This window comes from Schistocerca americana, chromosome 1 (genome assembly GCF_021461395.2).
Source record: "Schistocerca americana isolate TAMUIC-IGC-003095 chromosome 1, iqSchAmer2.1, whole genome shotgun sequence".
NCBI classification, from domain to species: domain Eukaryota; kingdom Metazoa; phylum Arthropoda; class Insecta; order Orthoptera; family Acrididae; genus Schistocerca; species Schistocerca americana.
In genome coordinates, this window is record NC_060119.1 from 318,950,796 (window position 1) to 319,022,884 (window position 72,089).

At 38.6% G+C, this 72,089-nt stretch overlaps 1 protein-coding gene across 2 annotated transcripts; it reads left to right on the forward strand.

Moving 5' to 3' along the window:
• Positions 1–11,561: 11,561 nt before the first annotated feature.
• Positions 11,562–40,350, forward strand: LOC124622300 (protein max). Of its 2 annotated transcripts, none has more exons than XM_047147984.1 (4): positions 11,562–11,676; positions 13,431–13,541; positions 33,173–33,296; positions 39,884–40,350. In XM_047147984.1, exons 1-4 carry the CDS (start codon positions 11,674–11,676, stop codon positions 40,063–40,065), a joined length of 420 nt encoding a protein of 139 aa, XP_047003940.1. In that variant the 5' UTR covers positions 11,562–11,673; the 3' UTR covers positions 40,066–40,350. The 2 variants fall into 2 exon arrangements, with proteins under 2 accessions (XP_047003940.1, XP_047003931.1); XM_047147975.1 differs by having other exon boundaries at positions 11,629–11,781.
• Positions 40,351–72,089: the final 31,739 nt, after the last annotated feature.

A 72,089-nucleotide genomic window follows, 5' to 3' on the forward strand; every position in this document is an offset into this window, starting at 1 on the left:
CCATTGCGGAAGGAGAGCTCTTCCTTTCCATCTTCAGTTTTGGCTGCCGTCAGCAGAGTGCAGGATGAAGAAGTTCCTGCTCTTGTTCCTGAGTACACTGCAGGACCACCAGAAAGTAGTCAGACATCCTCTGAAAGTGAGGAACTGAAGACGAAGTGTGAGCACCTCGTAAGAAAAACTGATCAGTACAAAAAACAAATTAAAACTCTTCAGCAGTCTAAGCGACGACTTAAGAAGGAAGTGGCTTCTTTGAGTGCTATCATTAAGGTACTGAAGGACAAGCATCTTGTGGATGAAAGTTCAATAAATATACTAGAAAGCATACCTGGAATGCAGAGAGGCTTGCTGCAGCGACAAACTGCGAAAGCTGGGGCACAGGCTGTACCTAGGTCATACAGCCCAGAACTGCGCTCCTTTGCCTTAACACTGCATTTTTATTCCCACAGGGCGTATAATTATGTTAGGTGCTGTTTTAATACATGTTTGCCACACCCCAGAACATTAACAAAGTGGTACCAGTGTGTGGGTGGAGCACCTGGCTTCACATCCGAGGCGTTTAAGGTAATTACGGCAGAAGCTTGTCACCGTGAAACAAAGTTTCCAACTATATGTAGCTTGGTAGTTGATGAAATTGCCATCAGGCAACATGTAGAATTTGATGGTACATGCTATTACGGTTATGTTGACATGGGGTCATCTGTAGACACAGATAATTTGCCCATTGCCAAAGAAGCATTTGTGCTCATGCTTGTGGCTATTAATGCTTCTTGGAAGCTCCCAGTTGGGTATTTCCTGACTGCTGGTATAACTGGTGAGCAAAAAGCAGAGATAGTGAAACAGTGCATTGATCTTGCCAATTCAAGTGGTGTGAAAGTCGTTTCGCTCACATGTGATGGTTCAGCTAGCAATTTGTCAATGGCTAGATGTTTAGGCTGCAATCTCAATTGTGAAACTTTGAAAAGTACTTTTTCAGTTGAAGGGAATGATCATGAAATGTCATTTTTTCTAGACCCTCCACATATGTTGAAACTTGTGCACAACGCTTTAGGAGATAAAAAATTTCTTTGGGATGAGCAAGGTGGTGTCATTTCTTGGCACTTTTTGGAACGGTTACATGAATTACAGGTCAAGGAAGGGCTCCACACAGGCAACAAGATCATTGCCAGTCATCTAAATTTTCTTAAAAAATAAAATGAAGGTGAAACTGGCTACTCAGCTGCTTAGCAATTCTGTGGCAGATGCCATACAGTACTGTTGTGATATGAAACTCCCAGGTTTTGAACAGGCATCTGCAACAGTAAAGTTTATACGCATTTTCAACTGTCTCTTTGATGTCTGCAATTCCAGAACACTTTTACAAAGTGGTTTCAAGCAGGCATTAAATACAGCAAATTTTAGTGCTGTAGAGGGATTTCTTTTAAAGGCACAGAGGTACATCAAGGAACTCACTGTTGGTCCAAATCCTCAAGCAATGAGAGTTGTTGACTCAAATAGAAACACAGGGTTTATTGAATTCCTGGTGTGTATATCCAGTGTTTTACACATGTATAGCAAAGTAGTGGGGACACAAACTCGTGCTCCTCTATTGAAGTTTCTGCCTCTTTACAAATGTTCTCACAAGGGAACCTCCCCATCGCACCCCCCTCAGATTTAGTTATAAGTTGGCACAGTGGATAGGCCTTGAAAAACTGAACACACATCAATCGAGAAAACAGGAAGAAGTTGTATGGAACTATGAAAAAATAGACAAAATATACAAACTGAGTAGTCCATGTGCAAGATAGGCAACATTAAGGGAGTTGAGGGGTCAGGAGCACCTTGGCCCGGTGGTTAGCATGAGAAACTACGGAATGAGAGGTCCTTGGTTCGAGACTTGTGAAAACTGTAATTTTTTATTTTCAGTCTGTGACAAACTCTTACGTTTTCATCGCTTTTTGGGAGTGATTACCACATCCACAAGAAAACCTAAATCAGGCAAGGCAGAAGAATCTTTTTACCCATTGGCTAAGTGTACAAGTTAGGTGGGTCGACATCATATTCCTGTCATGTGACGCACATGCTGTCACCAGTGTCGTATAGAATATATCAGACGTGTTTTCCTGTGGAGGAATTGGTTGACTTATGACCTAACGATCAAATGTTTCCGGTTCCCATTGGAGAGGCACGTCCTTTCGTCTACTAATCGCACGGTTTTGCGGTGCGGTCGCAAAACACAGACACTAACCTTATTGCAATGAACAGAGACGTCAATCAAAGAACGGGCAGATCATAACTTTGCGAAAATAAAGAAATTAAAATTTTCACACCAGGGAGGACTTGAACCAAAGACCTCTTGTTTCACAGCTGCTCACGCTAACCACGGGACCACCGCGCTGCTGATCTTACACTATCCTTGATATGTTCCACATGGACTACTCAGTGTGTATATTTTGCTTATTTTTTCATACTTCCACATAACTTCTTCCTGTTTTCTCGACTGATCTGTGTTCAGTTTTTCAAGGCCTATCCACTGTGCCAACTTATAACTAAGTCTGAGGGGGATGCGATGGGGAGGTTCCCTTGTCAGGACCACTTGGAAATGTTTTTTAGTGCCATCCGAAGTCGTGGTGGTTGGAATAACAACCCCACTGCTCGCCAGTTTGTTGCAGCATACAAGAGGCTACTAATTCATAGTGAGATCTGTTGGATCAGAAAGAGGGAATTGTATAACTTTGGAAGATATTCCCATTCTTACTTTCAGCAGTTCCAATGTTGAAGATCACATAAATAACACTTCGGAACGGTGGCAGTTACTAAGCACGGAAAATAGTGCAGCGACAACTGACAACGACCTCGATTACTTTGCTACTGGAATTTATCTCTCTGAAGTGGCAGTCCATATTGTAGTATATATAGCTGGATTTGTGGTGCGTCACTTAGAGAAAACCTTAAAATGTGAACCATGTTTATCCGTGTTGAGAGGGGATGGTAGCCATGTTGCTTATTCTCTCATTCATAGAAAGAGTAGGGGATGGTTGGTTTTACCATCGAATGGTGTTGTTGACGTGTGTGTGTGTGTGTGTGTGTGTGTGTGGGCGCGCGCGCGTGTGTGTGTGTGTGTGCAGAAAAAGTGTTTAGGTGCTATACTACAGGTAATTCTAAAGTTCCTTTGAAAAATCAGCTTTCCAAATGTTTGTCTGAGGTGCTTAGTGAATTCATATTCAAGCCAGTGTTTAAGGAGTTAGCAGACCACATGAAAAATCAGCATACCTTGGACAATCATATTATACTGCTGATTAAAGCAATTGCCACACGATACCTCCTGACATGGCAAAAACATGCAGCCAAGAGAATAAGTGATGCATTGCATGAAAATAAAATCAGGACAACCTATACAAAACTGGTACTCTTTAAAGGTCAGTAACTGATATTTGTACAGAGAGGTCTAGTGTGTGAGGCATCTTGTATAAAACACTCATTATATTGAGGCCAACTGGGAATGTAACCTTACTGTAATTAATAAATGATGCACATTCTTCCTTTTCCATTATGTCTGTTGTTATAACCAGCTACAAAATGTTTGTGATATCTGTATCTTAAAACTATTAGTACTAGCATATTCAGTGTATCTATGAAAATTTGTTCCTGGTGTGTGATGGAGTCAGACAATTATAATTTTATGCTGTGTGTAATACCTTTCAAATATATCTTCCTCAAACCAACATTTGGAACTACATTACATGCAGAGTGTTTCCAAGTGATTGATACTCCACCATACCAGTATGCAGTACTGGTTCTGCAATAGCTTGTGATCTGTGTGCTTCCAAATGGGACATACATTTCTTTTTGAAATATTTAGCCATTGTTTGGCAGAGTATGCTGTAGTATGTTCCAGCCAGTGTTGTTAATTAAGTTTCCACGAGTGACAACATATTAATAAGAAATAGAATTGCCTCATTTTTGGCACTTTGAAATACATTCCCATCATTGTATTTTTTTGTGATCTAGTCCAACAGTGATTTACTCTCAAAAAATGAGAGATAGTAGTGTTCACAGGTGGGTGTCATTGGTTTTTCACTACTTCATTGGGCACTAAATTTTCTAGCAGTCTCTCCCCGAATCCATTGAAATGTAACCCATGTGTTTTACAGAAACTACAGCCCCCAACGTTTATGTCTGTAGTAAGACATATTTTATAAATGATTGCATATTTTCTTATGTTTGTTTGCTTGACTACTTTCCTGGTTTATGCAAGACCACTGCGATAAATCATATGTATGTGGAATGGTAAATAGTATTACATTTGTATCAGTCAGGAGACTGAGACGTTTCTTTCATTCTCAACAAGCAATGATGTGGACTTTGTTACAATTTCATATAATTTTTTATTTTTTTTACATAGAACTGTTATTTTTAAATTCCACAATCTTGTGAAAAAGGCAGTTAACTGAAGAGTCACATTGTAATAATTTTTCTGTATACCTGTAACAAGCAGTTCAACAAAGTGGATAACAACAGATCAAGAAAAGCTTTTTTGCTGGAATAAAATTCTGAATATAGTACCTAATATTTATGCTTTATTTCATTCCCAGTTCCCACACTTTTTATGAATGAATAAGGAATATATAGCCTATATTTTTATTAGGACAATGATTTCAGAAGCAAATCCTAGTTTCAATGTTAGTAAAACTTTCTCATTGGCAAGCAATGAAGCTTCTGCTTATTGATTGAGACATTCCACACTTCTCAAACTATGATGTAAAGTTTTGCTCCATGATCTGCCTCAATCCCTTCATTATTTCATTTTGTACCACTGTAAATACCTGTCAGCTTCACAAGAAAGGCTTGCATTAAAAAGAATGAAAGTTATAAAATAGGGAATGACATAAACAAAGCTCAATGAAGAATGGTTTATGCCTAAGCTACCTAAAAACACCGGGACATTGTTGCCCTGTTAATAAATCTCTTCCATACCAAAATAAGAAATTGGAACCTAAGGTAAGTAAGCAATAAGTAGAACTCCTTACTAATATTAAAATGAGTCCCATAGCAGATGAAAATTGGAACACTGTTATACTGCCTTGGCTAACAGACATGTCATTTAAGTGCTGCTGCTGCTGCATTTGATTTATTAGTTACTAAAAAAAAGTGCCCTAGTCTCATATTAGAGCTGCTGCATATCACTTAAGAGAAGAAGTGTGGGTGTGTATGAACTGTATGGCAAAGAGTTTTGTTTTCTTCCTCAGGGTCAATGTTATGCAAACTGAAAGTACCTGTTTTGTGTATAACAAACACCTAATTTATATTTCTTGGATTCTCCGCAGTTATATTCCACTTGACAGCAGAATGAAGTTGTACACAATGTGACAGGTTGTTGGCTAAACATTAACTCACATTGAGTTATTTTATCAGACTTATTTATCTGCTGCTTCATTGTTTAAATAATTAACAACAAAGACAGATCATTTGGTTACCTCTTCAGATATAGGTGGTGGTCAGAACCTAAATCAGTCTGTTACACATAAGTAAATAGCTGCTCAATACATCATTCTGAACTCAAACAACTGAAAAGTTTTGGTTTGTATGTCACGAAAATCGTAAAAGACGTCACTTTTCGTAAATCTGGCATTGCTTCGTCCAATCAGATGATCATAAGAATAAGTAAGGAAAGAACCCTAGTTTGTGATACACGTTGATTACTGAATTAACAAAATTATATCGTTTACATTGAAGACTAGCTATTCGTAATATTACATTAAAAACTATTTTTAATCCGAAGAAATTTCGCCTTTACGAGATTTTATTTTAAACAAAAACTTTGAAACAACCAATCTGATGACGTTACATGCGTATATGGTGCAATTAGCGACTTTAATACACGCAGCGCTATAGCACACTGGCAATGTTTTGGTCAGTGTCATGGCAGCGAGCCACGCCCCCATGGCTTCAAAACGTAGTACGGCTGGGATACATAGCGCCATCTCCCCTTATTCTTACCTCCATGTGTGTTTCCGTATAATAACGTGGTCTTTGCAATTCTACTATATTGGTGTTCTGTGCTTCAATACGAAAAAATATGGCGCGAAAATCTCTTGTGTTTATTTTTAAATACGCAAATTAGAGGTCAATATTTTTCATTTACTCTTTGAATGTGGGCCGCATAGTGCAGTAATAAAGGTTTTTGAGATCTTGCAGAGTAATCTATAAAAGAAATCTCAATCAAAAACAAACATTAACTACTCGTAGCTGCAGTTTACATTGTGAAAATTTTCGTAAATTACGACGTCACCTGTTCACTGAATTTTTTTTTTGTAAAACTCAATATTGCGATTTTGGCCGTGTGGCCATTATCATGTGGCAGACAAAAATCATCTGACATTGCATGCATATATAATTGATTTTTACGTTTCTACATATCCTAAAGCACATTATGTCCACTCGCATGATCGAAAGTGGAATAGTAGGTTACACAAATAACTACACAATTAATGGATAACCAAGAGGTCATTTACAAAAAAATCTGTGCTACAAACCAAGGATGTACTGTAAAGTCTACAAAATCCGATTTATTATTTTTTCTGTTTATTGTTATTTATGGATATTCAGTCATCTGAAATTGAACTTCTGCACAGTTCAAATAAATTTATGAAACACACAAAATACTACTTTACATCAACTGAAAAACAAATTGGGAGCAGAGCAGGTAGACACTCCATGAATGTAGCCAAAATGTTTTTGCTAATGAGACATACAAAGAAAATGAACTGCAACACATTTTTTTTCTTTTTTCCCCAACTTGGCTGTTAATTTGGCAACACCCATCATGTTTAAATAATGAAAGAAGATGCTGGTACAACATATATTTTTAACATTTTTATTTATTTACTTCCTCTTTGAAAACTTTGTTTGGTACACTACTGAAAATTAACACAAATTCCCCTTGACAGCACTTTATTCATTATACTTTTAGAATCCAATAATCACATCTAGAAAGTGTTAAGTTATGTGCCTGCTGAATTACCAGATTTTGTCATAAGTCAAAGGCATGCTTTTGATACAAGAACATTTGTGTATGTATAGGGAGCTTACTCTCATTGTACACATAATAAACAAAATACAAAGTCTTTTAAAATGATTTGAACTTCTTTTTAAGTTGTTGCATACACAATTTCCTCTTGTTTGTAAATTTCTTTTCTTTCACATACTTGTATATTATAAATTGAATACTTGTCTTCAGAAGTCTCTCTTCAATGTCATGTTTATTACAAATTGTTGTATGAGATAGAACAAATGTTTTTTTTTAAATTATCATGTAGTTTTGTTGTGTGACCATGACTATTTAGATACTCATACAGCTGATCATGGAGTGCCCTTAGGAAAATCATGACTCTTTCACTTGCACATTTCAAATGAGAATGCTCCTCACTATTCTCTTTAAATGAGGTAAACAAATGATTTTCAGTTACAACAGAGGAGTAGAGACTGGTATTACATGTTTCACAATCATGTGGTACATCTACGGCTTTTAGTACATAGCGTGCTACATAGGCTAAGGATTGTTGATCTTCTACAGACTCGATGATACCATCTGAGTAAGAATAAATTTGCTCAGGTGTATCAGTGTCTTTTATCTCACATTCACTTAAATGTTCACTCCTACCACTAGCTGCCAAAAAGTGACACAAACTGCTCAAGTGAGTGTAATCATCATTTTCACAGTTACTTACACTCATGGCTTTGAAAGGCAAAGTCATATGATTGACAACACAAGTCTTCAGAGCTTGTACAAACTGAAAACAAGTTGGGTTTGTATTAGCAATACCATGTTGTCTTATACAACAAAAGAAATTTTCTAAAGCATCTTGATTGAACACCATTAATTTTAAGTACTGGATACATTAGGTACGCCTATACCACCACGTACAACAGCAACTGTTAACCATCCAATCCCATGGGTAAAGGAATCATTGATGTCGATGCTGAAGTTCAGTCTGCAACCACAGAAGACTGCGGGTCCATCCAACAACGAATGTGCAGCGACAGATTTAACAGTATTCTTTTTCTTGTCGGCAGCTGAAGTAGTCATTTCGACGTCTTCAATTGTTTTATATATTGTCTGTCTTGCACGACGACGGTATCTTCTGTAAGGCATCTTGGCAGCGTTCAATGCAGCCAACCACTTTCAAGGTCTTCCACAAGAAAATAATAGACTGTAATGTAATCTGCCAACCTTTTATGAATCTAAACATATTAGTCTTGTTTCTTCCCGTTTTTAAATCTATTATTTGCCAGCTGCCTATTTCCCTCAACATGCTATACCACATTTCTAAATGTGGCGAATTTTCTGATAAAGCACACCTAAATTGTTTTCCATCCCTGGGATATTGCTCATTACTGTTGAGTGAATCAAAGAGATTATCTACCTTTTCCACAACCTCAGCTGTGTGTATAGCTTCAGATGGTAATGTGTGAGTAGACACATATGTTTCAATTGCAGCTGCAACAGTATGGCTGATTTGTGCAGCAGCAACTTTTACCTTCATTTTGACATGGGAATCAGAAAAGTTAAAGTGTTGTGCTTTTAATTTGGATAGAGTTTTGAACTTTTTTTTTTTAAATCCAAAAAGAACACTGTACTGATGTACTCAAACTTTGCTGCTTTGTGAGGTTCAAATTGAATTTTATTATCTATCAAAGCTTTTATAGAGATTTTGAGCAGATGTGGTACATCATAAATGGTAACAATTGGTTGATTATTGACGACAAAATGAAATATACTGGGCTTCAACAAATTTGCTTCACACAGTTGCTGAAGAGCCTTTTGGTTTGTTGCATTCTGGTCACATACAGTACAAACCACTTTGAACCCAATATTCTGTAGTTCACTTATGATATGAACAATGAGTGATTTCAAATGGGTGTAGTGGAAAGTGGTTGCGGTAAAGTATTATGCTAGAACCTGTTTCCAAGTTCTGTGAATGCCTTTCAGCATAAAAACCAATGCTTGACTAGCAGCTACAGGTGAACGTCCTAAATGACCCAAGTCCTGATACCCATAGATTAGCTGTTTGTGTGCATCATAGTACATACCATCATCCAGAGACATTTCATCAAAAAGTAGAGCACAATACTTGTCATTTTCATGCATATTACTTACTTCCCTTGCTAAAAAGTTTAATAAAGCTGGATTAAGTCCTGTATCAAATGGTAAGTGGGAAAGCACTCCCTTGAGCAGCCTGACAGATGGAAGGGAGAAGTATGTGGCCAAATATCTGTACAACCGGGGACTACACTTATAAATAGATAAAGCAAATGCCTTATCTTGTATAGACCACCGTACTGCTGTGGGCTGCATATTGGCATTTCGTAACTGACTATTAATAAAAGTTTTAGTCACATCATTCAACTCTTCTTCAATTAACTGAAATTTCCTGTCATCATACAACTCTTTTAGAATTTTCAATTTATACCTCTCATTCTGTAGCTGTTTTTTTCAATTTACACATTCTAAAAACTGTAATTCTATGCAATTTATACATTTTGTGTTTTCTTGGAGTTAAATCACGTTTAGAAACGCCAGATCCCATTACACCTGGACTACTTTCAACATCATAAACAGGTGAGGATAAAAAGCTGTACTCACCATCATCTGTGCTCTGTAAAGGGGGACTGCTTCGTTCTATTACTGTAGATTTTGCATTGTGACCTGTCTCTTGCACGCTTATATTTGCACCCGATGTGGTGAAACCGCCGCCGCCGCCACAGATGGGTGGGGGGAGGGTGATACAACACCAATTCCATGTGCTTTGGTATAACACCAGGGTTTAGCCTGTGTCTAGTAAAGTTCACAAAATCTGCTTCATAAAAATGATCCTCACACACATAATAATAACTACAGTTGACACCTTCATCTATATTACAGATAAATTTCCACTTCTTTAAAGTCTCACGTTTTGATGCAGCTGGAAATTTATAGAAATGTTTATTCTTGTGTTTGGAATTTATTTTTACATAATAACTACTCCTGCATCCAGGAAACTTGCACGAGTATTTCAATTTCAATCTCAAACTGGATTATTCTCTTCCTGTGTGATCCATCCTCATGTGTCTGAAATGATATTCAAACCAAAAATTTGGAACGAGAAAAAAGATCAGGTATGGTTTACGTCGATTAATGTTAAAGAAAACTCAATGTGAAATTAATTTCACTATCAAAAATCATATTAGCTTATGTCTAAATGCAGCTAACCTGTACTGAAGTATTGACAACTGCTATCATGGCTTGCAATCTGATGTGTTATTACTACAAAATAGCGAAAAATGAAACAAATTCTCATTTCTACTTCGGGTATGCACATCACTCTATATATAACTGCGTGAGCGTAGTTGCACTATATTCTATATTCAACACTACTTCGTTAAACAGTGCTATCAGGCGGTAGAAACACTGCTTATTGTACCATTTCAGTATATTTCAGCATCTAGATACCATGGTAGATACCAAATTCAACTGTACATTATCAGTAACAGTTACAGCTATAAATCTGTATTACATTGTGTTGAGCATTAAAGTGCGAGAAGATTTCTACTGCATTGGATATTGCCACAATAATACGTGTAAATGTTCAACTGCTTGAAGGACCTGCTTTGTGTGACTTCGAAACAAATGTCTTATTATGTGAGAACACAATCTTTGTCGATACAACAGCAACAAACACTTTACCTGGATAGAGTGTTATGTACTGTACAGAATATTTACTGTCGAAAACGGGAAATAGAACACACTCAAGGCATTACGAATCAGTTGTAACACGTCCAATATTTGGTATGTAGTAAACGGCACAATAAATGATACTTATTATGTCACTAAGAGTACTTCGTGGCAAAAAGGAAGATGAATCAAAGCCAGAATTATATTCCATTACAGCATTCGGAGAGTTGAATACAAACTATGTCAAAAGCTGCTAGCATGGGTTTCTCTATGAAATAAAAGGAAATATTAACAGAAATAAGAAATATACTTACCCTTTAAGTAAACTGAGCAACAGAAATTGTATTTCTTTGCAGGAACAAATATACAAGAGTCCACAGAACGTAATGTGATGATACAACCTCGTGTTTTATATGAAACAAAAGTAAATACTGAATCATCACACCATCAAATATTACGAATGCATTGAAAAACTAAGCAGAATAATAGCAACATACTTACACTGCAATTTAAACGAAAAATCACGATCAAGTTGCTACGATACCAAAACAATTATGGAAGACTACGTCATCCAATAGGAACACGAGACTATAAATTGCTAAACTTGCAGCGCTCCAAGTGGCCTGGGACCAAACCAACGTCGTGTTACCGGAAATCCCTATATGAGTTTCACCCCCCTGAAGGAAGCACTTTGATGTTATAGAGACTGGTAAATGGCATGGGAGCTGCACCACCATAAACATTAAAACTGATACCAACTTTTATAGGTATATCTATTCAAATTGTGTATTAATTTATGTGATTCTGAATGCAAAGTAGATTGGCGCCGTTAAGTAACACCATTAATCAATGCATATTATATAAAATTTAGGGTGTTTACACTCCGCTGTTGGCAGCGCTTGTTGTCCAGTGGAAAGGGTAAAAGCAACGTGAGGGATTGGAGTGTTTGTGGGAGGTGGACGGAAGTGTTGTTACTTACGTCAATGGTAAATAATGCTTAAGGTGTTGTGAAGTGTTGCGTTTTGTCAGTGTTTTTGTTCCGAAAAATGAGATCAAACTACGGGTGTGGCGCACCAAAGTTGAAACGTGTCGTATGTACCTTACGTTCCGATTGTGCATGCCATCATATGACACTTTCATGGCTTGTTTTGGGAGCTTTCTCTTTCACTTGAGACTCTTCCATGGAACTATGCTTGATCAAGGCGATATCATAGCTTTTGCTACATCTATGTGACCATAATTTTTAGAATAAGCTGTTAATTTATGTATTTTCTTAAATTATTTCTAATATTTAGCTTTATGCTTGTGATTTATTGACATTAAACATTAGATAGTAGGCCTATCAAGATCAAAGGTTTGTTCGTAAGGACGGAAACACTTTTAGTGAAGTTTCTTTGATACTGAATTACGAAGAAGAAAGCACTGTACACAAAATATTGTTTGGTGTAATCCCCTTAGTTCAGCACTCTTGAACGTACATAAATTGAACGAAGTAGTTCAGAATTCATAAAAAAAGGAAACTAAATTAATTCAAAAGCAAACGCTAGTCACTTCTTTAAAATTTACCCTGACCAGACGATCTTGAGTGGTATTTTGAAGCAGTTCGATGAATCGTGTACGATGCGTATTATCTACTTTTAACAGTGAGAATTGGTTTTTCATGCAAATTCTCGAAGTAAAGCAGAGCATTACAGCGTAACGCGTATGTCATAAAAATACGTGCATTCATTTGTGTGTGGTGAGTCTTTGTAACCACAATAAAGGATGTACGAACATCGTATGTAATCATAAGATCCACAGATTAGACGTGAAAAAACTGATGCAAGAAATTTTTTGATCGGTTAGTTTGTTCGTTTTTTTACGACGTTTTTAAAGTTAAAAAGAAGCTGAACAACATTACGTTATCACCCGATGTTTGTTTTCTGTATACTAAACTTTCCGTTAAGTCATTGGGTTATCCTGTGCTGTTTCATGGGTAGGAGAATCTGTCGTCAGTAAATATTTTAGATACGGTACTGTACGTACAGTATAATTTGGCACACTTGTATAGATGGGCTATAAACATATAATGTTTAGAAGTACTTTGACATGTTTAGAGCAATATTTAGAACCGTTTTTAACCTTTGCAGTAATGATTACTTAACTAGCATGCTATGAGATTTCAGTAATACCTTTACTGTAGTATGTGTTGCTTTCAGTTGACATGCACATTGTCATAGATCGTAAACCTTTCAACAGTTATTCGTACACTTGATTGGTAGTTATGTAGATCCTTTTTGTGTAAAAGTTTCCCTTGTTTGTTTTTATTATTCATTGTAGAAGGGTGGTGACTTGGGCAAGGAAAATATTAATTTTATGTACAGGTAATCAATTGGTGATTCTGCACTATCAGACTTCTATTTAACCTTGACTTGCTTATTATAAAAGAATATGAAATTAGAAAATGATGTGGAAACTCAGATAAAACATTTAATATAACAAGACAAGGAAAGAAAACACCACTAAGAAGTTTCTCACCTCTGACTAAGAAAGGCTCTCTTTATTTTTTCTAAATTCAGAATGCTTCAAATATTTTGGAGTCGCCAAGTGGTATATTCCCATGAGCATCCCTTATCAGTATGATTAATCTCCATGTATAAACTTAATTTTTAGCACTTGAGTGAGCTCCACTAAAAATTTCTGGCAAGTAGTTACGTTTTTCTAGATTTGCTCTTAAATATAAAAAAAAATAATGTTGCAGGCGGAGAAGCGGGCACACCACAATGCACTTGAGAGGAAACGCCGTGATCACATAAAAGACAGTTTCACAAGCCTGCGTGAGTCAGTTCCCGCATTGCAAGGAGAGAAAGTGGTCAGTGTTTTGTGATTTTTCTCTATTGTATATGCCTTTGCTACTAATCAGTGAGCAGCTTGCATTCTAATACTGTAGCTAATTTATGTCAAAAATCTGTTACAAAACAGTCTGTCAGATTTAATTACCCAAGGCCAATATAGAAAGACTAGTTAAGTGCGCAATTGAATTCGATGGTTGTGGAAATTTGGTGAAAATATCAGTATATTGACTGTAGAAAATTGACTAAGTAGTAGATTTCTCAGTTGAATTTGATAGGTGTTGTGCATCTATAAAAGTAAATCAGATGTCTGTCTGTAATTTTCATGTCTAGGTGCCATAGATTTTCATGTAATGAGGTGGAAAAAATGTCATCCAGAAACCATGTTTATTTGTCTGAGTGATGTTTTTTGTGCGTTGTCTGTTTCATTAATTTTTTCTAAGAAGCATTAAATGTTAAAAATAATCTTTCTTGGTATAAGCATGTCAGTTTTATGATACGCTGTTGGATTGAGGCCGAACTTATGGTTCAAGATGGCCTACGTGTTTAGTATAGGATAAAAGTTTACAAATTACTTCAAAACCTCATCTATTGTTTCAAGAATGTACATTACAACTATGTAGGAACAAATGGTCTAGCTTTTAGAGCAAAAGCAAAAAAAATATTGAACACGAAATGGTGTACTTCTCCAGTTTTTCTTTCCCCCACATTGACTGCTGCTATGGCCAGTGATTACACTGTTTTTGCTCACTGCATACTGTAGTGAAACTGGGGCTTTAACACTAGATTAGTCATCTTAGATCTATCCTCTAGAATGCCCAATGGAAGTCAACTGACTGCTAAGTTTTCCTCACTTTATTTTAGAAAATATGATTATATTTTGTATTTCTTGCCATTAATAATTATTTTACTATTTTTTTGGTATATAAAATAGTGTGGGCACATTCTTATTTGCACCTGATAAATTTTATTTCTATGTAATGCTGTACAAAAATAAGTGACACCATATTACAGGTACATAAAATTGCTTGCATTTTCAACATTTGTGTTTCACATGATATAATAATACATGACAAATGTCGTTGTCATAGGATTGCTGGATATTTACTAATTATACTTTTATCCTGTAACAAGTAAGTACTGTTTTACTAGACTACTGAAGTGCACTTTTTGCGTATCTGCTTACTTAGTCATGACTTGTGCACAAATTTTTTTTATGTATAAAACAATTATCTTTAGTCTTGTTTTTGTTGCATGACCCAACTTGACAAGTTTTCCGTTTAGTTTGGTTAGATGTTTTTTCTTCTGTCAGCAGTCAAAATAGGTAGAGTCTGGAATTGCTGAGGGCAAGAATTTGTTACTGCTACTGCTAATTCTACAATTTTCATTGCAAACGGCTGTAGAGAGGTGATAGAACCACTTATCAGCTCGTATAGGGTGTGAGCATGGGGTGTATGTTTCCTTCTTTTCGTGCTGTTGTTTATTTTGTAAGATTTATGGTGGGTCTTATATCAGCACTACCGAGAAGTTGCATCCCTGGGCGATATAACAGGGCAATATTTTGCCAACCTCAATGCACCGCCAGATGAAAGTAGAATTACCTTTATCCTCCTGGTGGTCCAGATGCTTTTGTGCCACCTCCCTGTCGATTCAACTGCGGTGAAGGTCCTTGGAATGCTTCCGCAAGTTCTCTCTATTGCGCTACTAAATAAATAGCCACACTTCTCACAAACAGGGGTATACTTTGTCCAACATTTTCATTGTTACTTTTCACAACACAACCACCAATTGCTATGGTAAAACCACTAACTAGGGTACATTCAAATGTCTGTACATGCCTACTGTAAGACCTGAGAGAGAAACCAGAAAATCAGCTACCACTCTTTCGGTGTCATTACGCCCTCATTGGTGTGTCATTTACTGCATGGCTCTTGGATTCAGGCACTTGTTGCACCATGGCACAAATTACTCCCGGATGACCAGTCGTTGTAATACCATTTTTACTGGTCCCTTCTCGCTGGCTCCACCACAGCTCCACATTCACTGCATACAAGAAAAGAAAACACGCAGTTTCCCTTTCCCACTACATTTATCCTTATTCAATTCACCCACAAGCATCTCTTGTCGAATGCTTTCCAATGGTGTTTTGGGATGTTTACATATATCCCGAAACACTACATATCCCTCCACTCAGACAAGAGATCTTGTATTCAAGTCTCTAGTTTTATACACAGTTTTATTAACAATTCTATTATTATCCTACTCTTGCACTCTTAAGCTGCCCTTTACATAATCTCACAAACATTTTCACTCTGCAGCGGAGTGTGCGGTGATATGAAACTTCCTGGCAGGTTAAAACTGTGTGCCCGACAGAGACTCGAACTCGGTAGAGCACTTGCCCGCAAAAGGCAAAGGTCCCGAGTTCAAGACTCGGTCGGGCACACAGTTTTAATCTGCTAGGAAGTTCCATAACTTTTTATAGTTGTTAATGATCAGTCCTGACTACGTTCACTTAATTACTTCACTATATTGATCCTGTTTGGCAGGATAAATTCATTTTCTTCATGCTTGTAATATTATTTCTCATATCTTGTTACTTTTTTTTAACAGTATGGCTATCTTTTCTAGATCAGCCAAAGTATCTGAAGAACGTGCATAGTAATACAAACATATTGTCATTAATGTTATTCTTAAGTTCCTTTTATTTGTGATCCTCTTGATCTCATTACCAATTTTACTATCTGTATACTGTATACTTGAGACATTTATTCTGATGTCCTTAGCCATCACAATATTATTCCTCTTTAAATAGGTAACACAATATTGACCTTCATTACATAGGTAGCTCATCTTTCGTTATTATACTGATTATAAATGTTCTGAATGTCCATGGTATTGACATCTTGTTCTTCGCTTTTTAGAGAACTTAACATCCTTACTATCCCACCTTCCAGGGGTACAGACTTGTATTCAATAGCCTTTGCGCGCAACTATGTTGAGGCGTAAATTGTCTCCACCACTGCACTCAGATCCTTTCACCTCTTTACTATAAACCATTGGGAAAAACCTCTTGTTATAAGTAACCAATTTTAAGAATCTATGGATTATCAGTTTAACAAAACTTATCCTCACTTCCACCAGGGACCACTTCTGTGCCTCAGTACTGTAAAATATTTCTATTGCATTCAGTGTGGTAGTGCCCCATATTAATTCCTACTCTACTATGGTACAGGTCAATCCCTTTCTTTGTGCCCCTGCCTGCACAGTATAGGTCAGCCTTTCTTAGGTCTGCCTATCTGCCTTTTATTTATCATTCCTAATTAGAGAGTACATTCCACATTTCAGATATATTTATATCTTCCATCACTTTTCCTTCTACTTTCCAATTCTCCAATATTACTTTGAGGTTCCCTTTTGACTTCCATGTCTGTACTCTATTTCAGGTTATAAGTCTTCTGCTTACTACCTTCTTCATATTTCAACTCGTCTATTGACAGCACTACGTGTCTAAGCATTCTGAATTGCACTCTATTCTTTCTTTTGTTCTCTCTTTTCTTAAAACCCAAGCTCCAGCGAGGTTACCAGTTCAAAACATTACAGTTTCTGCTGCCTTCTTCTATTAATCCATTTACTGTACCTGTACCCTACATTTGTATTTGTCATCCTATTATTATAGTTATGTCAAATACTGTTTAGTACTTGGTTGCTTGCCCTCTCTCCCCTCCTAATTTATGGCGTGACTATGTACATAGTTTTTAAGTTTATTTATTGCACAGTTTGATTATATTTCTTTAGTTTGTCGGTATTATAGAAATCTTTCTCGTGACCAGTATGTGGGTCAGTTAAATAGTATGCCTTAGTGTGGACAATCCATGATCATGAAATGGTCATCCACATTTCAGGAAGAATTCTGTTCCTTTTTAAGATTAGAACTATGATGTACTTCTTTTACCAACACAAGATCGTTTATTTCAAATGTTGGGTTTATTGATGCTGTATTATAATTTCGTAGTCTTTCATCTGCTGATATATGCAATTGATTTTCTACTATTTTGTCTAAGTTAGCACTTTCTTCCTGCTATACCTGTAGTAATTTGAAGAATTTTAATAGTGGTTCCCCTATAAATTTTCTCCGTGATATTTCTATGGGAGACAATCCCATAGACAAATGGGGTAGTTCATTCAAAACCATTTTAAATTCTGTCACTAATTTTGCCTAAGTTGTATGTCTTGGTGAACAGTAAGTTGTGCATAAACATCCTATCTCCTTCATAACCCTTTCACAGGGATTCAATTTTGGTTTATATTTTGATATCGTGACATGCCTTACATTCTCCCAAGCTGGAAACTCTTTAAACAATTGACTCACAAACTGTGAACCATTATCCATTAATAATCTCTTAGGTTTTCCTACTTCTAAAAAATATTTCTGCATACAGTTTATAACTGTCTCTCTGCGTTAGGTTGTTTAATTGGATGTAATGTAACATATTTAGACCAACACTGTAATAGCATGTAAATATATCTGGCGCCTCCTTGACGTATTGGTAATGGTCCATATAATCCAAAGCTATTAAACCATGTAAAGCTCTAGGTATTATAGGATACATTGTGCAATGTGTTCCTTTATAATGTTCCTTCACCTTTTGACAGACTTGACAGGTTCATAATAATCTTACAACTTTCTTACTTAGATGTTTAAAATGGTAAAACTTCATCATATGTTTTATATATTTCCTTACTCCAAAATGCCCATAACCTTTATGTATAAACCAAATAAAATCATTTTGTGCACAATCAGGAACACACAATTTACAATATGATGTATTTGTATTCTCTCTCCGAAACAATACTTGGTTGATCACTGTCCAAAATTTGTCTTCTGTAGGTGGTAACTCACTTTTCTAGTACTTTAACATTTTAGAATTTAACTCTTCTTCATCTTTCATTCCTTGCCTGATTTTACTAGCTAATACACGTACTTCGTCTTTCGTATAGCCCACCTCATGAGCCTCCAATGAAATAAATGACTTTCCATTAAGAGTATCAATGCTTGGTGATTTGTATAAATAACAATTTCTGATCCCCAAATCAGTGTTTCAAATTTCTTTAAGCTCCATACTGCAGCAGGTAATTCTTTCTCCATTGCTGTACAATTCAGTTCATGTTTGTCTAGGCTGCGACTAGTGAAAACAGTGATTTTATGTTCTCCCTCTTCTGGGTCCCATTTCCCTTGAAATACTTCTGCTGCTGTGCATAACTCTGATGCATCTGTTGTGATGCCAAATGGTTCATGAAGACTCGGATGGTTTAAAATAGGGACCTTGACAAGGGTATCCTTTACTGCTTGGAATGCATTTTCTGCATTTTCATCGCATACCCAATTCGCCTTTTCCTGTAATAGCAATAGTAGATGTGGTTTATTCATGACTTGTCCTTTTATATACCATCTATTAAATCCCAGGCCGGCCGCGGTGGTCTAGCGGTTCAGGCGCTCAGTCCGGAACAGCGGGACTGCTACGGTCGCAGGTTCGAATCCTGCCTCGGGCATGGATGTGTGTGATGTCCTTTTTAGTTAGGTTTAAGTAGTTCTAAGTTCTAGGGGACTGACGACCACAGATGTTAAGTCCCATAGTGCTCAGAGCCATTTTATTAAATCCCACTAATCCTAAAAATGAATGTAACTGTTTCACATTCTGTGGATGTGGACAGTCTTTAATCACCCTACTGTATTCTGGATCTGGTTGAATTCATCTTATTCCTAAGAGATGTCTCAAGAATTTTAGTTCCTCTCGCCCAAAATATGGTTTAACGAGCTTAATACTTATTCCCTTGGTGGTATAAAATTTCTTTTTGTGTTCTTTGGAAGTAAATCACAATGTTTGACCCAGGTTTCTGAACCAGTAAGTACATCATCTACATAAATCAATAGCTCTTGTAACAACTTTCTCCCTAATGCTTAATCTAATGCTCTTACAAACACTGATAATGATATGTTTAAACCAAATGGCTTTAAACTGGTATGACTTTCTGTCATGTAGAAATCCGTTATAAGATCCAGATTCTTTAGCTAATTTTACCTGCCAGTGCCCAACTGTAGGATCCATGGAACTAACATAATTTGCTTTTGCTAAATGAGCAAGTAGTTCATCTGTGCATATGAGACGTTCTCTCTCTGGTTCAATGTGACTATTCAAGGTTATTGCGTCTAGTACATTCTTTGATTATACCTTCTAGTATTGATCTTAACCCCTCGTTTTGAATTGCTATCTTTCTTGTGATCGGCATGCACTATTTATTACCAATTGACAATATTAACATTAAATCCTATACTCAAAGAACTGTTCCTAATTTTTAAATGCTCATGGCTCACCCTCCTGTGGAACTGTGAACTATGTGCTGGTTGTAGAACAGCCTAAGCTGGTGCCGAAGCTCAAGCCTACATCTGCTCTCATGCTGTGTGCTATCGCTGGCTGGACAATGCAGCACCCTGTACTCACATAACTGCTTGCTGCTCTGCGTTGGTACCTCTCGCCGGATCGACGTCTCAGTATGTGTTATCAAGTCGAAACAGTTTTGTTAAGTTTTGAACTAATTCTGTGCGCTCATTGCTTGTAATATGGGTGCACTTTCTGCTGCCACTGTCTTATTTCTTTCTGTTTCAGATCTGTGATAGTAAATTATATTTTCCATTCATTATGTGTTTACTGTTCTTTCTTAGACAATTCATTCAAAAGAAGCTCTTAATGAATTTTGATTTCCTGTTACAAGTTTTATAAGGCACTGTTTTTGATTGCTAGTTGCCAGGGGCTACTTCTCTGTGTTGTGTTCTTTGGAGTCTTAATTCTGACTCAAATCAATTTTCTGCACTTACTTGCTGTTGCATTCTCCATTCGTGTTTACTGGGGTCGCCACATGTGGTGTACTTTTCCTTTTATTTTGTAAGATTTGTGGTGAGTCGTATACCAGCACTTGTGAGAAGTTGCGTCCCTGGTGGATATAACAGGGCAATATTTCGCTGATCCCAATACACCCCCAGATGAAAGTAGTATTATCTGGATCCTTCTGCGCCACCTCCCTGTCGGTCCAACTGCGATGAAGATCCCTGGAATGCTTCTGCAAGTTCTCTCTTTTGCACTACTAAATAAAAGGCCACACTTCTCACGAACAAGGGTATATTTTGATTATTATTTTTCACAACACAACCACCAATTGCTACGGTAATGCCACTCTCTTGAGTACATTCAAATGTCTGTACTGTAGGATCTGAGAGAAAAACCAGAAAAATAACTACCACTCTTGAGTTATTCACTACACTGTTGGTGCGTCATTTACTCCATGGCTCTTGGATTCAGGCACTTGTTGCACCATGGTACAATTGACTCCCGGATGACCAGTGGTTGTAATACCATTTTTACTCCTCCCCTTCTCGCCAGCTCCACCACTGCTCCACATTTACTGCATACAAGAAAGGAAAACATACAGTTTCCCTTTCCCACTACATTTATCCTTATTCAATTTAGTCCCGAGCATCCCTTGTCGAATACTTTCCAATGGTGTATTGGGATGTTTACAAATATCCCGAAACACTGGTGATCAAAATCGGATCCAAAATGTTATAGAAGACATGTACTGGCCAGCAGCTCATCATGGCCCTTATGATATTTGCAGGACATTTCATCTTTCACATCTATGCCAAATTTGAAGTTACTGTAAAAATCAACTGTTTCTAGAGTGTTCGTTGATGCAACCTCATTGATTGTTATGCCAGAGTGTATAAACTAAGAATAAGCTTATTTTTCTTACTCTTTCCTTTGTAAACCGAGCGAGGTGGCGCAGTGGTTAGACACTGGACTCGCATTCGGAAGGACGACGGTTCAATCCCGCGTCCGGCCATCCTGATTTAGGTTTTCCGTGATTTCCCTAAATCACTCCAGGCAAATGCCGGGATGGTTCCTCTGAAAGGGCACGGCCGACTTCCTTCCCCATCCTTCCCTAATCCGATGAGACCGATGACCACGCTGTCTGGTCTCCTTCCCCAAACCAACCAACCTTTCCTTTGTAAGACATTAGAGTGATGTCATCAGCCTTATAAACAACGCTTGAATGAAGTACGTCTTGGCCTTCCCTCACAGATGGTGGCATTTCCCTTCTACTCCTGTTCAAAGTGGCAACAATGCTTGTCACTCTTTTTCGACACTTTTGCCAGCTAGAGTGAAGTGAAGAAGCTGTTCATTGTAACATATCTCCCCTTTTGTAAGTAAGATTCATTGAGACATAGCATTATTTTCCCAGGCTATAATGGGCAGATCTCTTTTGGTCTTTGCCCAAGTAAGGAAAACGATTTAGAACATATCTAACTTTAGCATCTGTGAGCAAACAATACTTTATGCTGTACTTATCAGGTTTGCAGTCATGTATTGAATGAATGGGCATCAGCATTTCATCAGATACAACTGCTCATACACAGTTCAGAATTTAATTGGTTTCACGGTTAGGAATTTAATTGGTTTGTAACATACAGTACAGTTGTCTATAAACATGTACCAGATTTCAGATGCCAAGTCTGCTTCTTTACAGTGTTGATGCGTAGCTTTGATATCAAAACGAATAAATCACATGATTGCTAAAAGTCTTTTTCTTTCCATTCTTTAAGTAAAAAATGCAGGACCCCACTCAAGACTCCACAAATTTCTCCTACAAAGACTGCAAACGCCAAATGCCCCTCGAGCATACAGTATGGCTATAAATGCTTCCAGCTCTTCCAAATTCAAGTTCCACAAATTATCATGGAGTACAATGTGTATTCCTGTTTCAGTGCGCTTTTTCACCAGGCACAACATATTTTATCTAATGAGTGGACAGAGTGCACTATTTTGGGATACTTCCCTAACAGTGCACTCTGCATACGCTTTAGGTACAGCTGTCTCTTGAATCACATTTTGCTGACTCTTTCTTCCTGTAGAGTTTGTAGGAGAAATGTCTGTTCCATTAGAACTCGGCTCTCATTCCAATATTTTATTTTTTATTATTTATTTATTTTGTGACGTCTGCAAAAATTTGGAAGTCATGATGTAAAATCAATGTAAATATTATAAAAATAAATTGTATATATTTAGGTAAGACAAAAAATAAACAAATAATATTTTACTAACTTCTTTTCTCCATCTGCGACAGTTCCCAATACTTGCATTTCACAAAGCAATGCCAGATATATTTACACAAGTTAAAGCAGCATCATCATTGGATGAAACTCTTGGTTAGTTATCATCATTGTTAATTTCTGATGAATCGCTAGTTGAATGCACAGGTGGTGTTCATTGTGTAGTGCTCCACTTTCATTGTACTCACTCTCAGCCTCATCTGCTTCAGACTGAGGTGGAGGTGTTTGAAGAGCTTCTATAATTTCAACTTCAGAAAGGCCACAACCGTGATAGCAGTCCAGTACAGCTGCCAGTCGAACTGCTACTGACATAAACAGATATGTCCACAGCTCGTGGTATAGTGGCTAGCGTGGCTACCTCTTGATCACGGGGTCCTGGGTTCAATTCCCAGCCAGGTTGGGGATTTTCTCCGCCCAGGCCCTGGGTGTGTGTGTTGTCCTCGTCACTTCATCATCGTTTGGGAAAACGGCGAGACTGGACGGTGAAAAGATTGGGAATTTGTATGGGCTCTGGTAACCATGTAGTCGAGTGCCCCACAAACAAGATATCATCATCAAAAAAATGTATATAACTCATTATTTGCAACAATGTATGAAACTGATCATTGTTTGCTAACAAAAGCATTAATTAAACCAGGTAAACTTTACAGATGTGAGAAGCGGTCAGTTGAGCGCCCTTGGGAACCAGCGGTAGGTATGTAATTATCCAAAAAATTTGTAGTTACAGAGCAAAACTATTGAGGAAACTTAAAACATAGTCTAAAACTATGAAGTCAGAAAAATCACAGGAACAAAGTATTTTAAACACTAAAGACATTCGTATTTTAAAATAAAATAAAAAGTCAATTGACCCCTGCCGGGTGTTCTAGTGTTAAATCACTGTAGAATCCATTTGCTAGTAACTACCGTATTTACTCGAATCTAAGCCGCACCTGAAAAATGAGACTCAGAACTAAAGGAAAAAAAAAATTTCCCGAATCTAAGCCGCACCTGAAATTTGAGACTCGAAAATTCAAGGGGAGAGAAAGGTTTTAGGCCTCACCTCCAAATCGAAACAAAGTTGGTCCATTGTAATAAGAGACACAATTTAGTTCGAATGAATGACGATACCGCTACAGTAGTTTGGTTCGAGTCATAAGCTTAGCAGTTAAGCTTTACCAGGTACCCATTGCTATAAGTCAGGCGCTCCGTCTGTATTTATATAGATACCCTTCCTTTTTCACGTGCTTCGTCTGGTTTGAATCAATTGCTTATTGTTCTTTGATCTGATAAGTGCCGTTTTCTTTGTTAAAGGTGTTTACATCACTTTAAGCTGAAAATGCATTACTGTACTGTGTCATGCATTGTTTGTCGCATTCTGATAGTGCGTGTTTACGGCCTGTCACTGCTCGCGGCATGGCTTGCTTTTGTCCGCGCTACCGCCGCTTACAATTAAAAGAAAAAAAAGAGAGAGGAATCGTCTTATTAGCGAAACAATGGCAAGAGACTGCTATTTGTTGTTGGTTACACTGCTGCTTTCTTTGATATTGATCAGCAAGAACCAAATAATAGACTGCGTACGATAGAACATGTTCTGAACGAGAGTTGGGCGAAAATTTTTCTCCGTTTGAAAATCTTTGGACCCCTCTTTAGTACATTACATTCTGCACAGAAATTAGTCATCTTAGATTTAAAAATCTAGTCAATTGGCGTGCTTCATTTCTGACTGTATCACTATTAGGCATAAGAATAATATGAATATAAACATGACATGATATGTACATTCTTCCGCGTTTGCTGTTGTCTCACTCTAGTTTCGTACTTTATTAGGCAGACAGGATTTAAATGAGATAGCAGCAAACACGAAAGTATACGTGGCAAAATGTTTATATTTGTATTATTCTTATGGTGAAGAGCATACTAAATGTGATTCACAATTCATAAAAGTTCCTATTAGCAACGATCTCGTCTCATAGGTAGGAAAAAATTCAGAACGTAGAGCTGGCCATATTGACAAACATCCCAAACAGTCTTGCCAGTTGGATTTTCGTAGTACATTGAAGTGCTGCTACGTTCGAAGATGAACAATACGGAATTTGTATTTACTTCGTTGGATAATGTATAAAAATGCTGTGGTCGAAACTCGGGGCAGAGAAAAAAAGCTCGTCTTCCACCTTTTCTTAAATTTATTTACTGACTCAGAGGTTTTGGCGCCACTATTTATCTGTGTGCCTGCAAAGAATGCCAGTGTAGCGCTACATATATTCGACGGCAGAAGTTAGTTGTGGCAGCACCTACCAACATTTTTCAGAACTTCCGCTTACTTTGCACTCGATTCTAAGCCGCAGGCGGTTTTTTTGAATTACAAAAACCGGAAAAAAAGTGCGGCTTAGATTCGAGTAAATACGGTATGTAATTACACTTGGTTTACCATATGATTTTTGTTGATATTCTGGAGAGAATAAAAAATTCTAGAGGCCTGCTAAATGTACAGTATGAAATATGACAAATACTTGTCTGACTAATGAGCTAAAAGCTCTTTCCTTATTACGTAAACTACTAATTTTGGATAAGAAGTATAGTGCCATAATTAACTCTACGCCAACATAGCAGTAAATCCAGTATGGCCAGTGGAGTCAATGCAGAGCTTTCACAAGCTGTCAATTCATTACTCAGCTTGGATGTATCACCTAACAGTAAAATTATACTATTATATTTCATACTGGCAGAGCAGTATTGTTGCTTACCTTTTTTTTTTTTTTCCGAGGTATACTTTGTCCTTTTTGTCTTCTTATTGAAAAGCATTTGTTTAGAGACAAAGTTTACAGTTAAATATGCTCTGAAGCATTACCAGACATCTTTACTTAGAAATGTGTTGGCACTCTAAAACTGGTACTGGGACTCAAATCTTGGACAAGTGTTCCACAGACTTAGCTAGCCAATCTGTTAGAGTAATTGCTAGCAAGTATCTGATTGGAATGATAAGATTTATGATACACACATTACCAAGTTAAAAACTGTTACACAAAATCTTGTACAATCCAGTACATGGAATAAAGACATTGTGTGTCCATAGCAACACAAACAATAATTACACTAATAGAATCTAATTTCTCACACTCCCACCAGACTTATGTCTGCAAAAAGTTAAAACATACAAAAAACTAAATTTTAAGCTGGAGAAGATGGCAAGGCTTTCCCAGATGTCTACCAGCATTTTGTCTGAAAGTGTGTGCTCCAAAGTTACTTGGACTGACACTATTTTTTTTTTCTCTCTCTCTCTCTTATAAAGCGGTGTCTGGGGCCTTTATGTAGCCACTAATCTTAGACAAGTCAGTTGCTGCGTTTTTGTCCCACAATAGTTTGACAGGATTTTTCTTGGAATTTGGAGATATCTCGCCGCCTAAACGTTGAAGCCATAGAGTAGAGCCTCATGTCATGCTGAGTTCAGGGATATACATTCTGCCACAGTTGTGGATTAGGGTACTGTTAGCTGTTTCTTATTCTGTCAGGATATCATTTCTCCTTGTAATATAAACAGATGTCCAGTTGTTGACTACCTGTCTTCAGAATCTCCGTTCCTGTCTGCATCGCACTAACCTACCATATGGCAGTCATCTGCTTTAGAAAACAATAGCTTCAGATGCTTGGTGTCTTTGAGGTATCTCAAAATACTTTCGACAGCTTGCCAGTGTGGTATTCCCAGTTCTTTAGAAAGCAGTGGGATATTGCCACGTGGTGTAGATATCTGTTAACACCCTTTCGTATTAAACGTGTTGAGAAATTTGCTCCACATAGTGTGCCTGGAGTAATATTTTGGCACTATCTGATTAGAATGATAAGATTTGTTATGCACACATTAATAGTTGAAAACCTGTTACATGAAATCTTATACAGCTTAGTACACAGAATAAAGACATTGTGCATCCATAGCAACGTGGAAGGTATATACCCAAGTGAGGCATAAGATTCAAAATTCTCACACGAACACAACTCGTGACCCACGTCACTGCTTTGTTCTGGCAGTAGCTCATCTCCAAACTTCACTGAACTTCTGTGAAGTTTCAAAGGTGGAGATAAAGCAGTGAGGCAGATCGCGAATTGTGCTTGGCTGGCTCTGTTGTTAGCGTCCTGGTCCAGCATACAGTTTTAATCTTCCAGCCTGTTTCAAATTGGTACACTTTCCGCAGTTGAGTGAAAATTTATTCTGAGTCATAACTCTCATTTTGAAGCTATTTTAATCACAGTGCTAAGAATATCTGTCCTGATACATTGTCCCCACTATTCATTCTGCATATTTCCACCTAAAAAAAAAGTTAATTTGTTTCGCTGGTGGTTTTCTGAATACTATTTTGTTTATGCGCCGTAAAGATGATCTGTTGCGTTGGCGACAGCTGCAACGAATGGACTGTTACATATTATAGCCTTCTTCAGCAAAGAAAACACACATTCACACAAGCACACATACCTCGTGCGCATGTGATGACCACCACCAGCTACTCCGATTGGAATACGACTGTCACATGAATAGCAGTCTGGAGTGAGGTGAGGAAGGGGGGTGGGGGGAGGGATAGCATGGTAGCTGCCAGTGCTCACCCCTCACTCCCACTTTGCATGGGTGTGTGTGGAGTAGCTATCTGTACTTTTCCTAATGTTGTTGATATTATAATCTGGAGTTTCCATGTTTGTTTTTGCTTGAACTTTCTTTTGACAAATATCAAGTGATATATGAATGTTGAACAATGTTTTCCATTTAATTTATTTTATTTATTTTTTTCAGTTGCATCCATAAATGTGTTTATCTATACTTCTGATGATGTAACTTGGTTCAGTTAGGCACTGAAACAATGTACTCTCTTCCTTATTTACTAATTGTACTTTCCAAACAGGCTCTTGCTTTCATAAATTGGTTCATAGTCTTTCCTGCTGTTGGCTTTTACCATATCCGCACTGGAAGAGAATTTTCCAAAACGAAAAGACTCTTTTGCCTTCCTCTCAGCTAATTGATTATTTTGTCTGTCAGCTATATCTACATCTATACTCTGCAAACCACCTCAAGGTGCGTGGCAGAGAATTCATCCCAATGTACCAGTTGCTAGGGTTTCTTCCTGTTTCATTCACTTATGGAATGTGGGTAAGAATGATTGTTTCAATGTCTTTGTGTATGCAGTGATTAGAATAATCATATTCTGCCAGGAATTTGTATGAGTCAGCTGATTCCAACAGTATTATAGTCATAGGACACTACAATTTCTCATTTTGTGAAGTGAAAAATTTTACATTTCTGGACATTTAAAGCAAGTTGCCAATCTTTGCACCACTTTGAAATCTTGTCAAGAGCTGATTGAATATTTATGCAGCTTCTTTCAGGCAGTACTTCATTGCAGATATGTGCATCATCTGCAAAAAGTCTAAGGTTACTAATAACATTGTCTGTTAGGTCGTAAATATATAACATGAACAATAAGGATCCCAACACACTTCCCTGGGGCACACCTGAAGTTACTTCTACATCTGACAAGGATTGTCCATCCAGATAACATAGTGCATCCTCCCTACCAAAAAGTCCTCATTCCAGTCACAAATTTCACTTTATAAGTCATATGACTGTACTTCTTACAATAAGTGTAGGTGTGGTACTGACGGGAGACCTTCCGGCCTCAGCAAGTCATTTTGGGATGAGACTTCCCAGATTAGTAGTATATGTCAAGGGTGTCAACTCGTAGATCTCTTAAAGGACACTATCCAGAAAAGGGCTCTTTAGATTTAGACGTAACTCATTCAGTAGTGTGTTCTATGTCATGTGGCCAACCTGGTTTCAGTCCTACCTACCTGTTGGTACTGTTTCACAATGTTTTTTAATCATTTTAAAAATTATAACAACTGTTAGTTAATGAACTGAAGTATATCAATTAAATCACAAAGAATATTATGTGTTTATGAAATGGTTGTCACAGCTACTTAAAATGTGAGTTACACTCATCAGTATTTTCTTTTTAAAAAGTTGAATAATTTTTAATGGGGGTAAATTAATTACCACTTTTAAAAAGAACGTATTGATGAGTGTAATTCACATTTTAAGTAGCCTGTGACAGCCATTTCACAAAGAAACTAAATTATTTGTGATTGAATTGATAATACTACAGGTCATTAACTGTATTTAAAAGTTGTTACAATTTTTAAAACAATTAAAAAAACAAAAATTGAGCCTGCAGGTAGGATCAAATCCAGATCAGCCGTATGATATTCTAGCATGCTACTGACCTCGCTATTTCACTTGTGTGCTGGAATGCTGCTACTGACCATAAATGAAGTGCGTATGGGCTACACTTAAAACTTTAGAGCTCTTTTTCTTGAAATTTTCTAGATAGTATGCTTTGACTTTTGAGTGGACACTCTTGAGGCACCCTACCAACTTGTGAAGTCTCATCCCAAAGTGAATTTCCAAGACAGAAAGGTCCCCTTGTCAGTCAGATGCTTTTCAGAAGTCAAGAAATAGTGTCTCTACCTGATTGCCTTGATCCAAAGCTATCCATATGTTGTATGAGAAAAGCATGAGTTAGGTTTAAAATGAGGTGTTTTTGAAATCCATGCTGGTTGGCATGGAGGAGATTACTCTGTTTGAGACTCCTCATTTTGTTTGAGCTCAAAATATGTTCTGAGATTCTAAAACAAATTAATGTCAAGGATATTGAATGGTAGTTTTGTGGATCACTTCTACCACTCTTCTTGAAGACGTGTGTGACCTGTCTCTTTTTCCAAGAACTGCGCACCTTTTTGTTGGAGGGATCTACAATAGATTACAATTTGGGGGGCTAATTAAGCCACAAATTCAGGATAGAATCTGACAGGTATTCCATCGGGCCCTGGAACTTCGTTCAGTTTTAACGATTTCAGCTGTTTCTCAACATCACTGATTGTAATACATGTTTGATTCATCTTTTCATCGGTATGAGGATTAAACTGGGGCAATTCTCCTGGGTTTTCCTTTGTAAAGGAACATTTGAAAATGGAGTTAAGTATGTCAGCATTTTCTTTGTTACCCTCAATTTCTGTTCCTGTCTCATTTGCTAGGGACTGGACACTAACTTTGTTGGTAGTAAAAGCCTTTACATATGACCAGAATTTCTTTGGGTTCTGTGAAAGATCACTGGACAGTATTGTGCTACAGTAGTCATTGAAGGCATCGCGCATTGCTCTCTTGACAGCCAAACACATTTCATTCAGCATCTCTCTATCTATAGTCCTGCATTTTGGTTTACACCTATTGTGCAATAATCTGTTTCTTTAGAAGTTTCTTTAGAGTGACTATATACCATGGAGGTTCCCTCCAATTGTGAACTGTTCTACAGGGTACATATCTATCCAGTGCATGGTGAACTATTCTTTTAAACTAGAGACAGAGTTACTCTATGTGCTCCTGCCCTGAGCCGAAAGTTTCAAGCCCCTTGCTAGGATATGACACCATTGATGTTCTATCTAGCTTACTGAATATATATATTTTTCTGCTTGATTTAGTTGTCCTTTGTACTTTTACAATCGTGTCATGGTCACTGATACCAGTTTTGATGTGGACATCCTCAAAGAGGTCAGGTTTATTTGTTACAATTAGATCCAGTATATTTCCTTCATGTGTGGGGTTCCTAACTATCTGTTCTAGATGGTTTTCAGAGAAGGCATTTACTAATGTTTCACAGGATGTCTTCTCACCAACCACTAACAAAACTGTAATTTTCCCAATTAAGTGTTGGATGATTAAAGTCTCCACCGAAAATTACAGTATGATAGGGGAAATCATGTACAAGTGAACTGAGGTTTTCTCTAAAGTTTTCGGTTACACCAGGAGATGAGTCTGGATGGCTATAGAAGTATCCAATAATCATTTTTTTTTATTTTTTTATTTATTTATTTGTTTTTTAAATTTTTTTTCTATGCCCACCCCTGAAACTGAGTCTTGCCCAAACAATCTCACATGCATCTTCAGTTTATACCACAGTGGATTTGAGTTTCTTGTCTACTGTGACAAATACACCATCTCCATTTCCCATATGCCTGTCCATTTGATATACACTTAAATTTTCCCCAAAAGTGTCGCTGCTATCAATTTCGGGTTTCAACCAGCTTTCTGTACCTAGTATTACATGAGCTTCACCGCTTTTCATGAGCTCTTCAAGCTCTGGCACTCTAGTTCAGTTTACTGTTAGGATTTTAATACTTTCACCTGTGGGAGACATTTCTTACTATCTTGCTCTGGTACTTCAGGGTTTCCTACAGCTATTGTTATCTGGATTGGGTGGCAAGTCACCTAATCTGAAAAACCCTTGTGTGCGCCCGACGCAGTCAGCTACCTGAGAAGCAGCCTCTCTTTAGTGCACACCTGACCCATTTAGGGGCACTCCACTGTTTTCAACCCTATGGCACAAGTCCAGGAAGTCTTAGCCTAGCTTGTCACAGAACGTTTTGAAGTCTCTAGTTCAGTTCTTCCACTGTACTAAAAACCAAAGGTCCACCATCTGTTCTGGCAACAATGCTGCAAATCGTGAGTTTTGTTGAAACTCCATGCACAAGGCTGGTCTTCTGAAATTTCTCTGCCAGTTACCGGAATGACCCAAGAATAACATCAGAGCTCAGACAACAGGCATCATTTGTTCCAACCTGTGCCACAATTGGCAGTTGGTTGCACCCTGTTCCCTCAGTGGCTGCTGGAACAGCCTCTGCAGCATGTTGAATGAGGCCTCCAGGAATACATACTGAGTTCACATGGTGTCCTTTTCTGTCCCTTGCTGCATATCCCTAGAGGGCTAGAGGATACAATTGTTCGCTCTACATTTGAACTGCTAACGATTAATAGACTCCTTCCCTTTTGCATTTGCCATTTCCTGACAATGTACAAAGTTTCCCCAAAACAGGTGAAATGAGTCCCACTGGCTCAGTTTCAGTGAAAGACAGCACCTCAGACTTGTTGATTTGGGGGATCATTACAGCTCCAGAGTCCTCCCTGGTCCCTGTCCCCCCTGTACAGAATGCCTTGGTCTACCATTGACATGTCAGTCACAGTCAAGTGGACAAGTAATGGCAGATTTGTACTTTCTGCAGAGAAGACAAGATCCATGGGGGAGAATAATACTTGAGTTGCCACTGGTACAGGTAGCACAGGTACACACAGCTCTCTGGAGTTCTTCCAACACTTGTGATTTTCAGCAGCTGCCAATCATTTGACAGTAGTCAGGATGATTTCCAGGTACTTACGAATATTAGCCAACTCATTGCATGCTCGAGAACAGCATACACAGTGGGGCTACGTTTTGACTGGTGCAATATATTGCAAGACAATGAACAAATAACTTTAAGCTCACTGGTTATCTTGTAATTTGTTAAGCTAAAAAGTTGCTGATTCCCTGTACAAGAATTGAAGCAAATACACAAAATGAGATTTCTGTTAAGGCAACACGAAGACATGTGGTAAAAACTATTACTTTCCTAAAATGATTTGATGTTAATTATAATTATTAGGAAACTCGAAAACAGAGTTAATTTATGATAAATGCATGTAATATATAGGGCTACTCCTCTGCAAAGGAAAACTAGATGTAACATACAATGTTAGTCAAAAATCTGCTACATTAACTAAATCACAAACACCTGTTGGCTAGAAATTGCTCATATATTATAGATTATATTCTCAAAAGTACATGTTTATTTGCATTAATGTACACTGAAGCAGGGGTGATCTATTTTTTGGTGAAACTGTGAACCACAAATGCTGATTTGCTACAAAATAAATTATGTACCGGTAACTTATGAAAGTTTAGCCTTTGCAGCATATGAAAATTTTCAAAATAACCTATTTCTCACATAATTGTAAAATTAAATTAGAGAAAGGTTGTTTAGGGAGGATGCGCCTACTGTTCTCAAAATTTTAAAAAGAGCACTATTGAGTTTATGCCTACAATTAACGATAACAGTACAGCTTTATCATGGCACTCACAAATATTCAAAATTTCACAATGTGTGACAGAACAAAAGTGAATTGATACAATCAGTGAAAGATTACGCAGAAACGACGCATTGTGCGAATCTAGAACTTTACATTGACGCACAATCTTGTACATGTGGTCTCACAGTGGGAAATTTCTAAATAGGCTTTTATATATAAATAAATGTGCATATTGCTTGGAACTTTCACTTAGTTGATTGTGTGCACACTTCTACACTGGTGTGCGGAAGAACAATACTGCAGTGTGAGTTTATCTTGATCAAAATCGCTGAAATGTTCCGCTTTCAGCTACGCAGTCATATGGGGAGTTGTGGGTCAGGAAGTGTGTCACACAAATTAATCTATAAATTTCACTCTCACTTTTTTGTACTTTTTTTCCACTTGCTTTTGGTAGCAGTGGGAGATGTTTTTGGTTTTGACTTAAGTTTCTCATAGAAATTTATAATCCTGTAATGCATTATTTTTGTTTGAAGGAAACCAAAATAACATGGAATATGTATTTTGCTTCCCAGGCAAGTCGTGCGCTTATCTTAAAGAAAGCTGCAGACTATATTCAGTTCATGAGAAGAAAAAATTCCGCCCATCAACAAGATATTGATGATCTGAAGAGACAGAATACACTCTTGGAGTCTCAGAGTAAGTTGTACACTGTGGTCTGTTACCTTTTGCGCATTTTTGTTGTTAGATTATTTATGGGCAAGTGAACAAATTGTTTGTTTTTAGAAGGTAGATTTCATTAATTTTTATTTTTGTTTATTTGTGAGACTATATTGGAGCAGAAGCAGGTGAGTCTGTCTCAACATACCATCTTGGCTGACCTGATCCCTTCCTCAACTAATCCCTCTAGATTGCAAAGTCATTGTCTTGATCACATGCTACTTTATTGAAATTGATTACTGCTTTGAGCTTTGCAACCTTCAGATGGCAGTGCAAAGCTGAAACCAATAATCAATATTAATAAAACAGCATGTGACCAAAACACTGTTCCTATAATCTATTACATAGGTCACAGATCTCCTCCACAAGTCCAAATGTCCTCGTTTTGTGGATCCTCTTTTTCTTTCCCAAAGAAGTAAACTGAAAGTTCAGAAAGTTATCATTATTATCTTTTACTTGTAACTGTTCCTATTGAGAACAAGAGGTATTTCATCTCCTAGTGCCAAGTACATCTCTCCTTGTTTTTTGTTGTTATTTATAGTTATCAGATTGCTGCATCCACTTACATTTTCTGCGTCCAGACTGGAGTTTTCATTTAGAACTATTTAAACGGGAAATTTTTGTCCTGTTGAAAGGCTTATCGTTGATTACCTCTTAGTAGCAAAAGTTTCATTCTGTTGTTACTCCATTAGAGAGTAATTTTAATGACTTGTAATTAGCAAAGAAAATTAGATTGTTAATCCCTTTTCCCCTGGGTTACACAAATGTTCAAAATGCCTTTACTGCAAAAGACACCTAATTCTACATCAGCAAGCCACCTTATAGTATGTGGATAACATATTGAGTTCCATCTCCTAGGATGTCCTGAATCCAGCCATAAATTTGGTCCACCACAGGTAAGCTTGCACTTTGTTCACTGTATGGTATTCCTGAACGGTATCAAATGCCTTCCAAAAGGAACACAGCATCAGCCTGTGCACTAGCCTACAGCATTTTAGATCTCGTAGACGAAGAGAGCGAGCTGAGTTTTAAAAGAGCTCTGCTTTGTCAAATACATGTCTGTTTACGTATGAAAGCTATTCAAAAATCAGCCTCTGATTGGCTCTTAAAAAAAAAATACAATTTTTTATTTACAATATGTACATGCATATTGACATTACTGCTCCATATAGTCACTACCGAAGTTCAAACATTTGTCGTACATTGACACCAGCTTCTTTATCACTTCATCAAAGGATGGTGGTGCTTCAGACAATAGTTGATGGCAACCTTCAGCTTGTTGTTGGTTGTGAAGTACTGAGTACCCAGCCAGCCCTACATGTTGAGGAAGAGTTGAGTCACTTTGCTGCCATTTTCGGTTTATGATGGCATTGGAAAAATCTCCCAGACAGAAAGTCTTGAGGTTTTTTTTTTTCTTCCTTTGTTTCATTCACAATATGTGGTTGTGCTGCTTTGTGAAGAAGAATGATCCCTTCAGTAATCAACCTGTGCTGATTGTTTTGAATTGACTTTCTATTACTTGTTGTCCTAAGTGACTAATATTTCATCATCTTGAACATATTTACATTGTGTGATGACTGTTTGTCACATCTTCACTGCAGCTTCTTTTAATATTTGGTACTCTTCTGATTGCATATCATTAATTCTGTAACGGTTTCTTGGTTCACCTCATTTGATGTAGAATACGGTGAGAAATACTTTTTGTTATGTTATTTAAAAGAAGCCTTCGTAATGCAGTTGTTGATTTTTGTTCATGGATCAGCCAGCCAATGAAAATATTTAATAGAGCACTCGACTATAGTTTGTGTATTGCCAGTGTTGTGCTATCGGTCAAATTAAAAGTAAATGATTTCAGCATTAATACACTTTGATTACTTTCAACTAGTAAAACATCTGTCATCTTCATTTCATTAATAGCTCACTATTTCCTTAGCTGCTCTAGTTACTTTTTTGGGACTATATCTTGGTGAACTGTTTCAGAACTAGAGATACCCCTGCTCACAAGTTAGATCCTTATTCCATTATAAAAGATGCTATTATTTTGATGAAAGGCATGAAGTTACTCATATGACTTACCATGTAGGCGATGAAGTCCTTGGTGATACTGCACAAATTATATATCACTACGCTTCGGAGATTTATAAGACTCCCACGTAAAATGTCATGTCAGAGTATTCTCATGCATTATTTTCATGAAACCTGTTATCAGTTTCAGTAGCCACATCTACCACTTTCATCAACCACATGTGTGTGACCAGCCTTGAATTTTCTGCACCACTCTCTTGCATTATCATCACTTGTAACCCAATATCCATACACAGGCCACAGGCCGTGATGAACCTTGGTAGAATTGGCTTATTGTGCATGCTGGAAGTGAATGACAGAATGCACCTTGCGCAATGTGACCTTCAAAGTCTCTCTTTCCAACTACACAAATGTCATGAAGCTGTAATCATTTGCTTATTTTTAATACCCATTGGAAGCATTTTTATGATTCAACCTTGTAGAAGAGTTGTCATTCCACAAGAAGTCATATGTAAGCAGAATTCATTCTCCATATTTCTCCAAGAGATTTATTCCATAAGTATAAAAGATAAATTTTTGCAAATTTCTTGCTCCATTTTGTACTGAATGTCATCAGTGTAAAGTGTGAAACGTATCTGTAAAAGACAAATGCATATTCAGATTTATCCAGAATAATCATGCCTATCATATAATGAGTCTACAATTTGTGAATGACTACATTCTCTTCAAATGTTTGATTAAATAGCCTACAACATACATTGTGTGCAAAAATATGTTGATTAGAGACTTACTAAGTGACAGATTGATTTTGGAAGGACATATTGTTGCTAATTGTTGATTCTTTTATAAGTGCCAAAGTCTTTTTTTAACAGCAAGGGATTCCAGGCAAGCTTGCTTGCAAACAACTAGTCAGTGGTGGTTACTACCATTTAGGGAACATGTCATTTATCATGAAAGAGAAAACTTTTCTATGCATTAGTCTCTCCTTGTGATACAAATGCATATATTATTGCAAAACACCTGAAAAGTGTGCAGTGATTGAGAAATAAAGTGATCATGACTTGAAAGTTGGGTGAAGTGTTTCGCCACATGAGGGGATGATCATAAAGTTTCTGTCATTACATACAAAAACAGAGGTGCAACCATGAAACTCAGTGATGGTGTTTATTCTTCTGTGCATATTCATCTTGCACTGCGATATGTTTTTCTCACTGATGGATACCTTGGTTGTAGTAATCTACATTTTGGTTGTTTAGGAAACATTAGACCTTGAAAACCATTTGTCACTCTGGAAATGTCTCCCACACAATGCATGATGGTTTGCCTTTTATGAGCATAATCTAGTAGCATCGTACCATGGCAGTCTGGAAAAACAATCAGCATCCCCTTGCCCTAAAGTAGTTGGTGTTTCTTCAGTGGGGATGTTTCCATGTTTCTACTGCTCATTTATCTCAGTGTCATAGTGATACAGCCAGCACTTCTCCGTGGTGATGAGGTGGTGAAGGAAATCGTCTGGTTTGGCTTGACACTGCTGCAACAGTTCTTATGTTGCCTCATTTCTGCAAACTTTTTCAATAATGTCAGCAGTTATGGAACCCATGGGATGGAAATTCAGTGAAACCTCTATATAACGTTTTTCAAGGGACTACAAACTCTGAACACTGTATAGAGGAAAACACTATAAAGAGGAAGGCTTCCAAATAATAATTATAGGACATTACTGAAGATTGGGATACCACTAATCAGCTTTGACAAATGGTGCCATAGGTGACATTTTAAATTTTCACAACACTGTAATATGATATTCATTGCAAATGATCAATGTATCAAATGATTAGTTTTTTGTAATTAAAACATGGGGCCCGGTAGGTGGATGGGTGAAAGTAAATGCCGCCAAAAAGATCGCAAGCAGAATGTGCGTCACGTGTCACGTGACCAGGTTCTGCCACTGACATATGAAATATGCTGAGCGTGCGCTTTCTGAGCCGGTGCAAACTGTGAATCCACAGAATGGAAAATGATGCGTCTACATCCAGTCATTTAAACGTTATAAAGAGGTAAATAATTGACCAGGGTTCCAAAAATATGAGTGTTACATAGAGGAAATTGTAATGTAGAGGAAACACAGTAAAGAGGAAAATTTAACATTGTTTATATTGGCTTTTAGTCGGGACCGAAAGAAACAGATGTAACAAAGAGGAAAACATTATATGGAGGAACATTATAAAGAGGTTTCACTGTATTTCTCACATTCCAAATTGTCGTGCAGCATTTTGAGAACTGATCCATGATTGATTTTCAACTTTTTCCGCTGTCACCTAGATTGTAATGAGCTGATCTTGAAGCACTATGGTCTCCACTTCTCTTGAGATTCCAGTTTCTCCACAGGTGCTCTGTCACATTGTTCTGTGTCATTTCAGAAAATTTAACTATACTAGAATATTTCCTGCCACCTAACCATTGTATCATGTCTACCACATAATGGTGTATGGCTGCTTTTTACTTCCGCCAGTTCCGCATGGATCATTGCAGCACTGTTCCCCTCCAAATGCAGAAACTGATTACTGCACAATACTCCATGTTGTCAATGGTCTTTGCCGTTATGTTTAGGCTTCTCTAGTTTTATACTGTATGTGTAATGACACTGGATGGCAGATATGTAACTGCAAGTACAATGTTACATAATTAACACATTTGACGTGGTAGTTAATACTTTGATTACCCTTCATACAAGCTGCCTATTCTTGAAGATTTTCAAGCATGTCCTTCTTTCTTCTGGCTGGGCACTTCTAAACTTCATTCCTTTTGTGACTTTCTTTCACTGTTTTGTGTCCATTTCACTCATAAAGTCTTTATCGGGCACTACATTTCAAATAATTCCAATATCTTGGTGTTGACTTTTCTTGGATTCCATTTTTTTTTTTTACATAATTGTCGTGCTCCAGGTGAACAGTTTTTTAAAAAATTGCCTTAAATCACTTGAGTTTTGGTACTAATAAATTCTGTTGTTGAAAAATGCATTGTCTGTGTGCACCATCTTTCATCTGTTGGTGTATTTGCTTGAGCCATCTTGTGTAATTTTACTTCTTAAATAGCTGAAGTCTGCACCACCACCAAACAGTTTTTTGAAGTTAACAAAAATGTCAAATTTGGAGAAGGTAGTTTGAGAATTGTTTTGTTGTATATTTTTTCACTGCAGTATTCAGTCCTTGTGTACATGCGTACTATCCTGAGGCAACATAATCTTCATCATATCTACTTCACTCACCGGTAAAACCAGGAAAAACACGGGAAATTTTTCATCTGGGAAAAACCCAAGAATTTTTCATGTTTTGGTTTCCATTTAAATTTTTGTAATCAATTGGTAAGAACTGATACTCTAACAAAAAATTTTACCTTGGCCCACTACTGCAGAATAATACTGCTTCAAGAAAATGTAAACAGGAGAATAACACAAACAAATTTTATTGCAAAAAAAAAAGTGCTATTTGCAACAAAACATTATCCGCACACAAGCCTCTGCCAACAGCAACATGTGTCAAGGGCGTTAGGACAAAGACTGTGCAATACTTAGTAACAACAAACTGTTTTCGATGAGTGTGATGTTACAACTGTTTACATTTCTAGCAGGTCGTCTGAAAATATTGCGATTGATGGCTTGAGAAGTGTTACTTTCAAAATAAGTTTTCTTTTACGCAAGATGGAATTACATTGCATGTGAGAATGGGTGATTTATTTCGTAAATCGCACATCATTTGGTTCTTATTCAAAACATTTTAAGGACCAGCTGCTTGGAAAAATGACTCTGAAGACCAGCCATTTGTGCCATTTCTTAAAACTCTTTGCCATGTTTGTGTTTGATAAAAAAGATCAAGCTTCAAGGGTTGTTTTTCGTATTCATTGTAATTCTTTCATAGATTACAAATTCTGCAATTATGATCGCAAAAAGTATAATTATGCTTCAAAATAAAGTGTCAGGTGAATTCTTGAGCAATTTCACATATATTTGACTTAAGTGCTCATCGGAACATTTATTCAGCCAAGGACCACACAAAATGTTCAGTGCCCAGCAGTGAAACTTACAATTGTTATTGTCCAAAATATTCACCTGCTGCAATTGAAACTATGCTCTGGGTCCTGCCTAAGCACAAATGTGGAATAATATATATATTTTTATGACTAATATTATAGGTGAAAGCTAGCTTTTTGTGTAGCTGTACTGGATGTGTACTAATTTAAACAATTAACTTTCCTATCTGTGTGTAAGTGCTAATTAGCAGCGATCTTGCTATTGGCATAAATCCTATGCTCTGAATATCTGTTGTCATTGGCTTCTTGCGAGTCACGTAATATGAGCTATGATTGGCCGACAAAAGCAGATCACGATCTCAATTTCAGGGCGTCAAAAGCTACTGTGCTGTACTTGCAGAATTCACATTTGTACTTTCATAATATAAATATGTATTTTATCAATATTCTGTTGTATGTATTTTTATCTGTATGTTGTAAATGATTGTATTTATGAAAATTTAATGTTGCAGTTCGAACATTGGAGAAAGCCAAAGCAACTGGTAACTTTGCTGCAGAAACAAGTGAAGTTTCACTTGTTGGCAAACCAGATGCCATAGCAAACTTCCAGCAGGAGTCTGAGTCTGACACCTCTGATTCTGAGACATCCCACACAACACGTCGTCCTAAAAAACTCAAGGTTACTGGTTTGTAAAGGGTCTTACGAGATACCAACATGAAGCATTTACTGATGCTCCAATTTGACATGTATAAGCAGACCGTCAGTTAGCTGGCTTCTGTTTCTTCAGGGTAGAGATTTTATTACAGGTGAAACTCTGACTGGTACAGAATACATGTGCAAGAACTGTGAGGTTGCTTACTGTGTTATGCAAATGAAATTGTGGAATGTAAAAGCTGAAACATTTCCTGTCTCTGTACCTGAAACTTGTGCTTAGTTATGTAAGATATATCCTATGAAATGAATCTGAATACTGTAAAAGTGTAATCACTTGAAACCAATGATAAACTGCCTTTGTCCATCCAGTTCCTTCCTTCATTATGTTGTGACTTAATGTCATCAGAATATATTTAAATATTTTAGTATTTAATATAGTTTCTACTGTTGAATCATGGTGAGATGATTGAACCACAATTACTAGACATGGATTGATATTCCTGTCACATAGGAACAGTGCAGCTAAAATGTTAAATTTTTGGGAATACATAATTAAAATTGGTGCTTAGCAGTAATATTATGGAATGCATTTGGGAGTTTTAACGGCATATTTTCTGCATTTTCAGTTTGTAGTAGATTTTAATGTTTTCATGAAACACCACCCATGTTTTCTTACAAATTTTCTCTTCAGAGGTTTTCTGTTAATAACACAAATAAAAAAGTATTATGAAAGTCTAGGGGTGTGTTAAACAGATACATTTCACTTTCATGATAAGTTTACTTTAAAAATAATTAAAATTGTCAAGGTCAGTAATTTGCTGCAATTTTCTTTACAGGTTAATGTTGACATCCAAAATCATTCATGTCTTTCGCATTTTAAATAAGTTTGCATCGAAGTTCATTGATATTGAAATGGTGCTTATGGAGTTGGCGTAAATTTGTTTACCTGAAATGTCACAGTGTTGTATGAACTAAACACTGCAGTAATTTTGCAGGTAGCATGTGGTTGTTTACTTTGTTCAGTAATTGTTATTTAATGAGCTATAATAATTTCCTCCTCATTTGCATGATGAATACCTTATTTGTGGTATGTGATTGTTTTTTAAAATCTGATTTATGGTGCAACAATTTCAGTTGACCAGTTCCTCCCTTTTCCTGGAAAGTAGTGTGTGGTTATCCAATTGGAAAAGTGGACTAGAACACCAAACATTAAGGACAGATGTTAGACTCATTTATTACTCATTCAAGCCACTTCCCCAGAACCGATGAACGATTTGGAAATATTTCCATAATAGTTTGTGCCCATTTCACTTTCTATATGCCATAGGCATTATTTAATTATGTGTTCACTGGATAATATATCAGGAAAATGAAAGAATTTTTTGAGGAGTGAAATCTTTGGTAAAGGTTTCACATTTAGCTTCTGAATAAACCACCAATTTGCACCTTTGTAACTAAACATGTGCATCTACACTTTCTTGCCATATATGGTTTAAAGCAGTAGGCACTGGTACTGCATTGAGAGACAGGGCAGCATGAGAAGTGGTTTGTTTGGATGTGTTTCTCAGAGCTTGTTGACGCAACGGACGGAGACAGTTGTGATTGAGTGATTGTGTGAATGTGTGTGCGCTCTCTTTTTCCGACAAAGGGTACGGCCAAAAATTTAGTTGTGGGAGTGTGATTGTCTTTCCTACGTCCTCCTCTGTGGCTCAGTGATCATCTTTACTGTGAGTTGCTACCAATCCTCACCAGTATTGATTCTCAGAGTATTTGCACAAGTTAGTGTGGGTGATCACGACGGTCTCATTTCATCAACATGGTGTCTGTGACACGTGAATAGCTGGCCACACGAGTGGACTTCCATGTTGGGCAAAAACCGCAGGCCATTTCTGTGGATTTCTTTAATGGATCGGGCCTGCTGATCTGAAGCCCGTAGTTTCCCACTAATGTGCAGGCCCTTCCTGTTGGATCTAGTATCACTGGTCTGCCTGCAGGCTGGGTAAGCCTGTGTGTGGTGTAATGCGGCAGATTTTCATGGTTTATCCATGGAGTGAGGACTGTGGTGCTCCTCAGCAGGCCAGAGGCCACGGACGATGGATTTCAGGAATTGCAACTGTGTCACATTTTGAGGACATTTTGTTTATTGTAATACATTTTGGAATTCCAAAATTAGGTTATATATTAGAAAGTATGGCCGATAAGAAGAAAATTGTGGCAGTTGCTGGAAGTTTGTACACTATGTACTTCTGTACTTCTTGAAAGAAAAATCGCACAATACCTTTAGAATAATAGATGTAACACAATGTGTAATAACTGACAATAACGATCATAGTAGAACCAACATTTTATTTGTGGTCACCTACAGTGTGGGTTTACACAATTCTTCCCCACCTTATACATTTCTTTCAAGAGGCCTGCTTTTTTTCTGATGTTATTTCTGAAAGCAGTGAAGGTATTTTAAATCTGTCTTGCAACTCCAACAAAATGTGTATTTTTGTCACCAATTGTTTCGCTTTATTGAAATAAAATAACAGCAGTGGTCTTAATGAAACAAACATACCTTTTGGCTTGCTTTCTCCATCTAAAAGCAGTTCATTACACAAAATGTTGATGGTAGTACTTATATGTTTGCTCACACGTTTAGAAATACAGAAGTCCTTAATATTTTTTGTTAACTTATGTTTTAACTTGCCCTTTAAACCTCAGAATTTGTCAGGGAAAGATGCTAAAACTTATCTGTAAATAAGGGAAATATTAGGGAATTTCACTTGGGGAATCTTGTGGGAACCCTGGAATGGTAATTCTCTCATTTACAGCTGTTTTTAGTTTTATTTCACTTTCTGTTGGATTGAGTCTGTCATTTTTATTTCCCTTTTTCTGTTATTTTGTTGCTAATGGATGTTTTACGAGGGGTGTTCGAAAAGTTCATGCAGAGTCCGAGAGATGGCACCACAGGCGTGTATTGAGATCATGTTTAGTTAGTAGCATCTTTGGAAAGAACGCACACAAAGTTTCAACCATATTGGTCTATTTCTTTGTGTTTGGCATTCCTGTGAATCAAGGTCAAAAAGTGTACGAAAAAGAATTCCGTGTGGTGATTAAACATTACTTTATGAAAGACAAAACACCTCAGGAGACTAAAGAGAAGCTTGATAAACATTACAGTGACTCTGCACCTTCGATTAGAACAATTTATAAGTGGTTTCAAAATTTTCGGAGTGGCCATATGAGCACAAGTGATGCTGAACGTTCTGGATGCCCTGTGGCGGTTAAGACTCCAGAAATCATTGGTAAAATCCATGATATGATGATGGTTGACAGAAGGGTTAAGGTGCGTGGTATTGCTAGTGCTGTTGGCATCTCAAATGAATGGGTACACAATATTTTGCACAACCATTTGGACATGAGAAAGCTATCCACAAGATGGGTTCTGCGATTGCTCACACTTAACCAAAAACAGAATCGTGTGAAGTGTTGCAGGGATGGTTTGCACCTGTTCAGGAAGAATCCACAGGACTTTTAAGTGTTGTTTCGTCACTGTGGATAAAACATGGATACATTACTATACTCCTGAGACCAGAGAACAATCTAAACAATGGGTTAACAAGGGAGAATCTGCACCAGAAAAAAGGCGAAGACCATTCCTTTGGCTGGAAAGGTTATGGCAACTGTTTTTTGAGATGCCGGCCGAAGTGGCCGTGCGGTTAAAGGCGCTGCAGTCTGGAACCGCAAGACCGCTACGGTCGCAGGTTCGAATCCTGCCTCGGGCATGGATGTGTGTGATGTCCTTAGGTTAGTTAGGTTTAACTAGTTCTAAGTTCTAGGGGACTAATGACCTCAGAAGTTGAGTCCCATAGTGCTCAGAGCCATTTGAAAAATGTTTTTTGAGATGCGCAAGGGATAATCCTCATAGACTATCAGGAAAAGGGTAAAACTGGTGCATATTATTCATCGTTATTGGACAGTTTGAAAACAGAGCTGCAAGAAATATGCTGGCAATTTGACTGTAAAAAAGTCCTTTCCCATCACGACAATGCACCAGCACACACCTCAGCAGTTGTGCTTGCAAAATTAATGGAAATAGGATTCCAACTTGTTTCGCATCCTCCCCTCCTGTTCTCCAGACTTGGCTCCCTCGGACTACTATTTGTTCCCCAATTTGAAGAAATGGCTGGTGGGACAAAGATATTCAAACGAGGAGATGATTGCAGCAAGTAATAGCTGTTTTGCAGACTTTGACAATTCCTATTATTCGCAAGGGATCAACAAATTAGAACTGTGTTGGACGAAGTATGTAAGTCTAAAAGGAGACTGTCGAAAAATAAAAAATGTTTACCCCAAACACGTAAGTAGTTTCTATTTTTGCATGGAGTTTACAAACGCCACTCGTATTATTTTGATGTTATTCAATCTTGTATTGAAGGGAATTCTGCCCACTAATCCACTAGGCATAATGGATACTCCTTTCTCAGTTGAATGATAACATATTTCATCTGTCAGTCTACCTTCCATAATTTACAGTGTTAGTTGGTTCCTCCCTCCCCTTCATCGTTACGACAGAACTAATTTCATTGTAATTTCTGTCTTAAGTGAAAGCTGTTGCTGTGTAATTTATTAGTGTTAGTTATTGAAAGCGATCAGCTTCAGTCTTAAGAGTAAGAGGACAAATCATGGTTTATTTTTCAGCAGAAACTAATATGCTAGATGCGATTTCTGTTCTGAGAGGGAGAGCAAGCAAGTGCTGTTCTGCTCTGTAATTGTTAACATTTGAAGTCCTGTTGTCTTACACTTAATCTTCGTGAAAATTTGAAATGCTCTGAACTGTGAAGCTGCTGCTCCTTTTCCTGCTTTATGAAATGTTTCTTGTAATATGTGTGGCCTTGTCGAGTTTGCCATTTCCTTATTTCTTGGCACTCTACATATTTACTACAGTTACAAGTTTCCAGTTCACATTTTATCTGTAGCATGGTTTTGCACATTTCAGTTGTTACTTTAGGATTTTCCAATCACCAGTGCACTTTGTGTGCCAACTTTTTTTCTTCTTGCTGTTATTGACTAACCTCTTAACAATTCAGTATGTATTGCTGATGAATTCTCAATATACTTACATTTTTATTTGTGAGAACTGAAGTGCCTTAAATACCCTTACTTACTTCTGTGGTTGTTTATTTTCCCTCTGCATCCTTATTCACTTATTCAAATTGAATTTCACTAATTTACAACCTCTTAAAATAATGCCTTTCCACGCAAATGTGGTATTGTTTTAAAACGGGACTTGCAAAAAGAGACTTTCATACATCATTTCCAGTATGAAACTTGTCCTTGTTTCACTATAACTGGTTAGTGTAATAAATACTGCAGTATCATGTTTTCTTCCATGTCTAGTTCTGAAGAATTTTTGATGGCATTGGATTCGTTATTATGAAGACAAAATGTTTAGTTCCCAGAAGCAACTAGTTGGTTGATTGGATTTAGGCGCATTTAAATGATGACCCATTTCTCTCCCTGAAATGTATAGTGGGAAAATATAGCAGCATTTCATTTTGCTGAGTGTAAGACATATTCATTTGTAACATCCCACCTACTTTTATATCGAGTGAAACTTTGTGGTATGACTTTGTTGCAATCGGGTAACATTTATTGTTGCCTGGAATATATGAGGGTTGGAACTTTAATAGTGGCAACTATTTGTTTACAGCTCGTACAAAATAGATACATATTTCAAAGTTTTACCGACCTTCAAAGTAGTCACCAGCATTGTGTATAACCCGTTGCCAACGATGTGGAATTTGTAGGATACTCTTAGCAGTGCTAGTTGTGTTGGCAGTTTGAGTGGGGCAGTCTATTGCCCGACACGAATTTGTAGCAGTACTGAAGTGAATGTTGTGAAGTGTTTCCTTCAGTTTAGAAATAGTTTAACTTACGAGGGCTTAAGTCTGGTGTGTGCAGTAGGTTGTATAGCACTTAGCAGCCCCATCAGTCAAACAAATCAGTAACAGCTTGCACTGTATGTGCTTGAGCATTGTCCTGCAAAATGATTGTGAGGTCATGCGAAAATGTCATCACTTCTGTCTCTAAGCTGGTCGTAGGTTGTGTTCCAAAAATGAACAGCATAAAGACAGAAGTGATGACCCTTTTTGCAGGACCTGACCATAATTTTGCATGACAATGCTCAAGCACGTACAATGCGAGCTATTACTGATTTGTTTGACTGACGGGGCTGCCAAGTGCTACACCACCTACTGCACTCCCATGACTTAAGCCCTCATGAGTTCAACTCAATTTCTAAACTAAAGGAAACACTTCATGACATTCTCTTCAGAAATTCTACAAATTCGTGAGGCAGTAGACCGTACCGCTCGAACTGTCAGCAGAACTGGCACTGCTAAGAGTATCCTACGACTTCCACATCACTGGCAATGGGTCATACACAATGCTGGTGACTACTTTGAAGGTCAGTAAAACTTTGAAACATGTATCTATTTTGTACAAGCTGTAAATAAATAGTTGCCACTATTAAATTTCTAGCCCTCGTACATTATGTCTTACTGTTCTTGTGTAATGGTCATTCAAATTTGACGTATAACTGTTGAGTTATTTGGTCACAGAAAACACGTTGAGAACGTCCAACACTCCAAACACTGTAAAACAGTGCAGTGTTGATTGGGTTAATCACAGGAGAGAGAAGAAAAAATCTGTATGTATTGGAAAACTATGTTAAACAATGGTTTCTGGCAAGACCAAATGATCTTCATGACCATGTAAACATTGTTTTAAGGTTGGATGTGGACAAACCAATCGTGTACATGTGCTGTGCAAATAATTGTTGAAAACTAAATGGTATGTGGTATTGCAAAGTGAGGGTATATCAGTATTCACTATATGGAGATGATCTTTAATATGTGTTTAATCTCATTGTTTTCTGTTTTTAATTTTTTTGTGAGCTTTTTGTGCGCCTTTAATAGCTCATTGTGTACTCAGTGTGTACCATTTGAAGCAATGACTAACACATTGTTGAGCTTGAATGTGGTAATGATAAATACCTTGCAGATATGTAGTTACAGGTTGGTTTCTGAGGTGTTTGGAAAGCAGGAGAATGTTAGTGCCAAATGGAATCTTCTGAGCAGGTCATGAGCTGTGCCCAATTAAAAACTGCTTCTGCTGGGAATTGTAAGGGTCAGTGTTCTAGTTCCATCCCAGCAAAAGGGGTCTAATCTTTTGACAGGTTCTGTGGTTTAGAACACCTAAAAATCTTGTATACACATGAATAATCCATGCACTCTTATTGTTTGGGAGGAGGGAAAAAAGGAATATTAGCTTTAATTAGTGTTTTATTTACAATAAATAATACAACATAATGATTCTATTCATCATCACTTTCATCACTAGTGGAAAAATCGTTGTTGTCATTGTCATCTTTCCATAGAGTGCCGTTCTCGGTTTTGTCCAATGAACTTGCGATACCACATACATTGAAAAATTTTTCCACCAGTGTAGCAAAGTGGAGTCCTATGCTCATTTCACCTACTCTCAAATAGGATAAAGCTGGCTGCTTGATTTTGCACTTGTTGTGGATTTCATTGGCCATTCGTTGCATTAGCGCCATTTAAGTGGAGCTTTGAATGGCTTATTTACACACACAGCTAGCGGTTGGAGCACAGATGTTAGGCCCTCAGGGATAATAAGTAAGTCAATTTTGCCTTTTTGTAACCTGTGTGGCACTTCCTCAGTTGCATGTTTGCAAAGCTGTTGAGCATCAACATGTTATGTAAGTTAAGCAACGCTGATAGTATGCTTCGTAAACAGTAAATTTGGGAGTCGGAGTCAACATCATAGTGGCTCAGTCAGTTAAATGCAGTTATGTGGTGACAGTGATCCCATGTGCAAAACCTCTGAGAGACAAAATTTAAAAAAAAAAAAATTTTTTTTATGCGCAATAATTGCCGCCATGTGGCAGCGTGGTATGGAGTCCACGTTAAACTCGTCACAAATAGGGAATTACCTTTGGAAATGATTCAGTTGTTAAAGTTAAAGACTGAAATGACTAATGCCCAAGCATATCCTCCATATTGTCAACAAATTACAAATATGATTGAAGAACTGCATCACTGTGTCTAAAGTTGTTCCAGCACCATTAGTTTATTAGTAAGGATTATTGAATCTGACCTCCAAGCACACTTCTGAGATTTTTAATCTTACCAGGGAGAAAAACTGGTACTAGTCTGACTTATTTGCTGTGAGACAACAGTGAAGTCATTAGTCACATCTGATGCTAAATTTATCTTCTTATCTTGTTTCTGTGTACATGATAGGTATATTATGATAGGTACAGCTTTTTTACTGAAAATGGCTGACCAAAGAACTTTTGTTAAATACCAGTTTCAAGTGGCTATAGGGAACTGACAAAAAATGCAAAGTTAATATCACTCATTTGTCACTTACTTTCAACACATTTTAAAATTTCCAGCAGTGCTTTCATTGCAGTTTCCAAATAATGATGATGAATACTGGATTGGACAATCATATTTTCAAATAAAATAGGATGAAGATACTAAACTACCTGGAAAAAGAATCTGAGATGTTATGCTCTTCTACATCTATATTTTGTGTCGGAGCACTACAGTACTTTTATTACATTGTCATTACTCATGCCTTAAACTTGTAGGAAGGCAATCGTGCTGACTGATGTCTCCCTGACGGCTAAAGAACATTTACTTGTAACATTTTGTAATTTGCATCTGGACAGTTATTTAGGGTGGTAAAGATAAATGGGACACCCTGTGTGTGTGTGTGTGTGTGTGTGTGTGTGTGTGTGTGTGTGTGTGTGTGTCATCCTAAACATCCTAAATTATTTACTCACTTACTGAGACAGGATTCACATTATTATTGATCAGGAAACACATTACTCAATAATTCAATGCAGTTCTGTCAGTAAGCTGCACCGTGTTAATATTTTCTTGTAAGGCATGGAATATGTTGAACAGTGTCAAATAGTATACACTAGGATCCTTCATTGTCTTTGTAGTCAGTGACTGGTTAAATGCCAAGAGGTAGTATTCGAGGATGGGAAGAAATCCAATGTGTAGTGGGATAATGCATACAAACCACTTGTGACTAAATGGCAAGCACACATTTGTGAAATACACTCAGGTCCACAGTTTCTTCTTTGTTGCCAACAACATGCATCAAAAGTATTTAGAACAGCCCTCTTAGACTTACACCAAAAAATGATACAGCTCAGGTTAAATGATTGAATTTTATTCGCTGTGAAAAGGCCACATGTTTGATTACGACACGGCATATTGGATCACTGTCCAAGAGTCTGGGCGTGTTGTTGGAAGCATGTTTTACAATAGCCAAAAGTCTTATGGAGAAAAATTTGTCGAATGTATCAAGAAGTTCCATATTTTTAGTGGAGAGAGTGCCCACGGGAGGGGGGGGGGGGGGGGTTATTGCTGTTCTTTGCAAAGTTCGTGCTTGGCTACCACAGGACCCATTCCATGCTGTGTGTCTATCCTCTTGCTATTCTTTTTCTCCTACCTTAGAGCATGTGTGGAATGTTTTTGGAAATGTGTCCTGCAGTTTCATTACCCGATACCAGAACAGTCTCTCCATTGATTTTCTTTCCTTTTTTCTTTCTCCATTCCCTTCTCCTATCCTTCCTCTGCTTTGATGTTGTGAGGTTTCTCTTCTTCCTCCCTTTGTGCTCCTGAAGGCCGGCCCATACATCTGGCACTTAACAGGTAACTGGGTAACACATAATTCCCAGTCCCAGTTCAACAGGTAGGGTTCATACGTACCCCTTGGTACAGGCTAGGCCCAGGGAGGGGTGACAGCCTGAGCTCCTACATTCCCAAATTGCTGATTGGTCCCTCTGTCAGGTATTCGGGAGGTGTAACATGACGTGTGAACAATCATGTAAGGAGGGTGCACCCCCATGTGAGGGGGCCCCCATGTTGGAAGGAGCGCACCATTGGAGACATTGGCAATCACGGGGGATTTTCTTGCAATGAGCCAGTCACCATCTTCACAGTCAATGTCTACCGTATGTAAATGGAATGAGGCTAATGATTCATAGACCCTCCCAGTTGCACCATGGTTCCTTGTGATTTCACACACTGAAGGTGGTCAGTCCTTTGCTTCGGTAAATCTGTTTATTATTTGGAAAGGTGTTGATGCAGTTGCTGGCCCTATGAAGTCCTGCTCTCATTTACGCAATGGCACTTTACTTTTGGAGACTACTACTGATTCTCAAGTAGAACAACTGCTTGCAGCTTCACTCCTCCACAGCTATCCTGTTTGTGCCAAGGCCCATCAAATTCTGAGTTCTTCCACTGCACCGTGTGGATTTAGAGCGTGTCTTTCTGCAGTAGACCATCTTTTCACTTTGTCAAGCCATGTCATGAATGGCTTTCTGTGTGGAAATATGAGACTGTGGCTGTGTTTTTCAATTTGGAGAAAGCCTATGAGACCTACTGGATAACTGATATCCTCATACACTCTACACGTGGGACTTCAATGGCCGCATGCCATGTTCCCTTCAGAAATTTTTAAAAGACTGAGTTTTTAAGGAACATGTGGGTTCTGCCTTGTTGGAGAGCTTTATCCAGGAAAACGGTATGCCCCAGGGTTCTGTTCTGAGGATCATCCTTTTTGCTGTTGCCATGAACCCTATAATGGCCTTTATCTTGCCGGGCATCTCTGGTTCCCTTTTCTTTGATAATTTTGTGTTCTATTGCAGTTCTCCAAGGACTTGTCTGTCTGATTGGTGTCTTAAGCAGTGTCTTGACCGTCTTTACTCCTGGAGCATCGACTATGGCTTTCATTTTTTCACTGACAAAACCATTGTATGAATTTCTGGCAGCGCAGTTGGTTTCTTCCACTGTCTTTACATCTTTGGCCTGTTGTTCTTCCATTCATTGAAACTACAAAATTCCTGTGGCTCATCCTTGATAGGAAGCTTTCTTGGTCCTCCCATATATCTTACCTGGCTGTCCTCTGTACGCGGTCCTTCAATGTCTTGTGTGTCCGTGGCGGTACTTCCTGGGGAGCAAATCGGACCATCCTCCTCCATTTGTACCGGGTGTTTCGTTTATCCAGCTGTGTATCCATCCCTCTTACACCCTTTCAATTCTATCCACAATTCTGGCATCCGTTTGGCCACTGGCGCCTTTTACCCTAGGCCAGTTGAGAGTCTGTAAGCAAAAGCTGCCAAACTACCTCTGTCATACCACTGTGACTTTCTCCCCAGCAGATATGCATGCTGTTTGTCTGCTATGCATGACCACCCATCCTGCGCCGCCTCCTTCGATGACTTCTTTGATCTCCAATATGAGGCACGTCCCTCTTCTGTTACCTCCTGGAGTTCACCATCGGCTCTTGCGCTGACAGCTTAACTTCGCACTACTCGTCACTTTCCTGATGGGTGTGGACTTAGGACTTCATTTGCTTCCTAAGGACACTATTCTAGCCTTGATCTATTGCCATAAGTTTCCCAACCTTCACACGGATTTTTTTTGATAGTAGCTTTGTGTACACTGATGCCTCTCTGACTGACCGTGGTGTCAGGCGTGCCTTCGTGATTGGCATGGACGTTTTTCAGTGTCAGCTTCCGGAACACTGCTCAGTATTTAAAGCAGAACTCTCTGCTCTGTATCAGGCCATGCTGTACATCCGGCGACACGGGCTTTCCAATTGTCATCTGCTCTGTCTCTTTCAGTACCGTTCAGGGCCTTTGTGTGCTGTACACTGTCCATCCCTTAGTGCAATGGCTCCAGGGCAGTTGTCACTTGTTCAGTCTTGATGAAGCCACTGTCATGATGTGTGGGTTCCTGGTCACATCAGTCTTACGGGGAAACAAGGCTGCTGATGCTGCTGCTAAGGCCGCAGTCCTCATACCTCGGCCAGCTAGTTCTTCCATTTCTTCCAATGATCTTTGTGTTGCCATCTGTCGGCAGGTGGTGTCACTTTGGTATCACCACCGGTCCTCCATTCAAGGGAACAAGCTCCAGGGAATTAAACCTCTGTCCTCTCATCACAAAATCATTTTAGCTAGGTTATGTATTGTGCATTGTATTTCTAGCCGTTACCATTTATTAAGTAATGATCCCCCACCACTTTGTGCTCATTGTCAGCAACCTTTGACAGTTTGTCATTTCCTGTCAGACTGCAATTTTTTTAACCATTTACATTCTCATTTATGTTTGCCATCTGAGTTAACGGCTTTTTTAGCGAACGGTGCATGGGCTGTTGGCCACATGTTACTTTTAATCCGAAATAGCAATGTGGCAAAGGACGTTTTATCCTTAGTTCAGGACCTCGGCTTCTCTATGGCATATTTTGTTGACCTTTAACTCATTTTTCATCCTAGTGTTATACAGTTCAAACGTGGGTACCTGTGACACTAGTTGTTTTTGCACCCTACAACAAATTGAAGAAGGAAAAGCCTCGTATCGACTTACATCCAGAAAAAAAAAAAAATACATTTTGAGGTAGGAGAGATTTTAATTATGTTATAAATGGTCACTAGCAAGTGGTGTAGGCTGTCTTCATTTTGATAAGCTTAATTATTTCATATTGGTTATGTGTGTTCCTATGTTTTGACTGTGATGTTGCACACAGTACTCGCATGTCCCCTTCATCGGCCATTCTATGCATGTGTTTTGTGAGTGTGCTGGCATCAGAACAAGATTAGTAATTCCATCAAATGAGAACCACGGAGAGAGTGAAATTGTATCCTTTTATTCAATGAAAGATGGCAGACACTATATTCTGCTGTGATTTAGCCAATAGTATTAACATGCTGGCTCATGCCATGAACTCCAAATGATATACTTAACACTGCAGCCCAGCTGAAAAATGGCCAGCAGGTGGTTCCAGCAACTTGTAAATACAATATCATTGACAACAAAGAAAAGTGATCACAGTAGACAGCACAGTATGCTCACTTGATGGATAGGAAATGTTTCAGCGAGATGATTTGATGATTCTGCAACAAGTATAGGAAGAAGTGGAACTGCTGGAGGCATAAACTTTGCTCTTTTGTGGTTAATTCTGCCTCAGCTGTTTCTCTGTCCTTGTACACTTTTAATGCATGGAAACTATCAAGTCATAAGACAACATGTCAGATTATAGCTCTGCAAATGGACCATAAAATGGAGTGCTGAAGATCCACAGTTAACAACTTCCATTTTCTTTATAGATGATGAGGGATTCACCTAGTGAGACAGTAAATTACCACAACCACTTTGTGGGGACAGATGCAAATCAAATGGTTATGGAAGCAATGCATAAGGTTCATTGTATCAATTGTTGTGTGGGCAGGAATTGAGGATGGCACTCACATGCTTGTACTCTTTTAAATATTATTGCATTTTCCAGAAAACAATACTTCTTACAGTGGTAGGGCAAAAAACAGGAACACTGGTGTTAACACAGCTACAAAGGAGTTTTTCTCAGATATCAGTAACACACTGATGTTTCTGACAAGCCAGTTAGGGGTATCTAGAGGTGCTATATCTTGTTTCGTAACAGCATGCAGACTTACTATGAAAATCGCATCAAATCTCTTACACGTGTGTGCAAAAAATATAGAATACAAATCACTATGACCCTGAGCACTATGGGACTCAACTGCTGAGGTCATTAGTCCCCTAGAACTTAGAACTAGTTAAACCTAACTAACCTAGGGACATCACAAACATCCATGCCCAAGGCAGGATTTGAACCTGCGGCCGTAGTGGTCTTGCGGTTCCAGACTGCAGCGCCTTTAACCGCACGGCCACTTCGGCCGGCTACAAATCACTATGTTTGCAAAAAATATGGAATACAAATCACTGACCAACGAAAATAAGAACAGTTTCAGGGAGGCTATATATGGGTTGTCTCAGTGGGTTCTGCAGTCATTTTAGAAGGAAATACACTGCTGGCCATTTAAATTGCAACACCAGGAAGAGTAGCAAATCATGAAATTTTGCATATAATCAGTATGGTAGGGAGTAAGAATAACACATGATTAAATATTTAAGTAATTTGAGATTGCACAGAACTGACACTTCTGGCAGGAATGACAGCTCTAATCGGGCTGGGTATTGAGCTTAACTGAGCATAATGAAAGACATGGGTATGCCATCCCATGCTACTTCAGCTCTGTGCCACAGTTCAGAATTCCTAATGGCTTGTGAATGCAGGCATGCCATTCTCTCCGCAACGTATGACCTCATGATTACACTGTTTTGGAGATCTGTAGAATGTGCTGGGCCTATGCCAACCATTAATGACAGAGCAGTGATCATTGAAATATCTATTGTGTATGACAGTGCGGGGGGTCAACAAGAGTTAGATAAGAGCCCTTGTCTCAGTTACAGCTATCCATTGAGAAGAGAGGCTATGGGAGTCCACCCTTGCCACACCTAGCCATCTTCGATCGTCTATAGAAACCATATGTCCCACTGGAAGTACTCGGTCACTGCCAGGTGCAGTGGCAAATTCTGAGACAATGCTGATGGGTTGTGGAGGACACCATCATGCTGCAGGGTCTTTATATCTTGGACTTGTTACTCTTCCATTCATTAAAACTACGCTATGCCTGGGGCTCATGTTCTAAAGGGAACTTTCTTGTTCCTCCATCTGCCTTAGAGAGGGAGGGCCACTTGCTGCTGCTCGTCGCAGTTTCTGTGGCAGACATTGATGCTGCTGGCTCCTGTCTCCTAAAAATGGGTTGAGGGCTGACCCCTACTTGAAAATAAGTACTCCAGGTGCACCTGGATGCAGACATGTCTGCCGACTACATCTTCACCATCAATGAGAGCACTTTGGAGATCGAAACATAGAGCTGGAGGCCACTAGTGACCACATTGACATAATAGCTGCCACCTGACACTTCACTGTACTGGCGGAATTGAAAGTTGAGTGCATACCAGCCTCCCCCTGCTGACGAGGCTACCGCTCAACCGGCCTGATGGTGGTGTGGTGTCTTGGGAGACAATCCTGTATTATTGTACATCCTGCCTGGCTCTCTCCTGATGAGTGTAGGGGTCTGGGGCCAGATCTAACCATGAGAGAGTGCTGTGTTGGTAATGTAATGGTGCAGAATGAAATTCTGTTCAATACTTTTCGTAGGGAATGCTGGATACTGTCCTTAAAACTCTATCAATGTTTGCAGAATAGCTTGTTAAAAAATGCTGTCTTCACAGATTGAGAGATGTGGTGTCTTCCGAAGAAGGAGGTCACGTGGCAGAGTTGGTACCTAGCAATGAAACCACAAGTAAGAATAACCGCTGGCAGATGCTGCAATGAATGAGCGAATCTGGTGTAGACACGCCCTTAAAAATTCCATACATTACCACTGCAATGTGTCTGCTTATGTCAGAGTGGAGTGACTCTCAGTCCACTCTGCAATCATTGCCGAAGATTGCAACATCATCTCACTACAGAGCCAGCATTGCAGGAGTTGTGTAGGACAGAACTATGCATTAGAGTTTATATTCAGTCATGCTTTGAGAGAACAGACAATCCTGTACTGTATTGGGTGATAAGATGGTGTTCATTGATAGTCACAAATGCACGATGTTCTTGTGGCCATGGATTATTACAATGTTAAGTATTGTGTCTCACCTTTTCAAGTTATAACGAAGTGATCTAATATTTTATGTTGTTTGTAGTGTCAACTCAGCCTCCCCCAGAAGTAAATCTAAGAGCCCACGACTGTGCCGACGAGTGTTAGTTCGTCTGGCGCATTACCAGAATGCAAATAAAATTTCTGTCCTGCTGTGGTGTGTCGTCTTGTGACCAAAAAGACACTGAAATTTCTAGACCATTTTGGAGTAGGATGTAGAAGTTGATTACATCGATTTGGTAAGCATAGATATGGTTTTAAGTTTAAAGTGGACAACTGTCTACCTATGTGTTTTGTGTGACAGGTTGTCTGTTTATAAATTTTCTCTCTATGTAATGTAATCTTTGGCCCTTACACTTATCAAACTAACCTTTGAAATAGTTCTCATTTTGACACACGAGACAATAGATGTCAGTTTCCAGTCGTAACACCGTACATAGAAACAGCATATTTCACTGTCTCTGTTCTGCGCTAAATAACATGGAAAATAGATCAGTATAGTGCCAGGACGAAATCTCAGTGCATTTGTGTTCTCTTCATGCGATTGCTTCTTGTTCAAGGCAGCTTGGTGTAATACTAGCTTCTGGCTTCCAATTTCTTCAGTGATAAACCTTTTTAAAAAAATCATCCATCTTGTAATTCTTGTCTCTTGTTTTTTTTCTTCTTCTTTCCTTCAAAATTCTTCAACACTTGCAAAATCCTCTTCTGTTTCAAATTTTGGAATTAGTCCTCTTTTCAAAATCTCAATCAGTTATTTCAGCAATAATGAAGGAGTTATGTTCTAGAAAGTTCTGAGTTGTACTCATCTCTTTATGTAATTACTGTGTTCCCCATCTCCATGCGCTGTCTCCATGATGATCTTAAACTCCTCCACTTCATCACACTACTAAAACTGTTTTGCTGTCCTTAAAATAATCAGTTTACTGTTAACTCTGTACTCATGTCCGTCCACTCACGCGTATCCGAATCCCAACCAAGACTGAATGAACATCAACACTTTGAATACTGTCTTCCTGATTTTTGCCTTTCACTCATTATTACAGAGAGAACAACTTATTCATACAAAATGTAACTGATTCTCTGTCAATAATCACACATGCTTAATCAGTGTGTTATTAACACTTCACAGTCCCACATTAGGCTCACTCTACTTCATTTGTTCCCGCCGTGCTGACAAATTTTTACATAGATAAAAAATTCTGGGCTATACCAAAGCTTCAGAATATACAGAGGTTTAACATAACATAACAGCATCAACAAATGAATATTACATACTCATACAATATTCTTATTTACATTCACATAAAGACTTGGTAAAATGACTAAATAGACACAATTTTATAATGCATTCTTTCTAGACATTAAACTGGTAAGAGGCTTTGTATAGTGTTAAAAGGGGCTGAAAATATGCCCATTACATATGCCTCCCAATTTAAGAATAATTTATTATTATTACAGTTGCCCATTGTTACATGGATACATACATAGTGTAATTACAGAGAGGAATTGAATCTCTCATACCTGCATACTCATTTGTTCATTCACTCCTATCATAATGGAAGCTGTTGTGCCATGCCCATCACTTGTTAGCAGTCAGCTATTTTGTGTATAAACATTGTGTGCTGAAACTACTTTCAGTTGTTCCTACTTCCCACATCAACAAGTGCCTTACAGGCCACATCCCCTCCTTTCTCAAAATTTTCCCCATTGCATATTCTGGTGGTTCAAATGGCTCTGAGCACTATGGGACTTAACATCTTAGGTCATCAGTCCCCTAGAACTTAGAACTACTTAAACCTAACTAACCTAAGGACATCACACACAGCCATGCCCGAGGCAGCATTTGAACCTGCAACCGTAGCAGTCCTGCGGTTCCGGACTGCAGTGCCTAGAACCGCACGGCTACCGCGGCCAGCATATTCTGGTGCTTCAGTGCACCTGTAAACCAGCCTCTCCTCTTCAATAATCAAGTCTGGTGCTTCTCAAAAATAACAAGTATTCGTTGTTGGGCCAACTGTTTGAACTGCAGTGGTGGCTCCAATCTCGCAGGGCTTCACTCATTATCTTGCATAAATGTTACAGCACTGATTCCCTGCAGCACACATGGAACAAACTAACGAAACGAACTGGTGAAGTAGCATTGTAAAACTCTTCTTTGCTAACAAATTCTCCTGATACATTGTCTGCATCATTAATGGGCGGCCGTCGTGGTAGGTTGTTAATGGTTGGGTTAGATAAGTCCGCAGGTTCCTTATCTAATAAGGACCAACTCTGTAATCCACTCTTCCTTCTTCTTCATTCATCCTTTCTGTCAGGTCTGATCCAGTTACGAGTAACATCAAATTTTCATCTTCTTTTGGCTCAGTCTGTGGTATGTTGAAGGGTTCTTCCTTCTCCCAGCTGGACCAATTGTCAAATTCTTCTTGCTCTGTATCTTCTAAACTGTTGTGCCTCCCTTGTTCCCCCCCCCTCCCCCTCCTCCTCCTCCTCCTCCTCCTCCTCCTCCTCCTCCTCCAAGTCTGAAATTTCCATCTTTTGACTTTTTTCGTATTCCTTCTCACAATTATCTCTTCTGCCCCTTCTTCTGTTTCCTCTTCTCTTCCCTCTTCGACTATTTCCTCTTCTCCCTCTTCATCTAACTTTTCTTTTTCATTTTTGGGACTGCTTCTCTTCACCACCATTCATCCTCTTGTTAGCACCCACAAGGGCTGCTTCTCTTCACCACCATTCATCCTCTTGTTAGCACCCACAAGGGCTGCTTCTGTATTTGCCCTTGCCTTTGCCTTTTCCTCGTCTTCCTCTTTGTGAAACTCATTGTCTTCATCCCCTGGTTCATCAACTTCATTCCTTTTGGTGGTGTGATATGTTGCACGTTTGTGTAATTATTATGTAACAGTGATAGCTGGCTAGGTAACTATATGTTTGATAGTGTGATGTTGTATGTGATCCCATAATTATTTGGACCAGTGTAACAATAGATAGTTAAGTTTGGTGGTGTTTCAGAATTGTACAGGTGCAACAAGTATTATATGAACAAGAGAGTAGTAGTGAAACAACTGTGTTAGTACCAATTTGAAACCCTAGTAGTTGTCATTATGCTAGCTCAATTTTCATTTCATAGCAGACAGATGGAATGGAAATATTGGTTAGTGGAAAATAATCCTTGGAAAGTTAATTTCCAAAGTTTGATTTTTCTCTTAGCTTGTTTGAGAAACTTAATCAAATTGCCAGCAAGAAGGCATTGAGAGCGCTTTGAGAGAATAAAGTTTCTATTATAAGAGAGAAATGTTGTTGAGGGGAAATTGTCTTTAGTCTGCAAGGAATATTGGAATCGCTGGAAAACTTCAGTGGCTAGTATCCAACTAGCTGAACAGTGATCCCTCAGTCTTTCTTTGTAGCGGTGATACAGGTGTCCAAGATAAAAAAAAATAAAGAATTGTATGGCCTGGCTCTTTGTTGAGATAATACTGTTAGAAAATATGGATAGGAAACTGAAACAAACTGAAGAATATGATGAATCATAATAACGTTCTGATTGTGAGTATGGTGTCATTAGCACTAAAGTAACGTAGCTAAGAAGAGCCAAGTATAATGTAGTTGTGAGACTTCTTTTTCTTCTAGCAACTAAAAAATAATGGGGTAAAATTAAAGATGAAGAGGAAATCGGTACAAATAATTAATTGGAGTAGCTGTCTCGTAGACCAAGGTTTCAGTTTGTTTCGTTCATGCTGAAATTCATTCCTGTCTTTCAGCCAGAGAATAAAATATTTGTGGGGCATCAGATACCAATACTATATGACCATATTGGACGAAAGTATGTGTAAGAGAATGGAAGTGATCAGATTTTTCTTGGTTTCATTTAAAATGGTTTTTAGTCGTCTTTATTTGTGGGGGAAGATACCAAGTATTTGATACTATATGTAACTCAACTGTTGTAGATTTATTCTGTTCCAGGTTTATTATACTTTTCCAGAAGCGGGAAACCAATTATATGGCACTGTAAAAATGTTTCATAATTGTTAAGATGTAAATCTAATAAAGCATGTCTTATTTATATTTTTATGCATTTATTTCAACTCTTACATTTAACCAGACATCTCGAGTGAGTTAACATTACAAAATGCATATAATAGGAGCAGTAGATGATGATGATGATGATGATGATGCTCATAAGAATGAATATACCGAATTTCAGAAATATCCATCGTACAACATTGTGTTCAGCAAATTTCTCATTATGAATTTGTTGAATGCAATGCCATCCAACAGAAATGAAATGTCAGTCATCTTAACATTCTGTTAAGCAAATTTCTCATTGTTTTACTGTCAAATGTGAGTAACAGCATCAACTGAGTTGTATGGTAGCAGTAAGGATGGAATGAAATGTCGCGAGGAAGTTGACTTGTTGGAGAAGAGCAAGAAATAATGGGGGAAAGATACAAATTTTAAAAAATTCTGACCACGCCACAGTTTTCATGCCATCTAGGGTCCAAACAATATGGTCATGAACCCATGAGAGGCTGTGCAGGCGATGCCATGCTGTTGGCAAAGGCTCTTGCACTGGTCGTCTGCTGCCATAACCTGTTGATGCCAAGTATCACTGCAATGCCCTAACAGGTACATTTGTCGTACGTCCCACATTGATTTCTGCAGTTATTTCACTTAGTGTTGCTTGTCTGTTAGCACTGACAACTCTATGCAAACACTGCTGCTCATGGTCGTTAAGTGAATACCGTTGGCCACTGCATTGCCTGTGGTAAGAGGTGTATTCAAGATAGTATGGAAATATTCCACACTGCAAATAAAGGGCCTCTGATAAGTGTTTTGGAAGAACTGGAAATTTTCGTAGGTAGAAAAGAAGAAAAACTTGCAAAATGTATTAAATGAGCAAAACTTATTCAATTTATGTGGGTTCTTCTAGCTTTTTGATGAAGTGCTGTAGGTAAGCACCTGAAATATAACATCTGCCATATTATCCCAACAGAAATGTTTTTAAGAAACAGTAATTTTGAATGCATTTTGGTAACGGAATTTTAATTTGTACAGATGCACTCGCAATTTTTTTTTTTTTCATCTACATCTACATGACTACTCTGCAATTCACATTTAAGTGCTTGGCAGAGGGTTCATCGAACCACAATCATACTGTCTCTCTACCATTCCACTCCCGAACAGCGCATTGGAAAAACGAACACCTAAACCTTTCTGTTCGAGCTCTGATTTCTCTTATTTTATTTTGATGAACATTCCTACCTATTTAGGTTGGGCTCAACAAAATATTTTCGCATTCGGAAGAGAACGTTGGTGACTAAAATTTCGTAAATAGATCTCGCCGCGACGAAAAACGTCTTTGCTTTAATGACTTCCATCCCAACTCGCGTATCATATCTGCCCCTGTCTCTCCCCTATTGCGTGATAATACAAAAAGAGCTGCCATTTTTTGCCCCCTTTCGATGTCCTCCGTCAATCCCACCTGGTAAGGATCCCACACCGCGCAGCAATATTCTAACAGAGGACGAACGAGTGTAGTGTAAGCTGTTTCTTTAGTGGACTTGTTGCATCTTCTAAGTGTCCTGCCAATGAAACGCAACCTTTAAGAGATGAAGAGTCAGCAGATATCTAAAGATGTGAGATGTCAACACACGCCCATAAAAGAGCCAATAAGATTGCAGTCATAGTGGCTCCAATATCGGTGTATTCCGCCCACGATCGACATTGGCTGGAGACACCCGATGTTTTCAAATCAGTACGTGGTTGCTCTATAGCCGATCTTATCTCCCGAACCTACAGACTTCGGACATCAACCGGTAAAATTCATATCGGTTTGTTTTCTTCAGTCAAATCACGCGACGTTCTCCTGCATCAAATATCGAGCATGAGAATCTGAGAAGTTTAGTTCAAGAAAGAATGCGTTGGTGTCATCCTGAGAATGAAAATATAATTGGGATGTAGTTCGGAATCTATGGGCTGACATTGCAGTTTTATTCGAAACCTCAAATAGGCAAAATCTTTATTGGAAATTTTAGGATTACAATCTCAGAAAATAATTTGTTCAAGTGAAAAGGATGGCATTGCATTACCCCTATTCAGCACAGAAGCGTCGCGTCATTCACTCCACCCTACAAAGTTAAAATCTAACTTAGTTCATACTTAGAACACTATTCTAACCTAACCTTGACTCTGCCAAAACCTGATGAAGGAGATGGGCCACGCTATGCCCACGCTGTCGACCGATGTTACTGGGCTACCTTTGGCAACGGTGTCTAATGACGGTTGTCGGTGCCGCTTTGAACGCAGCCTAAAATGTAAATTTCGTTTTCTGTAGTTGTAAATTATCTTTAGATACAATATGTCATGGGTGTCACAAGGACTGTTGTACAGCCAATTTAATCTTTGGCACTGTCAACGTCATCATTTATGACTGCACTTTAAATGGAACTTAAAGTGCAATAGTACAGTCAGATTAATCTATAGGTCTGTCAACCGAGTTTAAACGTAGATCACCAAATTGAAAATAGAATATTACTTTACGTAACGTCAGTGTAAGTTTTCAGTATTATCTCAATTTATAAAATAGAAAGAGCGGCTTGTGGCTGTTTTCAAAAACTTAGTGGGAGGCAATGCCTGAAAATTGGTATTCTCAGCACACTGCTGATAGTGTGGATCTCGGGATACTGAATCGTCTAACGATTTGCGAAATGGAATGTCCCATGTGTGTAGCCCCAAATATCATTCCACGTTCACAGTCTGTTAATTCCCATCGTGCAGCAGTAATTACGTCGGAAACCTTTTCATATGAGTCACATGAGTACGAATCACAGCTCCGCCACTGCCCTGGGCTTATATACTTTGTGTATGTGATACTTCCGCCATCTGTATAAGTGCCTATTGCATGACCGTCACCTCAGCGTATAATATCACTTAGTTTCATAACCTTTGTGCTAGATACTAGTTAATGTTGGTATTAGTGTAATACATGTTGTCATTCCTGTACTGAAATTCTCAGTGATGCCATTGACATCTATTTCATTTGAACCTTTCCTTCAGTTGATAAAATGAAGAAGCTACTCATTCTTGATTCATCATAGAGTGGAGATAATACTTTATTAGTTTGTTTAGAGAAACTTCTCTTGCATGGTGCGACTGAGGCACAAATGTTCAACAAGAATTGGATTTATAAATGATGTTTAGCATAATGATTGATTGAAGTCCCATTTAATTTTAAACTGAAGGATTTCTTGGGCTGCCCATCCAACAGCATCGTTCATATGTCGATTGCATGTAGATGCCTATGACACCTACTTGTTTCTTGCAGCACCTGCTCCTTTTCAAACTTACCGCAAATTTCTACCAGAATCTCCAGTGCAACAGCCAAAGCCTCAATGGAAATTTCAAGCATAAATTTTCTGTCAGTAATTTGAAAAATTTTGGCAATGCTGTTACGGTGTGAAGTCAGCACCGGCACGCCAGTCAGGAATGACAGAGGAGAGAAGGCTGTAAGACGAGGCCATCCAATCGCACGCTGACCGACCTCCCTCCAGAACAACAAAGCGACAGCAGTAGCCTCTTAAGTGAAGACGACATAAGCGCTGCGTCCGACTGGTGGTAGCCCACTTCGATAGCAGCTTCAACGTTTGCCACTTTGTTAGTCGACGCATCGTAGCCTCTTCATTAGCAAGCTCTACGTAGCACAGAGATCAGCTGTCACTGCACTTCATTTGACAGACTTCTGTTAGCAGCAGTTGTTAGGACCAGAAGTGTTACTTGTGTTTGTCTGTTCTGAAGAAGACGATAATTTTGTATGTAGCCCATTGCTTGCGACACATCCGTGTGATTGCACTTGTGGCTGTTCATGTATAAAGGACTACAAGAGTTCTCAAATCAAAGGCAAGTATTTGTACTTGTCTTGTTGTAATAAAACTCATTAATACGAGTTGCTTGATTGATTGTCTATACCCTCTTCCTCCTTGTCAGCCAATTTATTTTCCATACCATTGCATTTTTAGTGCCTAAAGCAACAGCATAGTCTATAGTCGTAGTGTGTTCCGTCCCTAAAAACTCATTTTGACGGCTCCTTAATCTAGTCATTTTTGGAAACTGTAGATAATTGTTGGACTAAATTTGCTTCCAGTATCGTGTGCCAAAAGTTGGTGAAGGTTTGAAAGATAAGGCTTAGCTGGAGTGCTGCAAGAAGCAAGCTTGCAGCAGATTTAGTATCAAGGTTTATCGTAGATATTGTTGCGTAACCTTTCTAATGCTTGCAATTTATTACCACGCTTCCTTTTATGACTAACTGAATTGTGATGTGCACTCCAGCGAGTGTCAAGCAATCATTTCAAACTTTTCCTGTTTTTTCTACAAGTAATTTCCATCTAAAGGGTGTTTCACAATTCATGTTACCCACTTCTAGAGGTTGTAGAGGGGACGTAGTAGATAAAGTTTTACATAGTAACCCATTTCCGGAAACATCAGAACATCAGTCATGGATGCCAGCCACCCGTAAATGTATGCATATACAGGACGGTGTTACATACTTTTAAAGTTGATGGAGAGGAATAAACGTATCAATTTGAAGTAAGGGTCCCTGTACTGGTAACGAAAGAGTCGAAAGTAAAAAAGTGAAAATCACTCTGATACCTCTGACAGTCGAGTATGCATCAGAGGTGGTTGTATGGACCAAGACAAGAAAAAGTATCGAGTAAACATAGGCTCTAAAATGCATACCAGAGAAGCTATGAGCACTTGTTCATCTTCGCTAGTGTGAAACGCATCTCCTCTACTGAACAAGTGCTCATAGCTCTTAAGGTACGCATTTTAGAGCCCATGTTTAGTGGACATTTTTTTCTTTTTACGGCCCATACTACCACCTCTGAAAGTTGCCTACCCTACAATTTTAGCAACAACAGTACAGCTAAGTGTATTCCTTCACCAGAGGTATCAGGACAGTATTCGCTTATAACTTTCGACTCGTTCGTTCCCGGTACAGGGACCCTTACCACGAATCGAAAAATTTATCCTTCTCCATCATCCCTGAAAGTTTGTAAGATCACGAAATCAACCTGTATACATATACATTTACAGGCGCTGGCGCCTATAACTTCGACGGTCTGTAGCGTCGCAGGATGATGTTTCCAGGCACGAGTTTCTATGTTACACTTAATCTTCTAAGTCCCCTCTACAACCTCCTGAAATGTGTAACATGAGTTGTGGAATAGCCTGTGTATGTAGAAGACGAGAAGAATGAATACAACTTCTCTACAGGAAAGATTTGAGGAAGAATTGGCTCAGGGATTATACAGAGGTTTTGGATTGATTTTTCGTTGTACTCCCCAATGTACAACCGACACTGATGCGGCATTGTCACAACATCGAGCCCTACACCTCCGCCATATCCTTTCTTCCAGGAATGCTATTTCTGCAAGGTATGCGGGAGAGCTGCGAAGTTTGGAAGGTAGGAGACGAGGTACTGGCAGAACTAAAGCTATGAGGAAGGGGCGTGAGTCGTGCTTGGGTAGCTCAGTTGGTAGAGCACTTGCCCGTGAAAGGCAGAGGTTTGAGTCTCGGCCCGGCACACAGTTTTAATCTATCAGGAAGTTTCATATTAGCGCACACTCCGCTGCAGAGTGAAAATTTCATTCTGGCAAATGGTTATTTACAGGTACTTACATACTTCGCAAACCACTGTATGGTGCAAGGCAGAGGGTATCTTTTATCACTACGAGCTATTTCACTGCGTGTTCCACTCGTAAATAGAGAGCGGAAAACGAATGTGTATACGGCTCCATTCGACCCCTAATTTCTCTTACCTTATATTCTTGATTCTTACGCGAAATATACGTTGGCGGCAGTAGAATCGGTCTGCTGCCAGCTTCAAACGCTTATAATTCTACAGTTTTTAAATGAAATGTCGTGTGGCTAGGGCCTCCTTTTGGGTAGACCGGTCTCCTGGTGCAAATCTTTTTAGCTGACGCCACTTCGGCGACTTGCGTGTCGATGCGGATGAAGTGATGATATATGAAGACAATGCGACACCCAGTTCCTGAGCCGAGAAAATCTCCGACCCAGCCGGGAATCGAACCCAGGCCCCTTTGCATGGCATTCCGTCAGGCTGACCTCTCAGCTCTCGAGGCGGATTACAGAATTTAAGTTGTACAGTTTGTAAGTTTCATGGAACGTTTTGCAATAATTAAAAAAAATTCTGTTCACACACATTGACAATTGCCGTCACCAGATAATGTGGCCTCTTAACTTCAAACTGACTCATATTTACTAAACATATTTTGGCCTTGTTTGGGATTTGATTAAAAATGGTCTTATCCTGGGTGGACCAGATGTCTGGAACAGGTCACCTCCTTCACCTCCTCCCTCCCCTTACAATTAGTCCGTCGCTGGTCTGTACATGCGTTACCCTGACACAATTGGAGGGTCCGACAGAGAAACCGCGGTATAATAAGGGAATGAGAAAGATAGTATTGGTGCCACCTGTGAGTATGTTAGAGATAAAATTTTAGTTTCACATCGAAGCGGTCAAATTTTTGAAGCAACATTGAGCTGAAATAAGATATGTACACTGTGGACTTGCTGCTGCGGAACAACGTGTAAGTGTGTTTCAGAGCCCACAGTTCGTCGATATTAATTGCTTGGAGATGTCAGTGGGTAAGTTGTCGAGTAACCATATTCCAAAGATTTTACTATTATCCGTAGACCACATCCTTCAGTACTACTCGATCTTAAAATACAGGAGCATTATACAGGGTGAGTCACTAAGTATTGCCACGAAGAATAACTTCGAAAGTATGGTAGAAGCTGAAAAGTTTGTGGGGCAAAAGTTGCGTGGAACAACGTGGGCCATGATATGACGTCCTTTTTTGTTGCTGGGTGGGGACACTTCAGAGATATGAAGGTCAACTTTTTTTAAATGGAATGCTATAGTTTGGTGCGGCTATCGAGACGAATCCAATGATGTGGAACACTAAGGTCTTTGAAGGTCAAAAAGGTGGCATGAACGTCCATTTACAGAAGGTGTTCGAAGTGATGACCATTGGTATCAATGCAGTGCTGCAATCTTCTTATCATGGATTGAGTTGTATTCCATATCACATGGAGACTTATTGAAGCACATGCGCCGGCCGGGGTGGCCGAGCCATTCTAGGCGCTACAGTCTGGAACCGCGCGACCGCTACGGTCGCAGGTTCGAATCCTGGCTCGGGGATGGATGTGTGTGATGTCCTTAGGTTTCAGTAGTTCTAAGTTCTAGGGGACTGATGACCTCAGATGTTAAGTCCCACAGTGCTCAGAGCCATTTGAACCATTTTTGAAGCACATGCTCTGACAATTCTCTCTCGTATGTCTTGCAAATAGTAAATATTCGCTGAATATGTGCCATTGGCATGTAAACACCATTCAACGGTTTTGCAATACAACACTAATAGGAACTATAAGATTATGTATCGTCGAATCAAGCGAATTTGAATGATGTATTCCTTCGGAGAACAACTCCATACGCTTTTCATTTACGGAGGATGCCAACGAAATTCAGTGAGAGCTAGAGACTTACACGCTGAAAGATATCCTCAACGAAGTCTCCCTAGACGTCGTATATTCAAATATACGTATGATAAATTGAGAACAACTGGATCTTTAACGCATCGGAAACATGTCCAACAAAGGAAAGTTACTTACGAGGAAACGGAAATTGGTACTCTTGCCACTGTGGTTCGAGATCCTTGTGTTAGTTCACGTCAAATCGCCAGGGAATCTGGCATGAGCCAGAGTATTGTTGTTCGTGTTCTGCATCGCCATAAATATCATCCTTACCGTATCAGTCTCCACCAAGAATTAACTGGTACGGATTGTATGCGTCGTGTTGAGGTACGGATTGTATGCGTCGTGTTGAATTCTGCCAATGGGCTCAACTTCAGATTCAGAGGGGTGACACATTTATTAATTTGATTTTATTTACTGATGAGACTACATTCACGAACAATGTAATGTTACTTTGCATGACATGCATTATTAGCCAACTGAAAATCCATGTTGGCTGCGGGCAAGTTGCACACCAAAAACCATGGTCGGTGAATGCATGGTGTGGGCTTCTGGAGGACAGAATTGTATACCCCTGTTTCACCGAAGGAAATTTTACTGGTAGGAAGTACACCACATTTACCAAGCGAAGTGGCGCAGTGGCTAGCACACTGGACTTGCATTCGGGAGGACGAGGATTCAATCCTGCGTCCGGCTATCCCGATTTAAGTTTTCCGTGATTTCCCTAAATCGCTCCAAGCAAATGCTGGGATGGTTCCTTTGAAAGGGCACGACCGACTTCCTTCCCCGCCCTTCCCTAACCTGATGAGACCGATAACCTCGCTGTCTGGTCTCCTTCCCTAAACAACCCAACCCAACACCACATTCCTGCAAGAAACATTACGTCTGTTCCTAAATGTATTTCTTCCAACAACAAGGAACAGAATGTGGTATCAACACGATGGGTGTCCAGCACATTTTTCGCTGATGGCTAGAAATGAGTTGCAGAGACAATCCCCAAATTGTTGGATTGGGCGTGGAGGAGATGTGTCGTGGCCGGCTCGTTCGCCAGACTTGACGCCTCTGGATTTTTTCTTGTGGGGCTCGTAGAAGACATTGTTTATAAAGACGTTCCAACTACACCTGAAGATATGGAGAGACAATTGTCAGAGAATGCGCTTCGATAAGTGCCGATGTGATAAGGAATACCACTCAATCCATAATAAAAAGATTATAGCACTGCATTGATACCAATGGTCATCACTTAGAATTCCTCCTGTAAATGGACGTTCATGCCACCTTTGTGACCTTCGTTGACTTTCAAAGACCTTACTGTTACACATCATTGGATTCGTCTCGATAGCCGTTACCAGAAAATAAGTACCAAACTGTAGCATCCCATTAAAAAAAAAAAATATGAAGTTTACCTTCATATTTCTGAAGCGATCCCACCTAGAAACAAAAAAACGTCATATCATGGCCCCTGTTGTTCCATGTAAGTTTTGCCCCACAAACTTTTCAGCTCCTATCATACTTTCGGAGTTGTTATTGGTCGCAATAGTTAGTGACTCACCCTGCACATTACCTGAGAATATTGAGCGAATACTAAAATATATGTACAGTTCATAACCGTCCAAACGATTCTGTTCAAGGGAGCGTGTCAGGAGGATGTCTATAGTTTCATCCTGATAATCATCGGATGGAACACACCTTTCCGTAACTGAAAGCTATTGAATTTATACAAAACATAACGGTACTACTATTTTAGGACGCGGTAGAAAAGATATTGATGACAGATATGTACCTACCACGTAAAAATGGAGTCGCACTTCAGGCGCATTCTCGCTATTTAATACGATGTTAATGATATGAAAACAAAGTTTTTGTCTAGTGATAGTATGAAAAAGAGCAAGTGAGTATATTTTTGTGCATGGATAATAATTTTAAACTTTTTGTCTACTGAAACAGTGAAAAATGATCGATTTTTAAATGGAATTGTGTTTATTTACTTATAGTTTCACTGTCGCTTTCGAAATTTCATCACAGAATGCAATGGCACAGAGATTAAAATATTCGCTACTTCTCCCGATATTAGCCGATCGAGGAACTTAAAGTAATGCCGAAAATTACTGGCCAAGCGAAGTTCCAGTTCCTTTAAGTTTATGTGACGATAGAACTGAAATATTGATACTCACGACATTATGAGAGTTTCTCAGCTTCGTTTGCGAGTAAGCAAATGGTTTTGTTGTTATGCTAGACGTGTTCAATTTTGCTAGTCAGAGGTGTTATGCAGTGTGTAGATGTGCGTACGTTCGTCCACTTGGTCCAGTTGTTACAGCATATCGGGGCTTTGGTGGCAGCCTCTTAACTTACAGGCACTCTAGCCAGCTCGGAACCGATAATGCCTTGGAGAAAGGCACTTAATACCACAAGACGGAAAATTGTAACTGAAGTATCATCTTAGGAAACTGTGCGTTTCTGTTAATATTATTTCATGTTGTGTAAATATTGAAATTTCATATTCGTTATCAATGTATTCGTTGTACTGAGCGTTTGCTTAAAAACTCTGTGTCGAAACAAGTTTCGAACACACAACACAGCTTTCTTCAGATAGTCCTGCCATTGTTATTGCCTCCGCAGATTATTCATGTCAAAGAGCACGTCCTATCAAAGGCGGAATTTCGTGGTCGAGTGTCATTCAACTTGCTGCTTAATCTCTCACGAAGCTTATTTCGATGGACTATCCTCTTTTGCTTTTTCTTCTTCTTCTTCTTCTTCTTCTCTCTCTCTCTCTCTCTCTCTCTCTCTCTCTCTCTCTCTCTCTCTCTAGAAATACCTGGGCGTGACGCATAAATACGAATTTTTCATCACTATTTTAGAATGTCAGGGCGAACTGTAGTTAGTCGTATGAGGCCAGATTCCAGGGAATGACACTAAACTATCGAAACTTTAATCTAGAATACCGCGGTAAAACAGCGAATGCTATGTGATTTGCACGGAGTTATGAAAGTTAGGTGGTCAGTGCATTTGTGGTTGAGCATGGCATCTCATCAGTAACATACAGGGCGGTCAGATAAGCCACCTTACTCTCTCAGTGATGCGATTAATATAAAATTCAGTCAGTGTACGACCGGAGAACTGGTCGAAAAGTTGACCCAGTTTATTCCTTAGCTATGACTAGTTTATCTACCGTGTAACATGTGCAAGGTTGTCCACAGGCAGTGTTTTATGAAACTGTGAAGTCATGAATCTAGTTTTATATTTTTTAGGGGTAATAAATCGAACCTACTTGTATTCCTTTTTACACGCCTAAATCGAAGTTGCAAAAAATGCTTGTGAAATATCCTGCTTCTTCATTGTGGAACAAGTCGAGCCATTGTGAGATTTATTCTAGCATCCTTGTCTGGCTGAGTTAGGAGCTCGTCTCCGATGATCTAAATTTATACGGAATCTTAGACTACAACTTTTCTATCTTTTTGTTATGTGATCCGCTCAGTGAGTTGTTATAAAGCATAAAATTTCTCAACAACGAAGAAATGAAAACACGTTTTTGAGGTTGCGACAAACTGAAAGCCAAGATTTTTTTCTGCCCCGTTGAGTGGCAGAGATACGAAAAATTTTTAACGGCGTGGACGATAGATAAATTGAATGCCTGTATTTATGATGTGCTTTAAAAATAAAAAAAATATATTTGGCTCTTCATTTACTGAATAGCAACCGCAATAACGATTCATCATTCCTGTCACAGCTTCCCTCTGCATTTCAGTGTAACTGCTGTCTCACAGGCTACTGACGACCTCCCTTCTCTGTAAGTATGCATATGATCAAATAGTTACTGCATTTCCAATATGTCCATTTTTAGGAATTAATATTGCTCAGCGGGTGAAATATGTTGTTTTTGTTAGGTAGGTATTTGGGCTGCTGTAGACCATCCTTTCCGTTGTCAAGTGTTTCCTTAAGTTAGGAACTAATAGGAAACCAGTCAGGTGTGAATCTGATAAGTGAGAAAGAACAACCAGTAACGAAGTATATTTTTAATGAACGGAAGTGTAAAGCTATTTACTAAGTTTTCCATGCGATGTGGAAGCAAGTCAAGGTATGGAAACAAGGTTTTCGGAAAAAAATATCCTATTTTGCTGTAGGTCTTACACTCTAATCTTTTTATCTGATATCGTATAGAAACATCCGTGGCTTTCAATTTTTGAAAGCATTTTATACATTGTTTAAAACGTACAGTGAAATAACATATTTCAGTGTTAGTAGGGAAAGTTTTCGCAAATATAGCCTAGAAACGTGCTAAATGCGATGCTGTAATGTATCGGCAAACAACAGTTACAGGCTATGTTTCTAACGAAATTGAGCCGTAACTGCTCCTTGCCGAGAGATTTGCGGAAAGTTTAACGGCAAATATTGGCACGTCACTTCTCTGTTCATAAATTGTCGGGTGTTTCCGTACCTCTTTTCATAAAAACGTTTTGTGTCCTACCATTACAGTTGAAAAACTCACCCTTTGCGTTCAAACGCCACAGACATTATTTCAGTATCTCGAGCCGTTTATGGAATAATCGGGATGTGCAAATTAGGTGGGATGTGTTTCCCGAAGGCGACAACGATGACGACAAAGTGGCGTGCAGTTGGCAGGAGATTTATTACAACAGTTTTTTTGTGAAAGAAAGACAAATTTTGTGGTGTCTCTTGGACTCTGGGATTAGTCTTCATCTGCCGCTCATGCGAAAATGAGAGACACCTCCGGAGAAAAAGAGAAGGATCTGTGTAAATATTAACAACCCATAAGACAATTCAGTGCTGAAATAAGAAGGGAAGGCTGAAAGGCCGAAGAAATATATGTAAGCGCTATACGCAGGAAACGGTCTTAAAGACAGTATCATTGCAAGAAAAAAATGGTTCAAATGGCTCTGAGCAC

Excerpts from the sequence above, each read along its gene's own strand:
- LOC124622300 (XM_047147975.1), top strand. The coding sequence starts at position 11,737 with ATGAGATCAAACTACGGGTGTGGCGCACCAAAGTTGAAACGTGTC. Across the intron at positions 11,782-13,430 it reads CACCAAAGTTGAAACGTGTC|GCGGAGAAGCGGGCACACCA; the intron begins GTATGTACCTTA and ends ATAATGTTGCAG. Across the intron at positions 13,542-33,172 it reads CATTGCAAGGAGAGAAAGTG|GCAAGTCGTGCGCTTATCTT; the intron begins GTCAGTGTTTTG and ends TTTGCTTCCCAG.